The sequence below is a fragment of the Oncorhynchus mykiss genome, chromosome 29 (genome assembly GCF_057628025.1).
Source record: "Oncorhynchus mykiss isolate SJ-2025 chromosome 29, ASM5762802v1, whole genome shotgun sequence".
Taxonomy (NCBI): Eukaryota; Metazoa; Chordata; class Actinopteri; order Salmoniformes; family Salmonidae; genus Oncorhynchus; species Oncorhynchus mykiss.
Window position 1 is genome coordinate 20,359,051 of NC_143050.1, and position 72,089 is coordinate 20,431,139.

The 72,089-nt window shown below is 42.5% G+C and overlaps 1 protein-coding gene, 1 long non-coding RNA gene and 2 pseudogenes across 4 annotated transcripts; 3 read left to right on the top strand and 1 right to left on the bottom strand.

The window, feature by feature from the left end:
* Nucleotides 1-20,247: 20,247 nt before the first annotated feature.
* Nucleotides 20,248-24,866, top strand: LOC110509921 (claudin-7-B). The gene is made up of 4 exons (XM_021591140.3): nt 20,248-21,140; nt 23,485-23,649; nt 23,729-23,813; nt 23,986-24,866. Exons 1-4 carry the CDS (start codon nt 20,918-20,920, stop codon nt 24,143-24,145), a joined length of 633 nt encoding a protein of 210 aa, XP_021446815.1. The 5' UTR covers nt 20,248-20,917; the 3' UTR covers nt 24,146-24,866.
* A 1,582-nt stretch (nt 24,867-26,448) lies between these two features.
* LOC118945283 (uncharacterized) lies at nt 26,449-28,962 on the bottom strand. Of its 2 annotated transcripts, XR_016493265.1 has the most exons (3): nt 28,827-28,962; nt 28,107-28,488; nt 26,449-27,337 (listed from the first exon to the last, which is right to left on the bottom strand). It is a non-coding gene; the product is annotated as an uncharacterized LOC118945283 (long non-coding RNA). The 2 variants fall into 2 exon arrangements; XR_005040404.2 differs by lacking the exon at nt 28,827-28,962 and having other exon boundaries at nt 28,107-28,661.
* On the top strand, nt 28,940-54,859 carry LOC110509920 (uncharacterized; annotated as a pseudogene). Its single transcript, XR_005040522.2, has 5 exons — nt 28,940-29,082; nt 30,187-30,363; nt 53,482-53,593; nt 53,734-53,921; nt 54,061-54,859. The product of XR_005040522.2 is annotated as an uncharacterized LOC110509920 (transcript).
* A 15,845-nt stretch (nt 54,860-70,704) lies between these two features.
* Nucleotides 70,705-72,089, top strand: part of LOC110509400 (uncharacterized) — a 6,294-nt pseudogene continuing 4,909 nt past the window's right edge.

Sequence of the window (72,089 nt, forward strand, 5' to 3'; positions counted from 1 at the left end):
CATAATATGGACTTGGTCTTTTACTAATTGGCTCAAATGCATTAAGAAGGAAAGAAATTCCACAAATGAACTTTTAACAAGGCACACCTGTTAATTGAAATGCGTTCCAGGTGACTACCTCATGAAGCTGGTTGAGAGAATTCCATGAGTACGCAAAGCTGTCATAAAGGCAAAGGGTGGCTACTATAAAGAATCTCAAATATAAAATATATTTTGATTTGTTTAATGATTCCATATGTGTTATTTCATAGTTGTGATGTCTTCACTACTATTCTACAATGTAGAAAATAGTAAAAATAAAGAAAATCTCTGGAATGAGAAGGTGTGTCCAAACTTTTGACTGGTACTGTACATCTTTTTTATGTGCACTAACTAATATCATAGGCTAATTAATTTGGGGTTAAACACATGAGGAAGTAGAAACTTAAAATGCATTAACTAGATCGCTAAGTCTAAGTATAATAAGCTACCCACTACTAGTAGCCATGAATTCATCCAAAGGTAAATCTAATCAAAAACAAAAAAACATTGCAGTTGTACTACTACCCATGAGACCTACAGGCCTATGCCCTCACAATGGGAAACTGACAACAACCTAATCAGTTGTACAACTGAATGCCTTCAACTGAAATGTGTCTTCATCATTTAACCAAACCCCTCTGAATCCGAGAGGTGCAGGTGGCTGCCATAATCGAAATCCACGTCTTCAGCGGGTTAACTGCCTTGCTCATGGGCAGAATGATAGAATTTTATGTCATGTCATGTCAGCTCAGAGATTCAATCCAGCAACCTTTTGGTTACCATCCCAATGCTCTAACCACTAAGCTACCTGTCGCCCAATGGCTGGTGCAAGAGTGGATCGCTCATCACATTGAAACAGGCACAAGGGTCAGGGCAGACACTTTCATTACAGGAATCATGAGGATAATGTTTGACCAAATCATGGTTTTAGTAAGGTGACAATGTAGAATGTGGTCTTTCTACTTTTATAGGCACGCTTTTCATTTTTCACAATCCATGATCTTGGCTGTTGGCCACTGATCAAGAAGGGTCTATTGCACTGATCAGCCAAAGGCTCAATATAGATTAGTATAACAGAGAAATTTAGCAAAAATCTTTGAAAACAATTGGCCATGTCATGTTTTTTAAATAGAAAATGTGTTTTGCTGTGTGTCAATTTTGACCAGAAGCGCGAGTGCAAAATGTCTGACTCTCACGTGGCTGAATAAACCTGTTTGACTGGTAACACCACTCCCTCCGTAAGAGACTAGGCTAGCAAAAGGGGAAATGGCAGGTGCTTAAAACCACAGTTGAGTATGTAAACATGTCACAGAATGAATCATTTTCCCTATTCATCTTTTTTATTTAACCTTTATTTAACTAGGCAAGCCAGTTAAGAACAAATTCTTATTTACAATGACGGCCTACCAAAAGGCAAAAGGCATCCTGCGGGGACGGGGGCTGGGATTAAAAATACAATTTTAAAAGATTATAAATATAGGACAAAACACACATCATGACAAGAGAGACAACAGAACACTATATAAATAGTGACCTAAGACAACAACATAGCAAGACAGCAACACATGACAACACAGCATGGTAGCAACACAACATGGTAGCAGTACAAAACATGTTACAAACATTATTTGGCACAGACAACAGCACAAAGGGCAAGAAGGCAGAGACAACAATACATCACACAAAGCAGCCACAACTGTCAGTAAGGGTGTCCATGATTGAGTCTTTCAATGAAGAGATTGAGATAAAACTGTCCAGTTTGAGTGTTTGATTGCAGCTTGTTCCAGTCGCTACCTGCAGCGAACTGGCAAAGAGGAGTGTCCCAGGGATGTGTGTGCATTGGGGACCTTTAACAGAATGTGACTGGCAGAACGGGTGTTGTATGTGGAGGATGAGGGCTGCAGTAGATATCTCAGATAGGGAGGAGTGAGGCTTAAGAGGGTTTTATGAATAAGCATCAACCAGTGGGTCTTGCAACAGGTATACAGAGATGACCAGTTTACAGAGGAGTATAGAGTGCAGTGATGTGTCCTTTAAGGAGCATTGGTGGAAATCAGATGGCCGAATGGTAAAGAACATCTAGCCACTCGAGGGCACCCTTACCTGCCGATCTATAAATCACGTCTCCGTAATTTAGCATGGGTAGGGTGGTCATCTGTATTCAGGGTTAGTTTGGCAGCTGGGGTGAAAGAGGAGCGATTACGATAGAGAAAACCAAGTCTAGTTTTAACTCTATCCTGCAGCTTTGATATGTGCTACGGGAAGGACAGTGTACAGTCTAGCCATACTCCCAAGTACTTGTATGAGGTGACTACCTCAAGCTCAAAACCCTCAGAGGTAGTAATCACACCTGTGGGGAGAGGGGCATTCTTCTTACCAAACCACATTACCTTTGTTTTGGAGGTGTTCAAAACAAGGTTAAGGTTAGAGAAAGCTTGTTGGACACTAAGAAAGCTTTGTTGCAGAGTGTTTAACACAAAATCCAGGGATGGTCCTGCCGAGTATAAGACTGTGTCATCTGCATATAAATGGATGAGAGAGCTTCCTACTGCCTGAGCTATGTTGTTGATGTAAATTGAGAAGAGCGTGGGGCCTAGTATCGAGCCTTGGGGTACTCCCTTGGTGACAGGCAGTGGCTGAGACAGCAGATTTTCTGACTTTAAACACCACTCTTTGAGAGAGGTAGTTAGCAAACCAGGCCAAAGACCCCTCAGAGACACCAATACTCCTTAGCCGGCCCACAAGTATGGAATGGTCTACCGTATCAAAAGCTTTGGCCAGGTCAATAAAAATAGCAGCACAATATTGCTTAGAATCCAGGGCAATGGTGACATCATTGAGGACCATTAAGGTTGCAGTGACACATACATAACCTGAGTGGACACCAAATTGCAGACCTGGGAGAATACTATAGACATTAAGAAAGCCAGTCAGTTGATTGCAGACCTGGGAGAATAGCCTTCTCACCAAGCTGCTTGCCTATTGTCCTGTAGCCCATCCCAGCCTTGTGCAGGTCTACAATTTTATCCCTGATGTCCTTACACAGATCCCTGGTCTTGGCCATTGTGGAGAGGTTGGAGTATGTTTGATTGAGTGTGTGTACAGGTGTCTTTTATACAGGTAACGAGTTCAAACAGGTGCAGTTAATACAGGTAATGAGTGGAGAACAGGAGGGCTTCTTAAAGAAAAACTAACAGGTCTGTGAGAGCCAGAATTCTTACTGGTTGGTAGGTGATCAAATACTTATGTCATGCAATAAAATGCAAATTAATTACTTAAAAATCATACAATGTGATCTTCTGTATTTTTGTTTTAGGTTCCGTCTCTCACAGTTGAAGTGTACCGATGATAAAAATGACAGACCTCTACATGCTTTGTAAGTAAGAAAACCTGCAAAATCGGCAGTGTAACAAATACTTGTTCTCCCCACTTCTCATTTACCTGAAAAAAAGCCAGTCAGCCTGAGTACGCGTGTGCCGAGCCTTTCGCCAAATTCAATTCTTGAGGTGGAGTAACTCTGCAAGATCATGGTCGAACCAGGAGCTGAACCTGTTATTAATTCAAATTTTCTTTATGGGGGCATGTTTGTTAACAATACCATTGAAAATATTAAAAAAAGAAGGTCCAAGCGTCTTCGACAGAGGGGATTAAGCTGATTCTATATCATTTTACAGAGGGTAGTTCGAAGGAAGGCTTGCTCATTAAAGATTTAGCAAGCGTCTATGACAGGATAGGTCGTTTCACTGAGCAGCCATTACGAACACAGGCTGTAAAACAGTGATCACTAAGGTCATTACAGAAAACACCAGACTGATACTTATCAGGATTATTTGTGAGGATAACATCGAGGAGAGTAGCCTGTTCTGTGTCTTGGTGTGCACATTGCAGTTGTTTCTTGTAAATGTATTTGCATTTTCTTAATTTTTTATGCCACACAAAGTTATACACAAATAACATACTCCTCAGTGATATGATAAAACCAAGAGAGAGAGAGAGAGAGAGAGAGAGGGAGAGGGAGACAGTAAAATACGGTCAAAACTTTGACTCCACCTGACTGAAACCTGGGTGTCATTCCAATAATCACAGATTAGCTCCCGCCCTCCCATGCTCCCCTATACACAGCTAACTGTCATCCTAAAGCCTCTCTGCCTGCGTGCCTATCCCACCTGAAACACAACACCTTACTCCCAGCTGCCTGGAAGAGACCATTTCTGCCATACTACAGTAGACCTATCGCTGACTCAGATCTCAATCACTTCTGATCTGTACCCCTATCCACCATCCAGTCAGGGCATAAGCATTTGCCTTATCAAGAATTCTAAAATGTGATGCTTTAGGCATAAATATGATCTCATTATGCTTTCTGTATCAAGGGTACAGCCAATCCATAAATATACAGTGCCTTCGGAAAGTATTCAGACCCCTTGACTTATTCCACATTTTGTTACGTTACAGCCTTATTCTAAAATGGATTGAATAAATGTTTTTCCTCAGTAATCTAAACACAATTATGTCAAGCAAAGACAGGTATTTAGACATTTTTGCAAATAATTTTGCACGCCCAATTTTTCAGTTTTTGATTTGTTAAAAAAGTTTGAAATATCCAATAAATGTCGTTCCACTTCATGATTGTGTCCCACTTGTTGTTGATTCTTCACAAAAAAATACAGTTTTATATCTTTATGTTTGAAGCCTGAAATGTGGCAAAAGGTCGCAAAGTTCAAGGGGGCCGAATACTTTCGCAAGGCACTGTAAGGTCCCACAGTTGACTGTGCATGTCAGAGCAAAAGCCAAGCCATGAGTTCAAAGGAATTGCCGGAAAGAGCTGCAAGACAGGATTGTGTCGAGACAGATCTGGGGAAGGGAACCAAAAATGTCTGCTACATTGAACGTCCCCAAGAACACAGTGGCCTCCTTAAATGGAATTAGTTTGGAACCACCAACACTCTTCCTAGAACTGGCCGCCCGGTCAAACTGAGCAATCGGGGGAGAAGGGTCTTGATCAGGGGGGTGACCAAGAACCCGATGGTCACTCTGACAGTTCCTCTGTGGAGATGGGAGAAAGGTTTGTCCTTCCAGAAGGACAAACATCTCTGCATAGGCACAGGAAGGGAAGACCAAATGCCTTCATCACCACTTTGAAAAGAAAGAGGAACAGGAAGTAGAAAATAGTCTTATAACTTCCCACTGCTTATAATAACTTCCCACTGCTATTCCACACTGTTCTCCCTCTCCACCAAACACAATGCTGAGCACAGAGCGGTGATTGCAAGCTAGGGAATCTCCAAAAATTAAACAAAATGTGACTCATTGATTCCTGACTTGGGTAGCACATTTTTAGGGCTATTGAGTTGTATCCCCCTGTGTGTTTGCTAAATTCCTGTGCTTGGATGGCAGTCGCTGCCATGGTCTCTGCCTTTACAAAGAGCTCTTTGTTGCCTCAGACTATACCAAGCTCATGTTATGAGTATATAAGATGTGAAGACACAAAACACCTTGCCCCACTGAGTCAGGGAGAACCAGAACACCCTTTATAGTGAAGACCACTATTGTTATGACAAAACAGCTCAGCCAGTGACATCAGAAAGTCATTGACAATAGTAAACTGTAGACATTGCCTAATCTTAAATGCAAATAACCAGCCTGGTCTCATAGACAAGATGTAGCATACTAAATGTAAATCCAGGAAACTTAAATGAGTATGATATGTTAAGTTTGGTATGGTTACATAAGACAGAAGGTTACTTAAGGCAAAAACAAAGGAAGGGTGGTTGGTCGGGTGGATAATGTGAGTGTCTAGCAACCCAAAGATGTGTGTTCAAATCTAATCATGGACAACTTTAGCATTTTAGCTAATTGGCAACTTTTCAACTACTTACAAATGTGTAAGCTACTTTGCAACTACTTAGCATGTTAGCTAACCTTTCCCCTAACTCTAACCTTGACCAGGGTTTTTCACAGCCTTTAACCTAACTTAACCTTTACCCCTGGTCTAGATAACGTTAGCCAGCTAGCTAACGTTAGCCACAACAAATTGGAATTCATAACATATCATACATTTTGCGAATTCATAAGATGTGGTACATTTAGCAAATTTGTAACATTTAGAAAAATCGTAACATATCATGCAAATTGTTATTCGTAACTTATAATACGAAATGGATGAAGGACAACCAAAAATGAATACATACCATACGAAATGTGACATATCATACTAATTTGAGTGTCTAGCATTTACATGAAAAAAATCATACGAAATGCTCTGAGACCATGTTGAAATAGCACACATTGCATTTGAATGTCGCGTTTGCTAGGTATTATTATTAAACTGTTGGAGCTAGAAACACAAGCATTTTACTGCACCTGCGATAACATCTGCAAATCTGTGTACACGACCAATAACGATTGATGTGATTTGATTGGATTTACCGTGTATTAAAAAACTAGATTATGGCATGCTAATGAGAAAGAGAGACATGCAGTAATGACAACAACCCCAATTACACACCATGGTCAAACTTAACTAAACCAAACATAATAAGGGCTAGGCTACTATTTAACTCTTGTCCACTGTTTCCATAGAGACCATATCAAAAATCTTGAGAACATGATTTGCCGATACAGTGGCATGCGAAAGTATTCACCCCACTAGGCATTTTTCCTATTTTGCTGCCTTACAACCTGGAATTAAAATAGATTTTTTTTTGGGGGGGGGGGGGGGCGGGGGGGTTGTATAATTTGATTTACACAACATTCCTACCACTTTGAAGATGCAAAATATTTTTTAGGTGAAACAAGAAATAAAACAAAACAAAAGAATACTTGAGCATGCATAACTATTCACCCCCACAAAGTCAATACTTTTTAGAGCCACCTTTTGCAGCAATTACAGCTGCAAGTCTCTTGGGGTATGTCTCTATAAGCTTGGCACATCTAGCCACTGGGATTTTTGCCCATTCTTCAAGGCAAAACTGCTTCAGCTCCTTCAAGTTGTATGGGTTACGCTGGTGTACAGCAATCTTTAAGTAATACCACAGATTCTCAATTGGATTGAGGTTTGGGCTTTGACTAGGCCATTCCAAGACATTTAAATGTTTTCCCTTAAACCACTCAAGTGTTGCTTTAGCACTATGCTTAGGGTCATTGTCCTCCTCGAAGGTGAACCTCCGCCCCAGTCTCAAATCTCTGGAAGACTGAAACAGGTTTCCCTCAAGAATTTCCCTTTATTTTGCGCCATCCATCATTCCTTCAATTCTGACCAGTTTCCCAGTCCCTGCCGATGAAAAACATCCCCACAGCATGATGCTGCCACCACCATGCTTCACTGTGGGGATGTTGTTCTCGGGGTGATGAGAGGTGTTGGGTTTGCACCAAACATAGAGTTTTCCTTGATGGCCAAAAAGCTCAATTTTAGTCTCATCTGACCAGAGTACCTTCTCCCCACATGCCTTTTGGCAAACACTTATTATTTTTTTTTCTTTAAGCAATGGCTTTTTTCTGGCCACTCTTCCGTAAAGCCCGCTGTGGAGCTTTGCAGCTCCTTAAGGTTATCTTTGGTCTCTTGGTTGCCTCTCTGATTAATGCCCCCCTTGCTTGGTCCATGAGTTTTGGGGGGCAGCCCTCTCTTGGCAGGTTTGTTGTGGTGCCATATTCTTTCAAAATGTTTAATGGTGCTCCATGGGATGTTCAAAGTTTCTGATATTCTTCTATAACCCAACCCTAACCTGTTTGTAGAGATCCTTGGTCTTCATCGTGCTGCTTGCTTGGTGGTGCCACTTGCTTAGTGGTGTTGCAGACTCGGGGCCTTTCAGAACAGGTGTATATATACTGAGATCATGTGACAGATCATGTGACACTTAGATTGCACCATGTGGACTTTATTTAACTAATTATGTGACTTCTGAAGGTAATTGGTTACATCAGATATTTTTTAGGGGCTTCATAGCAAAGAGGATGAATACATATGCACACACCACTTTTCCATTTTTTTATTTCTCTGAATTTTTTTTAAACAACTAATTTAAAAAAAATTCACTTCACCAATTTTGACAATTTGTGTATGTCCATTACCTGAAATTCAAATACATATCGATCTAAATTACAGGTTGTAATGCAACAAAATAGGAAAAACGCCAAGGGGGATGAATACTTTTGCAAGGCACTGTAAATTCTCCATCTCCATGCATGTCGCTGACTTGGATGGCTGGAGTCTTTGACAACGTTTTTGTCCTTCCTCTGTCACCACCTAGCATAGGATGGCAGAAAGCTACCCTCTGTAGCGCCTTACAGTTGGATGCCGAGCAGTTGCCATACCAGGCGGTGGTGCAACCATGCTCTCGATGGTGCAGCTGTTGAACTTTTTGAGAATCTGGGGACCAATGCCAAATCTTTTCAGTCCCCTGAGGGGGAATAGGAATAGGCATAGTCGTGCCCTCTTCACAACTGCCTTTTTGTGTATGGACCATGATTGTTTGTTGGTGATGTGGACACCAAGGAACTTGAAGCTCTCTGCACTACTGCCCCGTCATTGTGAATGGGGGCATGTTCAGCCCTCCATTTCCTGTAGTCCACAATCAGCTCCTTTGTCTTGCTCACGTTGAGGGAGAGGTTGTTGTCTTGGCACCACACTGCCAGGTCTCTGACCTCCTCCCTATAGGCTGTCTCATCATTGTCGGTGATCAGGCCTACCACCACTGTGTAGTCAGCAAACGTAATGACAGTGTTGGAGTCGTGCTTGGCCACGCAGTCGTTGATGAACAGGGAGTACAGGAGGGGACTAAGCACGCACCCCAGAGGGGAGCCCGTCAGGAAGTCCAGGATCCAGTTGCAGAGGGAGGTGTTTAGTCCCAGGTCCTTAGCTTAGTGATACGCTTTGTGAGCGCTACGGTGTTAAACTCTGAGCTGTAGTCAATGAATAACATTCTCACATAGGTGTTAATTTTGTCTAGGTGGGAAAGGGCAGTGTAGAGTGCAATTGAGATTGCGTCATCGTGGATCTGTTGGGGTGGGTCTAGAGTACATTGGAGTGGGTCTAGAGTTTCCGGGATGATGGTGTTGATGTGGGCCATGACCAGCACATGTGAGTTCTAGGAGGGCGGTAGTCATTTAGGCAGATTACCTTGGCGTTATTGGGGACAGGGACTATGGGGGTCTGCTTGAAACATGTACTGTAGGTATCACAGACTCGGTCAGTGAAAGGTTGAAATCTCAGTGAAGACACTTGCCAGTTGGTCCGTGCATGCTCTGGGGACACGTCCTGGTAATCCATCTGGACCCGTGGCCTTGTGAATGTTGATCTGTTTAAAGATCTTACTCACATCGGCAACGGAGAGAGTGATCACGCAGTTGTTCTGGAACAGCTGGTGTTCTCATGCTTGCTTCAATCTTGCTTGCCTCAAAGCCACCATAAAAGGCATTTACCCTGTCTGGTTGGCTCACGTCACTGGGCAGCTCATGGCTGGGTTTCCCTTTGTAGTCCGTAATAGTTTGCAAGCCCTGTCACATCCGACGAGCATCAGAGCTGGTGTAGTAGGTTTCAATCTTAGTCCTGTGTCATGAGTGTGAGGATCCAAAGGATCAGGTTACAGTAGATCAGCTCTACAGATCTCTCTCTCCCGCAGACGGGGAGAGGAATGGATTTGGGGGTTTTATGACACCTCACTTGATCGTAAAACATAGGCAGCAGACGATACCTTTTGGGGCCTAGTTTGGGTGATCGGAATGTCTGTGTGCCTTATGTAGAGTTTACCGCCCAAAACTACAACGTCAAACAATGGATACCGGGACAATATATTTCATCCTCCTTATATTGGTAATTATGAGAGATGGAATATGGAAAATGGATGTCTATTTTGTAAAGTTTGAAAACATTGTAACTTGAAGATTTTTCACACGGTGTATGTCATGTTTACATGCTTTGTGTTGTGTGGTAATTATCCAGGAGAATGTTTTGTGACAATAAGATTGTGATTTTATTTTTCTAATAATATCACAGCAAATTGTGATACCTTGCCTCGTAACTAGCTATGCCCCAGGGAACCCAGAGTGATGTCCCCTTTCTACCCGAGGGTATAAAGAATTTGAGTTAACCTCTCTGAACCAACCATACTGGATCCGGGATAATTGTCATCAGCAAAGCTGAATAGCATAAAGCCACAGTCAAATAATATTACTAGAAAATATTCATATCCATGAAATCACAAGTGCAATATTGCAAAACACAGCTTAGCCTTTTGTTAATCCACCTGTCGTCTCAGATTTTGAAATGATGCTTTACAGCGAAAGCAATACAAGCGTTTGTGTAAGTTTATCGATCACTCGACAAGACAATAAGTACACTTAGCATCAGGTAACTTGGTCACGAAAATCAGAAAAGCAATCAAATTAATCGTTTACCTTTGATGATCTTCGGATGTTTTCACTCACGAGATTCCCAGTTAGACAACAAATGTTCCTTTTGTTCCATAAAGATATTTTTGTTATATTCAAATACGTCAGTTAGTTTGGTGCTTTATGCCCATGAATCCACCAGGAAGAGTGGTAATGACAACGCAGACAAAAATTCCAAATTATATCCATAATGTCCACAGAAACATGTCAGACGTTTTTTATGATCAATCCTCAGGGTGTTTTTCAAATATCTATTCGATAATATATTAACCGGGATAGTTGGCTTTTCACTAGGACCGGGAGTAACAATGGCCGTCTTTCTCTTTTGCGCACAACTCACTCTGAGAGCCCCCACCTATCCACTTACGCAATGTGGTTGTTCATGCTCATTCTTCAAAATAAAAGCCTGTGTCTAAAGACTGTTGACACCTTGAGGAAGCGATAGGAAAAGGAATCTGGTTGATATCCCTTTAAATGGAGCAATGGGAGGCTATGGAGCAAGGGGTTTTCAAAATAGAAGCCACTTCCTGGTTTGATTTTTCTCAGGGTTTCGCCTGCAATATCAGTTCTGTTATACTCATAGACAATATTTTGAAGAGTTTTGGAAACTTTAGAGTATTTTCTATCCTAATCTGTCAATTATATGCATCTGGTCCTGAGAAATAGGCTGTTTACTTTGAGAACTCTCTTTAAATCTCCATCTTGTGTAACATGTGTCATATTGTGTTGGTCCGCTAGGGAGCTGTTGTCGTCATATTAAGTTTCGAATCAATAACCTATACCGTGTGTGTATCTTATGTTATCATTTAGCTTGTTAGTAAATAAATAATCAAATCAATTTGTGTGGTACGGAATGATCAGTGAGATCCGGGTTTGTGCAGATTTATGGAGTCTACGACGTTCAGAATGAGACTGATATGAGGAAATTATTAATTGATGACTGGTATGATATCTATATATTCTTGAGTTAATTCTGGAAACTGTAACTTTTCCCATGGTGCCCCAAATTCCTAATGAGTTAATTGTTACATGATTCATTTAATTAAATATAATTATTCAATATATTGCAGTCATCACATTAATGATAGTCACGTCTCCTGTATTGATGCTTTGCCTGTTTGATGGTTCGACTGAAGGCACAGCGGGATTTCTTATAATGTCCCGCTCCTTGAAAGCTGCAGCTCTAGCCTTTAGCTCAGTGTGGATGTTGCCTGTAATCCATAACTTCTACAGATGCACCATTGAGAGCATTCTTTCGAGCTGCATTACCGCCTGTACGGCAACTGCACCCGCCTCAACCGCATGGCTCTTCAGAGGGTGGTGCAGTCAGCCCAATGCATCACTGGGGGCATGCTGCGTGCCCTCCAGGAAATGTACAGTACTCTGTGTTAAAGAAAGGTCAAGAAGATCATTAAAGGCAAACTCCACCCAAAAACTATATTTTGGTATGTTTCATTAGTCCATTGTTGATGTAGTCCCTAAATGTCAGCAATCAAGTTTTTAAGATACATACAGTGCCTTGCGAAAGTATTCGGCCCCCTTGAACTTTGTGACCTTTTGCCACATTTCAGGCTTCAAACATAAAGATATAAAACTGTATTGTTTTGTGAAGAATCAACAACAAGTGGGACACAATCATGAAGTGGAACGACATTTATTGGATATTTCAAACTTTTTTAACAAATCAAAAACTTAAATATTGGTTGTGCAAAATGTTTCAGCCCCTTTACTTTCAGTGCAGCAAACTCTCTCCAGAAGTTCAGTGAGGATCTCTGAATGATCCAATGTTGACCTAAATGACTAATGATGATAAATACAATCCACCTGTGTGTAATCAAGTCTCCATATAAATGCACCTGCACTGTGATAGTCTCAGAGGTCCGTTAAAAGCGCAGAGAGCATCATGAAGAACAAGGAACACACCAGGCAGGTCCGAGATACTGTTGTGAAGAAGTTTAAAGCCGGATTTGGATACAAAAAGATTTCCCAAGCTTTAAACATCCCAAGGAGCACTGTGCAAGCGATAATATTGAAATGGAAGGAGTATCAGACCACTGCAAATCTACCAAGACCTGGCCGTCCCTCTAAACTTTCAGCTCATACAAGGAGAAGACTGATCAGAGATGCAGCCAAGAGGCCCATGATCACTCTGGATGAACTGCAGAGATCTACAGCTGAGGTGGGAGACTCTGTCCATAGGACAACAATCAGTCGTATATTGCACAAATCTGGCCTTTATGGAAGAGTGGCAAGAAGAAAGACATTTCTTAAAGATATCCATAAAAAGTGTAGTTTAAAGTTTGCCACAAGCCACCTGGGAGACACACCAAACAAGTGGAAGAAGGTGCTCTGGTCAGATGAAACCAAAATTGAACTTTTTGGCAACAATGCAAAACGTTATGTTTGGCGTAAAAGCAACACAGCTGAACACACCATCCCCACTGTCAAACATGGTGGTGGCAGCATCATGGTTTGGGCCTGCTTTTCTTCAGCAGGGACAGGGAAGATGGTTAAAATTGATGGGAAGATGGATGGAGCCAAATACAGGACCATTCTGGAAGAAAACCTGATGGAGTCTGCAAAAGACCTGAGACTGGGACGGAGATTTGTCTTCCAACAAGACAATGATCCAAAACATAAAGCAAAATCTACAAGGGAATGGTTCAAAAATAAACATATCCAGGTGTTAGAATGGCCAAGTCAAAGTCCAGACCTGAATCCAATCGAGAATCTGTGGAAAGAACTGAAAACTGCTGTTCACAAATGCTCTCCATTCAACCTCACTGAGCTCGGGCTGTTTTGCAAGGAGGAATGGGAAAAAATGTCAGTCTCTCGATGTGCAAAACTGATAGAGACATACCCCAAGCGACTTACAGCTGTAATCGCAGCAAAAGGTGGCGCTACAAAGTATTAACTTAAGGGGGCTGAATCATTTTGCACGCCCAATTTTTCAGTTTTTGATTTGTTAAAAAGGTTTGAAATATCCAATAAATGTCGTTCCACTTCATGATTGTGTCCCACTTGTTGTTGATTCTTCACAAAAAAAATACTGTTTTATATCTTTATGTTTGAAGCCTGAAATGTGGCAAAAGGTCGCAAAGTTCAAGGGGGCCGAATACTTTCGCAAGGCACTGTAACTTTCAAGATGCAGAAATACAGCTGGTATGATGCATTTTGCATCAGCCACCTGAGCTATGGGGGAGCAGTGCCACAACGCATTATATTTGATTATGAATGCTGCTCCTTCATGGAACTACCTGTCAGCAAAGTATTTTGTTTGCATGCGCCTCTCGCACCAATGCACCAGCCACCCCCAATGTACCAGCTGATGAAACTGGGTTTGCACAACTCAAGAAATTCTGCACAAACTCTCAGGGAAGCTCATCTGCGTGCAGTTCGGCGTCATAAACGACTTCAGTGGGCAAAAACCTTCAATGACGAATGGCACGCTGGAAAAGTGTGTTCTTCAAGGTTGAATCCCGGTTTCAACTGTACCGGGCAGATGGCAGAAAGCGTTTATGGCGTTGTGTGGGCGAGCGATTTGCCCCAGAGTGCCCCATGGTGGCGTTGGGGTCATGGTATGGGCAGGCATAAGCTATGGACAATGAACACAATTGCATTTTATTGATGCAGATTTGAATGCAGAGATACCGGGACGAGATCCTGAGGCCCATTGTTGTGCCATTCATCCACCGCCATCACCTCATGTTTCAACATGATAATGCACGGCCCCGTGTTTTAAGGATCTGTACACATTTCCTTGAAGCTGAAAATGTCCCAGTCCTTCCATGGCCTGCATACTCACCACACATCACCCATTGAGCGTGTTTGGTAAGCTCTGGATCGACGTGTAGGACAGCATGTTCCAGTTCCCGTCAATATCCAGCAACTTCACACAGCCATTGAAGAGGAATGGGACAACATTCCACAGGCCACAATCAACAGCCTGATCAACTCTATGTGAAGGAGATGTGTCGAGCTGCATGAGGTGGTCACACCAGATACTGACTGGTTTTCTGAGCCACACCTTTTTTTTAAGGTATCTGTGAACAACAGATGCATGTCTGTATTCCCAGTCATGTGAAATCCATAGATTAGGGGCTAACACATTTTTTTTAATTGACTGATTTCCTTATATGAACTGTAACTCAGTAAAATCTTAGAAACTGTTGAATGTTGCATTTATATTTTTGTTCAGTGTATAAAGGCAGGTTGGCACATTCACAAAGTCATAAAATCTGATTTGAAACCTTAACAGCACTGCTAACCCTTATGCTTAGCCCTAACCTTAAATTAATACCAAAAAGCTTATTTTTGATTTCATACATTTTTACTAGCCAATTTTGACTTCGCAGCTGGCCCATCTAGAGGAAAACGCTCAGTGCTGCCTCCAGGTCAAGATTCATGAAAATAAACGTCAACATGACATATATACTGAGTGTACAAAACATTAGGAACACCTGCTCTTTCCATGACATCGACTGACCAGGTGAATCCAGGTGAAAGCTTTGATCCCTTACTGATGTCACTTGTTAAATCCACTTAAATCAGTGTAGATGAAGGAGAAGAGACAGGTTAATGAATCATTTTTAAGCCTTGAGACAATTGAGACGTGGATTGTGTATTTGTGAATGGGCAAGACAAAATATTTAAGTGCCTTTGAATGGGGTATGGTAGTGGGTGCCAGATACACCGGTTTGAGTATGTCAAGAACTGCAACGCTTCTGGGTTTTTCACGCTTAACAGTTTCTTGTTTGCATCAAGAATGGTCCACCACTCAATGGACATCCAACCAACTTGACACAACTGTGGGAAGCATTGGAGTCAACATGGGCCAGCATCCCTGTGGAACACTTTCGACACCATGCAAAGTTCATGCCTGAAGAATTGTGGTTGTTATGAGGGCAAAAGAGGGTGTAACTCAATATTAGGAAGGTGTTCACTCAGTGGATATTCTATGTGTGAGAGTCACATGGCTCTATGACGTTGTCAATTGAAGCACCAGCCCATGATTTGGTGATTTGGTCACACCAAAATGTTGTTGCAGGGTCACAGAAAATGTAAAAAAAAAATGGTAATTCACTTCATTAAGAAGTGTACACGGTATGATTCAATAAATACATTGTTTAATCTAACATGTCCATGCAGGAATGCATGATTCCAGATATTTAGATGTGATTGTCATGATTTTTGAGTTCGACAATTAGGCAATAGTCCCGTAATCCATTATTTTACTGTCATAATAGGGTTTTAGAATTCAATAGAGATTAATTTGTCTGCCTCATTTGGGGCACAAATATCACATATCATAAATTAATTTGGGGCTCATTCACCACCTGAGGAAGTGGTTAGCTTGATCGCTAACTCTTATATGGCCTAATATTAAAGCTAGGCCTACTGAAAGTTAGCTGTGTTATTGATGTCAGTACATTTTATTCATATGCACTCACCTTGAAATTGAATGGCAGACATGAGTGCCTTCGTTCAATATTAAGAGTTGATAAATACAATCCAGACCTACAGTGCCTTGCGAAAGTATTCGCCCCCCTTGAACTTTGCGACCTTTTGCCACATTTCAGGCTTCAAACATAAAGATATAAAACTGTATTTTTTTGTGAAGAATCAACAACAAGTGGGACACAATCATGAAGTGGAACGACATTTATTGGATATTTCAAACTTTTTTAACAAATCAAAAACAGAAAAATTGGGCGTGCAAAATTATTCAGCCCCCTTAAGTTAATACTTTGTAGCGCCACCTTTTACTGCGATTACAGCTGTAAGTCGCTTGGGGTATGTCTCTATCAATTTTGCACATCGAGAGACTGACATTTTTTCCCATTCCTCCTTGCAAAACAGCTCGAGCTCAGTGAGGTTGGATGGAGAGCATTTGTGAACAGCAGTTTTCAGTTCTTTCCACAGATTCTCGATTGGATTCAGGTCTGGACTTTGACTTTGCCATTCTAACACCTGGATATGTTTATTTTTGAACCATTCCATTGTAGATTTTGCTTTATGTTTTGGATCATTGTCTTGTTGGAAGACAAATCTCCATCCCAGTCTCAGGTCTTTTGCAGACTCCATCGGGGTTTCTTTCAGAATGGTCCTGTATTTGGCTCCATCCATCTTCCCATCAATTTTAACCATCTTCCCTGTCCCTGCTGAAGAAAAGCAGGCCCAAACCATGATGCTGCCACCACCATGTTTGACAGTGGGGATGGTGTGTTCAGCTGTGTTGCTTTTACTCCAAACATAACGTTTTACATTGTTGCCAAAAAGTTCAATTTTGGTTTCATCTGACCAGAGCACATTCTTCCACATGTTTGGTGTGTCTCCCAGGTGGCTTGTGGCAAACTTTAAACAACACTTTTTATGGATATCTTTAAGAAATGGCTTTCTTCTTGCCACTCTTCCATAAAGGCCAGATTTGTGCAATATACGACTGATTGTTGTCCTATGGACAGAGTCTCCCACCTCAGCTGTAGATCTCTGCAGTTCATCCAGAGTGATCATGGGCCTCTTGGCTGCATCTCTGATCAGTCTTCTCCTTGTATGAGCTGAAAGTTTAGAGGGACGGCCAGGTCTTGGTAGATTTGCAGTGGTCTGATACTCCTTCCATTTCAATATTATCGCTTGCACAGTGCTCCTTGGGATGTTTAAGGCTTGGGAAATCTTTTTGTATCCAAATCCGGCTTTAAACTTCTTCACAACAGTATCTCGGACCTGCCTGGTGTGTTCCTTGTTCTTCATGATGCTCTCTGCGCTTTTAACGGACCTCTGAGACTATCACAGTGCAGGTGCATTTATACGGAGACTTGATTACACACAGGTGGATTGTATTTATCATCATTAGTCATTTAGGTCAACATTGGATAATTCAGAGATCCTCACTGAACTTCTGGAGAGAGTTTGCTGCACTGAAAGTAAAGGGGCTGAATAATTTTGCACGCCCAATTTTTCAGTTTTTGATTTGTTAAAAAAGTTTGAAATATCCAATAAATGTCGTTCCACTTCATGATTGTGTCCCAATTGTTGTTGATTCTTCACAAAAAAATACAGTTTCATGTCTTTATGTTTGAAGCCTGAAATGTGGCAAAAGGTCGCAAAGTTCAAGGGGGCCGAATACTTTCGCAAGGCACTGTATAGAAAGCTGGGACTCTCTTCTTTTCCACAGTAACAACAGTGGTTTCTTTCAAGACAGCAGTTACATTTGGTTTTTTATTGATGAATCAGAAAGCATTTTTCTCTCCTGCAAATGAGAGAAAGTGCACTGCATCAAAGCAGCAAGAAGGAACTCTGTGGAGCCCAGACGACTGTCTGATTGACCAGAAGGCTAGGTGAAAATGATTTGAAAGTGTTGCCTATTCATTCAACCAGTTTGAATACAAAAGAAGCCATCCGCCCTTGATGGGTGATCAACAGAAAAATAGCATATTTGAGAGCATGTGAGAAGTCTTAAGGGTTTGGTAAATGACAACAATGCAAACAAAGTTTTAGAAGTTTTTCTTCTTGATATTCGATGAAGTAATCTCAAATTTAATCAGCTGTTTTTAAGAATGTAACTGCAATCGATTGCCATTTTTTTTCCTAATCCAGGCTGATTACAGATACTTCATATTTGGAATCAGATTAAGAAATTTCTGTTAATAGATTCCTTGCTCAAAAGCACATTGGCTGCTTTTTCACCTTGTCAGCTGAGCTATTTGAAACCAGCAACCAAAGCCAACGCTCTACTTGATAGGCTACATGCCGCCTTCTCAGTAACGGTAACAGGACAGTTTTTCTTGCTATGGCTGCAATATGTGGCTGTTTATCTAGTTTACAGCAGCCACCCTATGGTCCTCTGGATAAGAGCCTCTGGTAAAAGCCCAAAATTTAAATTTAAATAGAAAGCATGCCCCTATATTACTCTAATGAGCTCTGCCCCCCAGAGTCGGTCCGGACCGGACAGGACTAAATCAAACCAATCACAGACATCGGTGTTTTACAAGTTTGGACAGCACAGTACAGTAGAAAACAGTAGAGTTAGTTCATACAATAGAGTACAGTACAGTACAATACAGTACAGTAGAAAACAGTAGAGTTAGTTCATTCAATAGAGTACAGTACAGTACAATACAGTACAGTAGAGTTTAGTTCAGTAGAGTGGAGCAAAATACAGAACAGTACAGTAAAGTACAGTAAAGTACAGTAGGGTACAGTACTGTGACGGTTACAGAAATGTATTTCTTGCTATGACTGTGATATGTGGTTATCTACAATAGTTGAATGCACTGACTGTAAATTAATCTGGATAAGTACACTAGAACACAGTAGAGTTAGTTCATACAGTGGAGTAGAGTACGATACAGTACAGTAGAGTTTAGTTCAGTAGAGTGGAGAAGAATACAGAACAGTACAGTAACGTACAGTAAAGTACAGTAAAGTACTAGGGTACTGTACAGTAACAGTTACAGAAAATTATGTATTGCTATGACTGTGATATGTGGTTATCTACCTTAGTTGAATGCACTGACTGTAAGTCACTCTGGATAAGAGTGTGTGCTAAAAGCCCAAAATATAAATGTAAAAAGGAACGCTTGTAAAGCATGCTAGGTATTATTTGAATGAGCTCCGCCCCCCAAACAAGACCAAATTTGGTCGGTCCGGACTAAATCTGAACCAATCATAGACATCTATGGTTTACAAGTTTGGACAGCACAGTACAGTAGAGCACAGTATAGTTCAGTACAGTAGATTAGAGTAGAGTTTAGACTAGAGTTCAGTACACTAGATAACAGTACAGTAATGTACATTAAAGTACAGTAAAGCACAGTAGGGTACAGTAGAGTACAATATATAGTACATTACACTGTACTTTACTCTGCTGTGCTCTACTATGCTGTCCAAACTTGTGAAACACAGACATCTATGTTGGGCCAAATCGAGACCGGTCAGACCAGACATCTGTGGACGTTGAAATCAAAGACGATCCAGACCGGATCAAATTTGAACCTGTCATAGACGTCTATGGACGGACCAAATTTCAACATAATTTCAACATCCATGGACATCGGTGTGGGACAGTGCTCACTAGGTTGCATGTACCATTTACTTTCCACTGCTGTACCCCTGACTGCATCCCTGCACATTCATATGATGGTAATGATCTTGTGTATAGCCTACCTTCTCATGTTTGTTAGTTTTAGATATGTTGAAAATTTTGTTTTAAAAAAAGGTATTTGACCTAGTTATTGAAGATTGCATTGTTGAAAAAGAGCTCGTAAGTAATCATTTTGCTGGATGGTTCTACACCTGTTGTATCCTGTACACGTGAGAAGTAAACTTTGATTTGATTTTTCACATCTGAGGATTTTCACGGTAACCTTGGATAGTCTCAAATCAAATTAAATTGTATTTGTCACATACACATGGTTAGCAGATGTTAATGTGAGTGTAGCGAAATGCTTGTGCTTCTAGTTCCGACAATGCAGTAATAACCAACGAGTAATCTACTACAAGCCCAAGCCGGTCTGACGATAGCTCCATTCGTTTCTAATTCTTGACTAAAACTACAGACATTATATTCAGTATTATGATTATAATAATATTCATACATTCATACAGTAACATAGTAGTATTCTGTTTAGTTATAGTTCTAAGTTAAATGTATACATAATTTAGTCATTATTCATAAAAATCCCATGACATACATGTATTACATAAAGATGGCAAGATGCAGTAGATGGTATAGAGTACAGTATATACATATGAGATGAGTAATGTAGGGTATGTAAACATTATATTAAGTGGCATTGTTTAAAGTGGCTAGTGATACATTTTTACATCACCTTTTCCATTATTAAAGTGGCTGGAGTTGAGTCAGTATGTCTGAGGACATCTGAGGGTTGGAACTAAGATTGGAGTGATTGGTTGATTGGCAAATACACTTGGAGTCCAGCGCAATTTGGAAATAGACTTCTTTGTATATGTTCTCCCTAAATCAATAGTTGATCTCATTCTAATTGGTGAACGATTAGTCACAGCATCACCTTCGGGAAATTATTGAAGTTGAACGGTTTGGTTTCATTATACTGCGACAGAAACGGTGACATCATGAAACCTCAGGTCTATCGAAGGTGAATGACTCGAAACTGTGCGCGTTCCCGCCCCTTGTGAGGAAGAGACCTTAAAAACGCTCGTCCCCGACCGACCCTCATTATAATAATCAAGGTGCGGCTTGGCAACAGGTGCTGAGAAATTCTACCGTTTGCGTTTTAGAGGTGAAGCTGCCAAGTTGTTTTTATAGTTTGCAGAAAGCAGCCGCTACTTTCTAAAACAATTTTACAAAAGAGAGCTCTTTTTGAAGACATTAATTGTGTGAACGCGTGAAGGGCTGCTTTTCAAAAACAGGTGGACAGTAATTTCCTCTTCGTGCCAATCAAACTATTTGTTGTCTTTATTATACTACAAAGATTATTCAAGGTCAGTGACATTCCTAAAACTCAGTTTGCTTCAAGGAGTTGAAATGGCCAACTCGGGACTCCAGATTTTGGGGTTTGCCCTGTCGCTACTGGGTCTGATCGGGTTAATTGTCGGCACAATCCTTCCCCAGTGGAAAATGTCCGCCTATGTCGGGGACAACATCATCACAGCGGTGTCTATGTACCAGGGATTATGGATGTCTTGTGCATTTCAGAGTACCGGCCAGATCCAATGCAAAGTCTATGACTCAATTCTGCAACTTGACTGTAAGTAGGCTAATGAATTTGTTTATATATAAAATGAGTTTCATTTTCCAGTATGAAACAATTAGTGGCATGAGTACAATGTCAAAAGTTAATGTTGAACATGCTGTTTGAATTTTCTAGGCGAGGGAATTAACGCGCGCCCCTGCTATAGATGACGCGCCGAGTCTTATTGGAAACCTGATAATGTTCTATGGAACTGCCACACCTTGTGTGCGATTTACGACTCATACTTAGTGTCCATATTCTATGTACATTTCTGGTTGCTTTGTTATCCTTTTGATATTCATTAACATAGCCCCAATGGGCTGTATCCAACATTTTTCTTTGCCCATTATATGGGGCTACTCCTATTTCACCATCGGTTCACGATATCAGGGGATAATAACCAAACACAGGCTACTGGAGGAATGTTTTGTATTCACGTTGGTTCGTGGACATGGCTGTGTTGCGCAGTTACCAATAGGGTAATGGTTATCCAGACAGCCATTGTCCTGTGCCATGCCCTCATCCGCCTATTGGAAAAACCCTTATTAGCTAGCTGCAGGCAGTATCGAGGGGGGACGAGTTGCTGGCATGAGGGTAAATCAAGCCTTGATCTCTGCTCTGTTTAGTCAACACGCCATTGAATGGACTCACAGATGTGACAGGGTGCGTGCACAGTCAGCAAGAGGCACAGATACATTCCTCATCTAGCCTATTACTGAATAAAACTGGCTCGCGGCGATATTTTCCTGTTTAGCTTCCTACCCCACTGGTGTTATTAGAGTACAATATTAGCTTAAACCAACAAATCACTAAATCATGACATTGCATAAATGTAGGCATGGCCCAAACGTTAGCCTCTGACTACACTCCCTACCAACTGCCCCCTGATAAAATTGCTTGATCCTGTATCTCAACAATTAGTTTAAGTAGCGACTTCTGTCCACTACATCATACTCTATCAAATGTATTTTATAAAGACCTTTTTATATCAGCCGTTGTCATAAAGTGCTTCATTAGAAAGCCAGTTTAAAACCCCGAAGAGCAAGCGATGTAGAAGCATGGTGTTTAAGAAACTCTGGTCTTAATCAGCAGACACATTGCGGTGTCTAGATGTGGAGTTAAGTGTGGCTTGCTGGGTGAGTGCCATCCATTCCATTCATATTTTCACACTTCGGCAAAAGTGCACCGGTAAGAGACTATGCTCTCAGACATTGAGAGCATAGACTTTACTGAGCTGCTTGAGCTCCCTGACTACATGGTAGTTTTAGTGGCTGTAAAACCACTGTTTGACTTGTGTATCAACTATTTTGATAAAGCTATATCGTTTTATAGACTCCTTATCTCTTATACTCTTTTGCTTGTATGCTTTATCATATCTGCAAACATGAACACAAGCCATGTCTGATAAAGGCATTGTAATCAAACCAGTGGTCAATGTAACAAGTAAATAAATAGCTTGATGTCAATTGCATTGCACTGATAGCAGGAAGGTGGAGAATTACCAGATATGAGGAACTGTAGAAATTCATTAGGTTGTGCCAAATGCTTATTTACATTTCTTCATGCGTTCCAGGTAAGCAATGATTGCGGTCTACTGTTTTTCTCATGCCAATTGCAATCTGTGGAACTGGAGCTTTTCAGAAATGCATAGTTTCAGATGTCGGTATGTTGTCTAAATGCTTCCTGGCTCGTATGTGGGTGTTGAGGCCATATTAAATAATTTTACTGTCGAAACAGCCATTTTGATTTGGGATCTTGTGAATGTCACTTGTAACCTAAAGTGAGATCTACTTGCTGTGGGAGGGTCTAGCTAGCCAATAGTGAGGAAGTCCCTCATAGTGAAACCCAACTCCCCGTCTGTCTCATGACTGGTCTGACTGGTTCCTGACTTGCCAACTGAGCCAGAGGGGGAGGGGTGGCGCACTTCACCCTCATGGGGGTTTCCGGTTGAAGCCGGTTTCTGTTGCACCTGACTAGAGGTGCATTGGGGGAGGGAGTGGTTGAGGCAAAGATGGAGAATATCAGTGTTTAGTTTGCATGTGTTTGTGGCTACACTGCTCTCAGGTTTCAATAACCTGGATATGAAAGCTAAACACACCTAATTGGGTTAAAAACTTTATATTCCTATAACTGAAACTTGTGGCTAAATTCAAATTATTTGGTTGGCTAAATCAAACATTTGTCAATGGTTATTTATTCACGCAACCATCCATATCGACTTCCCCTATCAAACTAACTTATCTCAGTTGGGGCGAAAAACAGGAGGGCCATGTAATGCACCATAAATGATTTGTTTGCCAGCCTAAAGGGATATCCTGGTGTATTGGTGTATTAACCCTGTCCTCCCCCAACTCTCCAGCTGCACTCCAGGCAACGCGTGCCCTGATGATTGTGGGCATCATTGTGACCGTGGCTGGACTGGGTGTGGCCACCATGGGAATGAAGTGCACCAACTGTGGGGGAGATGACAAAAACAAGAAGTCTCGCATCGCCATGACCGGTGGCATCGTCCTGCTGATTGGATGTGAGTTACCTTGAAATTGGCTCTTGATTCTCTGTATGCTCTGATGGTTTAACCGCTAACATTTCATTCCCCTCCATAGCTCTGTGTGCAACTATCGCCTGCTCGTGGTATGCTAACAACATCATCAAGGAGTTCTACAACCCATTCGCCCCTGTTAACTCCAAGTAAGTACTACTGAATCTCTCTTTGGCTAACTTCCCTTTAGTGCCCCTCTTATCACCTGGAATCTTTAATTCACTGTCTTGATGGTGTTGAATGCTGGAAGTTGCTTTCCATTTTTCTGTTATGCATGTCATTGTACAGATACTGTTGCCAACACAAACCCTCATCTTCTAGGTATGAGTTTGGTTCAGCCATCTTCATTGCCTGGGCTGGAGCATTCCTGGACATAATTGGTGGTGCCATGCTCGCAGCAACCTGCCCCAAGGGCAAACCTAAGGCCAAATACCCCATCGCCTCCACTCGTCCCCCCAGCAGCAGCAAGGAGTACGTTTGAGTTTCATGGATGCTGTAGGAAAACTTAGGAATCTACAGCGCATCAGTCCAACTCAACATGACATTTTGGTCCATCAGTCCACTTTTTTTAAACTACGCGTTATTTTTTTTCCAGGGTATACCCTCAGTTACAATATATCAGTAAGGATGTAATTAAGAGATGGTTCTAGAGGACTGCTCATTATGTTTACTTGTAAGGTAGAGCAGATGTTAAGTGTTGGCCTCAGACCTTTTTACATCCCTCCACTTTTCCCATTTCTATTACTGTAGCCTACATGGACAGGCCAGATGACTATGTAATGATGATGGGGCCATCATGCTTTGGTATTACATTACAACAGCCAACCATCCCACAAGCTGTTTTAGGAGTCAATCAGGAAATGCAAGCCTATATCTAGATTTATAATGATTACGCTAGATACATCATTTTGAATTATACAACACACGACTCTGTCAAGACTTGTAATTTCTGAAGGCCCGAGACTGTTCTCCCACAACTAAGATTGACTATTTGCTGTGATTCACTTAATGCCATTATCAGCGGTAAAGGTGTACTCTCATTTTGGCAACTTTTTAAAAAATTGGCTAGTAACCTAAAATATGTATGCTTCAAAAGGATCAAATCTATTCTCCTTTTCCCAAGGGTAGTTTTGTAATACTGCCACATTTTTAATATTTAACTTTTTGAAATTGTCTTCTGTAAATAAATAAAATGGTGACAAGTTGTGGGTTCTGGTTTACTGTGTCTGTTGTGTGATTCCATGCCAGATATGCAGAGATGTTGCAAGAAATCTTGTTTATACATACATTGCAGTAGTCTTGAATGCACTGAAGTCCTGAGTTCCCAGCTGTTTTGAACGCGGCAATAACATAGGTGTTGCGTTCCACTGCCCAGACATGGCATGCATCAACCAATGGTTGGGGTGCCACGTCATCGACTGAGATTGCTATCCAGGTGTTTTAAGACCTAGCCGGCGTCCGCAACGCCTGGTCAGAGAAGACGCCTAGGATGTAGTTAGCTGATACTTAAAATACCTAACCAGGAGTTGAAGACCTGTTAGGTGCAGCAATGTCTAAGCTCTGGAACCCAGTCTTTATGATCCTCATGGGGCTTGTTTCACATTGCAGCCAACAGTGCAGGCCATTGCCAACTGACTGATCTACAAATCACCTTGCATCATAAATAACGACTTATAATTATTTGTAGGTCAGTGAGTCACAATTTTACTTGATACATTATCTAGGCAAAATGGTTTAGATCCCCTCGAACATGGTCTGGTAGCCTGGCGGGTAGAGTTGGGCCAGTAACCAAAGGTTGCTGGATCAAATCCCCGAGCTGACAAGGTAAAAATCTGTTTGGCTCCTAAGCAAGGCAGTAACCCACTGTCCCCCCCCCTTAGTCTCTCTGGCATGTTTGGGGGATGGGTGGAATGAGCTGCATGAAGCTATAAAGCTCACAGGCAGGGGACTCTAACAATGTACATTAAGTTCTCTCAAATCAGTGAGGTAGGGACTGTTTTTGAAATGTTCTCTTTGTCTTCAACTGTGAGCCTGTGACTTTGCATAGGTTCCAAAGACTAACAGGTTTTATTTCAAATGAATAACAGACTGAGGGGTTGAGTAAGACACAGATTTTGGGCTGAGGACTATGTTCCTTTGACTTTATCGCTATCTGGTGGTGCATACTATCATTACACAACAGCGGATCACATTCTAACAGTGGTTTCCAAACAGGGTTACTTGACAGAGGGTACTTGAAGACTCATGAGATAATAGTCCTACTGGTATAATGCACATGAAGGGATATGTCAGGGGTACTCCGGGCAGAGCAAAATTCGCTTGGTACAATAATTTCTTACATTTTTTCTTAACTCTATTTTTTTTAAACTGCATGGTTGGTTAAGGGCTTGTAAGTTGTGTTTGGCACAAAATGTGATTTGACAACTGAAAAGGGTTGGGGAAAACTAACAAGTAGATTCAAGGAGGATTTAGAAAACCCGTTCTTGACAAGTGAATTGATTTAAGCTAAACCCTGCTTGTATATCTCTAGTGAGGGGTAGATTTTATAACTTTACATCTATTAATCTTGACAAAGATAAGACTGAGCCAAACTGAACAATGGTTACATCAAAACAATGTATTCCTCACAGCTCGGTGAGTCTTACACCAATTTCCTTGACTTGCTCCTCCATGTAGCGACCTGCTTCATAGCTGGGTTTAACATAAGTTAGGCTACTTATCTGAATGCCACATTACTTTTCTAACAGATGTGGCATTATGGTGAAGAATATAACAGGAAGCTGGTTGTAAAAAATGTGTATATTACACCTCGATGCAGGGATACATAAAGTTCCATAAATAGTTCACAGTGGGAACTCTTTTTGTCTAGCAACTCAGGGGTAAAAGTAACATACAGTACAACATATGTTATACTAAGACAATGATTATGACATGTTACAATGCAAATTAAAGCCTTCAGTTTATCTAACACGTTTTACAACAGATTTTACAGTTTGCACCAAAACGAGACAGCGTTGTCAACTGTCAAAAACTAAAATAAGTGTTAACATATGTGAAACACTGAAAAAGCGTACATAATGTAAAATAAATAATATTGTGAAAACACTGCCCAGCACTATGAGTAGCTGTTTTCTCAGTTAGATATAGGTTGGATTGACACAAATTAAAATAACATCTTGGATGGAGTGTTTAAAATATAGACACTAAAGACTGAACAACAAACAAACAGGTCCACTCATTTTGAAGGGGCAGGTCTTGATGGGTAGGGCCTTCTCTTGTGTGCTTATGTTTCAGCCTGTCCGGACCCAAATCTATCCTAATTGCTCCCCTCTCCTCAGGACACAAAGTCCCCCCTTCAACACCAGAACAGCAGCTGAAGCAAAGATGCACTGTTTTTTACTTCTATTTCCTTGGGACACTGACCTTCCTGTGTCCAGGAAGAGCTAAACTACATGTGATGCGCATGCTACTATTGTAAACTTTGCAATGGGCACCTGAATTGGACATTGTCCAGAAACAAGTGGTACACACTTCAGAATTTCACAAATGAGCACAATAGCCTCTTGAGGTCTGGACACTATCAGAGTTGTTCAGGCAACAGGAGAGATATTGATTGATATGGGGAGGCCATTGTGTTTCATGACATCATCCAAGTCGTCATCCTCTATAACCACTGTAAACGAAAGGGGGAAAGACTATGAATATCAATATATTGACAGATGAATGAACACCATTCTACATAACTTCTACAAAGGCCAGTCTGATTCTGATATGTTACGTTTGGTATGATTAGTAGGTGGTCGTAGAACACAAACGTCTAGCAACCCAAAGGTTGCAACTTCAAATCTCTTCATGGACAATTTTAGCTAATTAGCCAATTTTCAACTACTTAATACTTTTTTTTAGCTACTTTGCAACTACCTAGCAAGCTTGCTAACCCTGCCTCTAACCTTAACCATTTAGCCAACCCTTCTCCTATAAACGAACTCATAAACCTAACCCCTAGCCTAGCTAACGTTAGCCAGCTAGCTAACATTAAGCGAGCTAGCTGACATTAACCTGACATTAGCTAGAATTCGTAACATATACTCTTGGCAAATTCGGAACAATTTGTACATTTAGCAAATTCGTAACATATAATACGAATTGTAATTCGTACCATATCATACAAAATGAGTGATGGACATCCACATATTAATACATACCATACGAAACGTAACATATACTAAATGAGTGTCTCGGATTTAAGGACATCCACATATTAATACATACCATACGAAACGTAACATATCATACTAAATGAGTATCTCGGATTTATGTACAGAATAATACGAAATGCTCTGAAACCAGGTAGATCATTTAGTCACGGGCAGTTCAGTTTCTTTCAGCGCAATTCTAGTTCCTCGTCTTTTGCTTGTTGCCCCATCATCTCCGACACTCACCTCTCTTCGACCGTCCTATTTGCCCTAACTTCGGGGCCCGTTGGCCTCGTCTCCGCTGGGGGGAGTCAAAACTCAGCACACCCCTGTTGAATCCATTCCACAAACCAGGCACCTCATCCGACTCGAGTGGGATTACTGAGCTGGGCTGAAGTACGCCAGAGGGTGGTAGAAGCTCGGGCATTGCCGCTATTCCGTACATGTCCAGTGGTTGAGGTGCGCTTTCTTGGCTCTTTCGGTTTTTATCTGTCTCTGTCTCTAGAATTCTCGACACCTCTGCAGCGTCCGGGCGCTGCTTCTCCTTGTCCTTGCTTCCACAACAGTACAACATGCAGGATACCGGCAGATATTTTTGTTTCGATGAGATAAATATCGTTGTCGCTGGCTAAAGACGGAGTTAAAATGGAGAATGTGGTAGATAACACAACTCAAGAAAATCAACTGTAAACATATTTCACACTTTAGCAGCACAATTTCCCTGCTGATCGGGAATAAATTTCTGTCAAATGTCAGAGACGATTAAAATACAACATTCTAGAGGCAAATCAAAACGTAAACATGTCAGCTCTGGAAACTGTCACAAAATGTGTTGACGTATGCAGACCAATACCCTTGTGCGTCCATTGCGCAAACCTCATCCCACATGCATTTAATGGTTTCTGTATCACTTTTCAGACATAGTTATTATGGCAATATAGCCTTTTGGTGCACATTATTTCAAACCTTTTCTATAACTAGTTGTCAGCCCAGAGGGTCCTCTTCACAGTTTTCCCATTGCGAAGTGTTGTGATTTTACTGTCGAACATATGCCCACTCCCAATTCGCACAGTGTCGACGTCTTAAAGGTGTAGTAGGCTAGACCGTCAATGATAAATGCGTTATTACAATTCGGGATTTCCCAAACATGCATCTGTTTGCGTCATGACGCACACAGTTCTGGGAATTATGTCAAAACAAATATAGGAATCAAAGTCTGATGGTAAGATTATCATATTATATGACATTCCATTACTAACAGGTAGATATGAGCATCCATAGGCTAACAGGCTATAATAATCATCATGCGGTATTAATAGGACACTTTACACCGAGGTTGTAAAACTGATCATGGTCACTGCATCAAACATATGCTAACAAGTGCCGCCACTAGCTTTGTGAGTGGAGATTGAACAGACAGACAGACACCAGGCAGACAGGTCAGTGAATACATGTTTCAGACATCTGTCCGGATTCATTTAGATGACATGTTAAATTGGTCTTTCTGTTCTATGAGTCATCTAACTTATCAGAGTGAGGTGTTATTGAGAACCTGCATGGTATTTAGCTTTACATCCTGCTTCTCATGGTGAGAGAATGTGAAAAGGACTTGGTGTTGTTCATGACAGGCTGGGTCTGTATTACAAAACGAGACAATAATGTCCAATATGTCTGTCCATTCACTCCCCTGCTGCAATAACAGCCTAAGTGTGGAAGAGTGAGTGAATGTAGGATAATTCTGTTTGATCCTCACATACAGTATGTCTTCATTATTATTTTTCTTCCTGACCATCCTCCGTTCCTGGAAATGAGAGCTGCATAAGAGGGCAACTAAGGGTTTTGGTGTTGAGAGACAGTAATATCTTGTTGATAGTGTTATGTGCACAAGAGTTATAGGGCTTTTGAATTTTATCATAATTTAGAAAAAATTAAATGCACTGTGAGATTCGATAAGGTTGTATGGAGAGGAATCATAATTGTGTTTCAGATCATTAATTTGTCTCCATAGTTTACTCTCTAACCCAAGTTATATTTTAATCAGTTATGGTTATGTTTAATTCTACTTTGATTATATTTTCCTGATGGAAAAGGTTGTTGTAATCACTCTGTAATAACAGAAGACTAATTCACATTTTAAATATTTTTTGGGGGTTGAAGTTTGATGGAATGACCAATGAATGTGTTATCTTTTTGGGAATTGGGAATTGTCTGATTACTGCCGTTTGTTCTGTACTAATGATGAGATCAGCTTAAGAAATGTCTCTCAAGGAAAACCAAGGCATAGTTTATGAAGATGTTTTTTCTCTTCCTCTCTATGTCTTTGTAGATAAGAAGTCATCATGAATGATTTCGTCATCACGCATTCTATGCCTGTCATGAAGTCTGACCAGTGGAGTTCTTGAATCTGTGTGTTGGGCCTTTCCAGTCTTGTGTTGGGCCTTTCCAGTGACTGCTTGTATGAACATTGATGAAACATTGCTGACTGTGTCTCCAGGTTATGGAGGTAAAATAATGACTTAATTATACAAGTATGTAAAGTATGATTTGCACATATGAATTATGATTTGCACATGTAAAATAGGAGTTCCACCTGTATATTGAATTTTGTAGTTGCAAAAAAATATTTGCAAACGTGGTTTATTTTGAGAATAAATGCAGCACTTGCTAACAGGTAAATTGATATGTGAATAAATTCAATAACATTTGCAAGCATGCAACTATCTTTGAGAATTAATACAACTCATTAATGAAATACTCAGTTAAATAAAGGTTAAATAAAACAAATAAAATACAAATAAATAAATATTTAATACATTTGCGACTGGTGAATCTTCTGTGAATCAAAACTACATTTGCTGATGTCGAATCTTTGCGCTCAGAGTTTTGGCACTCATTTTGCGACTAACCTGTGCCAAAAGTTTTGCATTTGTAAAAAAAAAATGCTATAAGCAAGCAGCACAGAAACACACAAGCTCTGGTGGTCAGGGCTTGTTCTTCCGGCCAATCAGGTGAAGTGTTGTCATTCTTGAACGCGCTTTCACGTTTTACAGAGTTCTGGTCTGGAAGGAAATGTGTTAAAATTAATAGCTAGCTAGCTAAATGATATTCACAGAATTTGAAAACTACAACAAGGCGTTGGTGAGGAAGATGACAGGAATAATTAAAGGAGGGTTTCCACATAGCATAACTGCTACATAGCTGATGCTAGCTAGCCTCTTTTCTATTGGCATTACATGGCTGGATATCTAGCTAGCTAACACTATAGCCGTGTATCAGAGCAATATGTCTATGTACTTGTCATTTGGTTGAGACTAACATTTGTCTAGAAAATAATTATTTGTTCTGTGTATATTTGGTGTGTAGTTGGCTTTTCCTAGTTAGCAAGCTGAGATCTCTGCACAAATCTATTAAGGTTATCTAGCTTGCTAGTTAATAATATTTTGAGGAGAACCGGCTAGCTCCCTGCACAATCAAGACAAGATGGTGTGGGGAAGATGATTCAATTAAGTTTCTTCATCTTTATTTAACCAGGCAAGTCAGTTAAGAACAAATTCTTATTTTCAATGACGGCCTAGGAACAGTGGGTTAACTGCCTGTTCAGGGGCAGAATGACAGATTTGTCAGCTTGGAGGTTTGATCTTGCAACTTTCTGGTTACTAGTCCTTCCGGTTACTAGTCCAATGCTCTAACCACTAGGCCGCCCCTGGCTGCTGCAGTGCCCAGGTGAGATGTGCTAGCAAGATTTCAATGTCGAACCAATGCAATGATATTTCTTTTACCAAAGAGTACCAAAACCTACTATTGTGTACTTTAGCAGTGCTTCCATTCCTTTTTTTCTTCTTTTTTTCCTGAAAAGTAATTTTATTGGCTTGGTATATGAGCTGCTTTTTCTGAAAATGTCTCTCATATATCTAGCTTGTTGTTGTTATATTGTCCTTTAAATGTTACAGCCACAACATCAGGATCATGTCGCCTGTAGACAGGCGAGGAGGAGAAAAGCCTGCTTTGGGTGAGCTAGCTAGAACAACATCAACTAGCTAGCTATAATATCAGATAATCACGTTCAGGTAAAGCATGGATAGAACTAGCCATCTGTAGTAATTGTATAATTTTGAAACCACCGCATGCACATCATCTGTATCTGTTACATTTCATATTATGTCTTACTATATTGCTATGTCTCAAATTGTTCAAATCATCAGCATGAAGAACCCTGAATTCTGTTTGTTTATATAATTGTGATTAATAGCAGCCTATTACAATTAGCAACATAACATTGTTGACACATTGTGACAGCTCGAATAATGTGGTTGAAGACTAGTGCAGGGCTCTTCAACCGTGTTCCTGTAGAGCTTCACTCCAACCCTAATCTAGCGCACCTGATTTTAATCATTACCTGGTTAATAAATTAATCAGGTTAGTTACAACTGATGTTGAAAACCTAAAGGAGGGTAGCTCTCCAATAACAGGGTTGGAGAGCCTTGGACTAATGGAGTTCTTAGATCAATGCATTTTTTATTTGATAAGTCAATACAAAGGTGCAGTTCCCAGAAGTGGAGCTGTCACCTAATGCAATGGATGGGAAGACTTATATATGGGATCAATATCATGCCAAATGTATTGTGAACTCACAGCATGCATTTTGTATTTGTGTATCTTGATCTGTACAGATAAGTACAAATCCACAAATGTTAATCACATTCCACAAATGTAAATTGCTATCCACAAATGCAATTCACTATCCACAAACACCTTTTGATTTGTATCTGTAAATCGATATATTGCAAGGACCTTAAGTAAAATGCCACGAAGACAAAAAGTTCTCACGCATAGAAAATTATTTGTAGTCTTAGAAAAAAAGTTGATCCCATAAAAGTTGATTCCATTTATTCTGTTGACCCAGATCACTGGTTGCTGCGGAAAAGGAGTAGGTTAAAGGGGTGTAACTGGTGTGAAATGGCTAGCTAGTTAGCGGTGCATGCTAATAGCGTTTCAATCAGTGACTTCACTCGCTCGGAGACCTTGAAGTAGGTGTTTCCCTTGCTCTCCAAGGGTCGCAGCTTTTGGGTAATGATGCTTCAAGGGTGACTGACGTTGTTGTGTGCAGAGGATCCCTGGTTCAAGCCCAGGTTGGGGCGGGGAGAGGGACAGAAGCAATACTGTTACATAGTCTGATCCCATATCCTACAACTCCCCTCAGGAATATTTATGTCTCCTTAATGCTCATCGTCTGTGCAACATGAGACAGTGGATGGATTATAATCAATTTCAATGTATGACATATCCTTCGCATTTAGTGGTGCTATCACACTGGCCAGCTAATTCAACTATTTGTGTGATGAACAGGTGTTCACCGCAATAGTGTTGCAAATATAGAGTAATCTAGGGCTAGGGTTTCGATTATTTACATTGGACATACTTGCATGTTAACATTAGAAGCCTCCTCCCTATGTTTGTTTTATTCACTGCTTTAGCACACTCTGCCAACCCGGATGTCCTAGCCATCTCTGAATCCTGGCTTAGGAAGACCACCAAAAACCCTGAAATTCCATCCCTAACCATGACATTTTCCGACAAGATAGAACTGCCAAAGGGGGCGGAGTTGCAATCTACGTTCTGTTTTACTATCCAGGTCTGTACCCAAACAATTTGAGCTTCTACTTTTAAAAATACACCTTTCCAGAAACAAGTCTCTCACCGTTGCCGCTTGCTAAAGACCACCTTCTGCCCCCGGCTAAGCCCTGGACACCATATGTGAATTGATTGCCCCCCCATCTATCTTCAGAGCTCGTGCTGGTAGGTGACCTAAACTGGGACATGCTTAACACCCCGGCCATCCTACAATCTATGCTTGATGCCCTTAATCTCACACAAGTTATCAATGAATCTACCAGGTACAACCTCAAATCCGTAAACACGGGCACCCTCATAGATATCATCCTAACCAACCTGCCCTCCAAATACACCTCTGCTGTCTTCAACCAGGATCTCAGCAATCACTGCCTCATTGCATGTGTCTGTAATGGGTCTGCGGTCAAACGACCACCCCTCATCACTGTCAAACATTCCATAAAACACTTCAGCGAGCAGGCCTTTCTAATCGACCTGGCCCGGGTATCCTGGAAGGATATTGACCTCATTCCATCAGTAGAGGATGCCTGGTTATTCTTTAAAATGGCTTTCCTCACCATCTTAAATAAGCATGCCCCATTCAAGAAATGTTGAACCAGGAACAGATATAGCCCTTGTTTCACTCCAGACCTGACTGCTCTTGACCAGCACAAAAACATAATGCGGCATACTGCATTAGCATCAACTAGCCCCTGCGATATGTAACTTTTCAGGGAAGTCAGGAACCAATATACTCAGGCAGTTAGGAAAACAAAGGCTAGCTTTTTCAAACAGAAATTTGCATCCTGCAGCACAAACTCCAAACAGTTTTTGGACACTGTAAAGTCCATGGAGAATAAGAGCACCTCCTCCCAGCTGCCCACTGCACTGAAGCTAGGAAACACAGTCACCACTGATAAATCCACGATATTTGAGAATTTCAAGAAGCATTTTTCTACGGCTGGCCATGCTTTCCACCTGGCTACACCTTCTCCGGTCAACAGCCCTGCACCCCCCACAGCAACTTGCCCAAGCCTCCCCATTTGTCCTTCACCCAAATCCAGGTAGCTGATGTTCTGAAAGAGCTCTACAAATCAATCAGGCTAGACAATCTGGACCCTCTCTTTCTAAAATGATCAGCCAAAATTGTTGCAACCCCTATTACTAGCCTGTTCAACCTCTCTTTCGTATCGTCTGAGATCCCCAAAGATTGGAAAGCTGCCGTGGTCATCCCCCTCTTCAAAGGGGGAGACACTCAAGACCCAAACTGCTACACACCTACATCTATCTATCCTACCCTATCCTAAGGTCTTTGAAAGCCAAGTTAACAAACAGATCACCAACCATTTCGAATCCCACCGTACCTTCTCCGCTATGCAATCTGGTTTCCGAGCTGGTCATGGGTGCACCTCAGCCACGCTCAAGGTCCTAAACGTTATCATAACCTCCATCGATAAGAGACAATACTGTGCAGCTGTATTCGTCGACCTGGCCAAGGCTTTCAACTCTGTCAATCACCACATTCTTATCGGCAGACTCAGACTTGGTTTCACAAATGACTGCCTCGCCTGGTTCACCAATTACTTCTCTGACAGAGATCAGTGTGTCAAATCGGAGGGCCTCTTGTCCGGACCTCTGGCAGTCTATGGGGGTGCCACAGGGTTCAATTTTCGGGCCGACTCTTTTCTCTGTATACTTCAATGATGTCGCTCTTGCTGCTGGTGAGTCTCTGATCCACCTCTACGCAGATGACACCATTCTGTATACATCTGGACCTTCTTTGGACACTGTGTTAACTAACCTCCAGATGAGCTTCAATGCCATACAACTCTTCTTCCGTGGCCTTCAACTGCTCTTAAAAGCAAGTAAAACTAAATGTTCTTCAACCGATCGCTGCCCACACCTGCCCGCCCGTTCACCATCACTACTCTGGACGGTTCTGACTTAGAATATGTGGATAATTACAAATGCCTAGGTGTCTGGTTAGACTGTAAACTCTCCTTCCAGACTCACATTAAGCATCTCCAATCCAAAATTAAATCTAGAATCGGCTTCCTATTTTGCAACAAATCATCCTTCACTCATGCTGCCAAACATACCCTTGTATAACTGACTATCCTACCAATCCTTGACTTTGGCGATGTCATTTACAAAATAGCCTCCAACACTCTACTCAGCAAATTGGATGCAGTCTATCACAGTGCCATCCGTTTTGTCACCAAAGCCCATATACTACCCACCACTGCGACCTGTATGCCCTTGTTGCCTGGCCCTCACTTCATATTCGTTGCCAAACCCACTGGCTCCAGGTCACCTATAAATCTTTGCTAGGTAAAGCCCTGCCTTATCCCAGCTCACTGTTCACCATAGCAGCACCCACACGTAGCACGTGCTCCAGCAGGTATATTTCACTGGTCACCCCCAAAGCCAATTCCTCCTTTGGCCTCCTTTCCTTCCAGTTCTCTGCTGCCAATGACGGGAACAAACTGCAAAAATCACTGAAGCTGGAGACTCATATCTCCCTCACTAACTTGAAGCACCAGCTGTCAGAGCAGTTCACAGATCACTGCACATGTACATAGCCCATCTGTAAATAGCCCATCCAACTACCTCATGCCCATACTGTTATTTATTTTATTTATTTTGCTCCTTTGCACCCCAGTATCTCTACTTGCACACTCATTTTCTGCACATCTATCACTCCAGCGTTTAATTGCTATATTGTAATTATTCAAATTTATTGCCTTACCTCCCTTATCCTACCTCATTTGCACACACTGTATATAGACTTTGTTACGTTACAGCCTTATTCTAAAATGGATTAAATAAATACAAATGTAGCATCATACCTAAGAAGACTTGAGGCTGTAATCACCGCCAAAGGTTCTTCAACAAAGTAAAAAGCCTCTTCACTCATTGTTTTGGTCTAAATTCTGTATTTTACATGAAAATCAGACCTTAATACGGGCAAAAAGAAAAGAGAAGGCTTTTGCGTTGAAATGCAAAGGACATTGCCCCTGTGGACATTTATCATGTTGGTGATGGTGCAGTTGTCCTGGTCCATTCAGCTCCAGAGCGTATGTAAAATGGCACGTACAGTTGAAGTCGGAAGTTTACATACACCTTAGCCAAATACATTGAAACTCAGTTTTTCATAAATTCCTGACATTTAGTCCTTGTAAAAATTATCTGTCTTAGGTCAGTTAGGATCACCACTTTATTTTAAGAATATGAAATGTCAGAATAATAGTAGGGAGAATTATTCACTTTCCCAGTGGGTCAGAAGTTTACATACACTCAATTAGTATTTGGTAGCATTGCCTTTAAATTATTTAACTTAGGTCAAACGTTTCGGGTAGCCTTCCACAAGCTTCCCACAATAAGTTGGGTGAATTTTGGCCCCTTCCTCCTGACAGAGCTGGTGTAACAGAGTCAGGTTTGTAGGCCTCCTTGCTCGCACACACCTTTTCAGTTCTGCCCACAAATTTTCTATAGGATTGAGGTCAGGGTTTTGTGATGGCCTCTCCAATACCTTGACTTTGTTGTCCTTAAGCCATTTTGCCACAACTTTGGAAGTATGATTTGGGTCATTGTCCATTTGGAAGACCCATTTGCGTTCTAGCTTTAACTTCCTGAGTGTTGTCTTGGTATGTTGCTTCAATATATCCACATCATTTTCCTACCTCATGAAACCATCTATTTTGTGAAGTGCACCAGTCCCTCCTGCAGCAAAGCACCCCCCAAACATGATGCTGCCACCCCCGTGCTTCACGGTTGGGATGGTGTTCTTCGGCTTGCAAGCCTCCCCCTTTTCCCTCCAAACATAAGGATGGTCATTATGGCCAAACAATTATATTTTTGTTTCATCAGACCAGAGGACATTTCTCCAAAAAGTATGATCTTTGTCCACATGTGCAGTTGCAAACCGTAGTCTGGCTTTTTTATGGCGGTTTTGGAGCAGTGGCTTATTTCTCGCTGAGTGGCCTTTCAGGTTATGTTGATATAGGACTTGTTTTACTGTGGATATAGATACTTTTGTGCCTGTTTCCTCCAGCATCTTCACAAGGTCCTTTGCTGTTGTTCTGGGATTGATTTGCACTTTTCGCACCAAAGTACGTTCATCTCTAGGTGTCAGAACGTGTCTCCTTCCTGAGCGGTATGACGGCTGCGTGGTCCCATGGTCTTTATACTTGCGTACTATTGTTTGTACAGATGAACGTGGAACCTTCGGCCGTTTGGAAATTGCTCCCAAGGATGAACCAGACTTGTGGAGGTCTACAATTCTTTTTCTGAGGTCTTGGCTGATTTCTTTTGATTTTCCCATGATGTCAAGCAAAGAGGCACTGAGTTGTTCATTTACTGGAATTTTCCAAGCTGTTTAAAGGCACAGTCAACTTAGTGTACTTACTTCTGACCCACTGGAATTGTGATACAGTGAGATAGATATACAGTGCCTTGCGAAAGTATTCGGCCCCGTTGAACTTTGCAACCTTTTTCCACATTTCAGGCTTCAAACATAAATATATAAAACTTAATTTTTTTGTGAAGAATCAACAACAAGTGGGACACAATCATGAAGTGGAACGACATTAATTGGATATTTCAAACTTTTTTAACAAATCAAAAACTGAAAAATTGGGCGTGCAAAATTATTCAGCCCCCTTAATAAGTTAATACTTTGTAGCACCACCTTTTGCTGCGATTACAGCTGTAAGTCGCTTGGGGTATGTCTATCAGTTTTGCACATCGAGAGACTGACATTTTTTCCCATTCCTCCTTGCAAAACAGCTCGAGCTCAGTGAGGTTGGATGGAGAGCATTTGTGAACAGCAGTTTTCAGTTCTTTCCACAGATTCTCGATTGGATTCAGGTCTGGACTTTGACTTGGCCATTCTAACACCTGGATATGTTTATTTTTGAACCATTCCATTGTAGATTTTGCTTTATGTTTTGGATCATTGTCTTGTTGGAAGACAAATCTCCGTCCCAGTCTCAGGTCTTTTGCAGACTCCATCAGGTTTTCTTCCAGAATGGTCCTGTATTTGGCTCCATCCATCTTCCCATCAATTTTAACCATCTTCCCTGTCCCTGCTGAAGAAAAGCAGGCCCAAACCATGATGCTGCCACCACCATGTTTGACAGTGGGGATGGTGTGTTCAGCTGTGTTGCTTTTACGCCAAACATAGCGTTTTGCATTGTTGCCAAAAAGTTCAATTTTGGTTTCATCTGACCAGAGCACCTTCTTCCACATGTTTGGTGTGTCTCCCAGGTGGCTTGTGGCAAACTTTAAACTACACTTTTTATGGATATCTTTAAGAAATGGCTTTCTTCTTGCCACTCTTCCATAAAGGCCAGATTTGTGCAATATACGACTGATTGTTGTCCTATGGACAGAGTCTCCCACCTCAGCTGTAGATCTCTGCAGTTCATCCAGATTGATCATGGGCCTCTTGGCTGCATCTCTGATCAGTCTTCTCCTTGTATGAGCTGAAAGTTTAGAGGGACGGCCAGGTCTTGGTAGATTTGCAGTGGTCTGATACTCCTTCCATTTCAATATTATCGCTTGCACAGTGCTCCTTGGGATGTTTAAAGCTTGGGAATTTTTTTTGTATCCAAATCCGGCTTTAAACTTCTTCACAACAGTATCTCCTGCCTGGACCTGCCTGGTGTGTTCCTTGTTCTTCATGATGCTCTCTGCGCTTTTAACGGACCTCTGAGACTATCACAGTGCAGGTGCATTTATACGGAGACTTGATTACACACAGGTGGATTGTATTTATCATCATTAGTCATTTAGGTCAACATTGGATCATTCAGAGATCCTCACTGAACTTCTGGAGAGAGTTTGCTGCACTGAAAGTAAAGGGGCTGAATAATTTTGCACGCCCAATTTTTCAGTTTTTGATTTGTTAAAAAAGTTTGAAATATCCAATAAATGTCATTCCACTTCATGATTGTGTCCCACTTGTTGTTGATTCTTCACAAAAAAATACAGTTTTATATCTTTATGTTTGAAGCCTGAAATGTGGCAAAAGGTCACAAAGTTCAAGGGGGCCGAATACTTTCGCAAGGCACTGTAAGTGAAATAATCTGCCTTTAAACAATTGTTGGAAAAATTACTTGTGTCATGCACCAAGTGGATGTCCTAACCGACTTGCCAAAGCTATAGTTTGTTAACAAGAAATTTGTGGAGTGGTTGAAAAACGAGTTTTAATGACTCCAACCTAAGTGTATGTAAACTTCTGACTACCACTGTAGGTCTGTTCTAGGGGGAGGGGGGGGGGGGGGGGGGTCATTCAAAATGTATGACAAGTTGAATAAGGATTGATCCTAATGTAAAATACTCTGACATTGAAGTTTTAAATACATTTTGTTTAATAAACAAATGCTCTTAAAAAACACTCACTTAGTCTCTGGATCTGATGATGGAGATGAGGGAGGTGAAGGTGAGGGAGAAAGTAGGTGAGGGGTGATAAGAGGAAAAGAGTGAGGACGTTAAGGGTGAGGGGTGAAAAGAAAGAAAGTTTGATGAAGGTGGAGAGGAGAAGAGGCTGGCGAGAAGTGAGGAGAGGGGACAGGTGAGAAGAGGATAGGTGAGAAGAGAGGATAGGTGAAAGGTGTTGGGAGGGGTGCAGGTGAGAGATGAGGCGATAGGATTGCCTGTAAATGGACAGAAACCACCACTCACAAAGGTTAGAACTATCAAGTAGTTCAACTGTAGTCCGATACGAACATCAAATATATTATTATTAAGTAGTGTCATGCTAGTCACCTGCACATCCTCCACAGACTCCCGAATGTCATGTTCTTCCAATGACCCAATGATCGTCTTCTTCAGGATTGCGAAGCACACTGCTGCCTGGAGGGTAAAAACCTCACTCGATGCATCATCATCCCCACAAAATCAAACATCATCTATATAACAAAAGACCCACATTAACAATTGTAATTCAGCCTGAAATGGACATTTAAAGTACTGAGTTTAACAACAAGTGAAAGAATGATTTACCTGAATGGATTCAGAGAGCCGAAAACTCCAAATCCGCTCCCTCCCATCCGGGTTTTTTGATCTTAAAGGGCACTCTATCAGGCAGCTCTGGATGAGAGACCACCCTCTGTCTTGTCTCCTCTATCAACTACAATATGCATTGCTGTTAGTGTTCAGTTATAAATATATTTATACCACAGCATTTTGAATTCTAGAAAGGCCATTTAAACCATTTTTCTTTTAAACGGCACTTAGAAAAACTTTTAACCATTTCTTGAGCAATGAATAATGCAAGTCTTGGCGATATAGGCTCTGCTCCTTAAGGGTAGCTCACTATCCAAGCAAAGCATCAATGTAGAATAGCCTACAGGCAGTGAGTGCGGTAAGCTATACCAATGCCCTCGGCAGGAATACAGAAGCTAACAGGTTCAGCTGGGGTGGTGGTGGGAGCAAGAATCCGGCGCATAGTAGCAGTAGCAGCAAGAAGCAGCAGGATTTCTGCCAATAAATGTGTGCTTTAGTATTATTTTCTTTGTCAACTTCGTTATAAGCAGGAAAAACGCTTCCTTTCTGTACATTACCTTGGCCTAGTTGGAATACCAGGCAGTGATGCATGCTCTTGATGGTGCAGCTGTAGAACCTTTTGAGGATCTGAGGACCCATGCCAAATCTTTTCAGTCTCTTGAGGGGGAACAGGTTTTGTCATGCCCTCTTCACGACTGTCTTGGTGTGCTTGGACCATGTTAGTTTGTTGGTGATGTGGACACCAAGGAACTTTAAGCTCTCAACCTGCTCCACTGCAGCCCCATCGATGAGAATGGGGGCGTGCTCGGTCCTCTTTTTCCTGTAGTCCACAATCATCTCCTTTGTCTTGATCACGTTTAGGGAGAGATTGTTGTCCTGGCACCACATGGCCAGGTCTCTGACCTCCTCCATATAGGCTGTCTCGTCCTTGTCAGTGATCAGGCCTAACACGGTTGTGTCATTGGCAAACTTAATGATGGTGTTGGAGTCGTGCCTAGCCGTGCAGTTATGCGTGAACAGGGAGTAATGGAGGGGACTGAGCACGCACCCGAGAGGGGCCCCTGTGTTGAGGATCAGCGTGGCATATGTGTTATTAACTACCCTTACCCGTCAGGAAGTCCAGGATCCAATTGCAGAGGGAGGTGTTTAGTCCCAGGGTCCTTATCTTATTGATGAGCTTTGAGGGCACTATGGTGTTGAACGTTGAGCTGTAGTCAATGAATAGCATTCTCACATAGCTAGTTCCTTTTGTCCAGGTGGGAAAGGGTAGTGTGGAGTGCAGTAGAGATTGCATCATCTGTGGATCTGTTGGGGATGTATGCAAATTGGAGTGGGTCTAGGGTTTCTGGGATAACGGTGTTGATGTGAGCCATGGCCAGCCTTTCAAAGCACTTCATGGCAACAGACATGAGTGCTACGGGTCGGTAGTCATTTAGGCAGGTTACCTTAATGTTCTTGGGTACAGGCACTATGGTGGTCTGCTTAAAACATGTTGGTATTACAGACCTGGACAAGGTGAGGTTGATAATGTCAGTGAAGACACTTGCCAGTTGGTCAGCGCATGCTCGCAGCACACGTTCTGGTAATCTGGCCCTGACTTGTGAATGTTGACCGTTTAAAGGTCTTACTCACATTGGCTGCGGAGAGCGTGATCACACAGTCTTCTGGAACAGCTGGTACTCTCATGCATGTTTCAGTGTTATTTGCCTCGAAGCGAGCATAGAAATAGTTTAGCTCGTCTGGTAGGCTCGTGTCTCTGGGAAGCTCGTGGCTGTGCTTCCCGTTGTGGTCTGTAATGGTTTGCAAGCCCTGCCACATCCGATGAGCGTCAAAACCGGTGTAATTCGACTCCATCTTAGTCCTGTATTGACTCTTTGCCTGTTTAATGGTTCGTCTGAGGGTGTAACGGGATTTCTTATAAGCTTCCGGGTTAAAGTCCCACTCCTAAAGCAGCAGCTCTAGCCTTTACCTCAGCGCGGTTGTTGCCTGTAATCCATGGCTTCTGGTTGGGGTATGTGCGTACAGTCACTGTGGGGATGACATCATCAATGCACTTATTGATGAAGCCATTGACTGATGTGGTGTACTCCTCAATGCCATCAAATGAATCCCAGAACATATTCCAGTCTGTGCTAGCAAAACAGTCCTGTAGCTTAGCATCTACTTCATCTGACCACTTGATTTAGTCACTGGTGCTTCCTGCTTTAATTTTTGCTTGTAAGCAGGAATCAGGAGGATGGAATGGTCAGATTTGCCAAATGAAGGGTGATGGAGAGCTTTGTATGTGTCTCTGTGTGTGGAGTAAAGGTGGTCCAGAGTTTTTTCCCTCCGGTTGCACATTTAACACGCTGATAGGAATTTGGTAAAACGGATTTAAATTTCCCTGCAGTCCCTGGCTTCTAGGAGTGCCGCCTCTGGGTGAGCATTTTCTTGTTTGCTTATGGCGGAATACAGCTCATGCAATGCTGTCTTAGTGCCAGCCTCAGTCTGTGGTGGTATGTAAACAACTATGAAAAATACAGATGAAAGCTCTCTAGGTAGTGTGGTCTATAGCTTATCATGAGATACTTTACCTCAGGCGAGCAATAGCTCGGGACTACCTTAGATATCGTGCACCAGCTGTTATTTACAAAAATTCATAGTCCGCCTCCCCTTGTCTTACCAGACGCCCCTGTTCTATCCTGCTGGTACAGCGTGTAACTAGACATATGTATGTTGATAGTGTCGTCTTTCAGCCACGACTCCGTGAAGCATAAGATATTACAGTTTTGAAGGTCCCGTTGGTAGTTTAATCTTCCGCGTAGGTCATCGATTTTATTCTCCAAAGATTGCACGTTTGAGAGTAGAGTGGAAGGAAGTGGGGGTTTATTCGAAGAGTAGATACATCCACAACTCAACAGGGAAATCAACAAAGCATGATAAGGTCATTCATAATCAAAGGTAAATGGAGAGGTGGGGTGTATGTTGAATGGAGAAGTACTTACTTTTTCAACTCTTGTCAAGGTCCGCTCCAGTTCAGCTAGTCAACATTTTGGACACACCTACTCATTCAAGGGTTTTTCTTTATTTTTTCCTATTTTCTACATTGTGGAATAATAGTGAAGACATCAAAACTATGAAATAACACATGGAATCATGTAGTAACCAAAATATATTTTATATTTGAGACTCTTCAAAGTAGCCACCCTTTGCCTTGATGACAGCTTTGCACACTCTTGACATTCTCTCAACCAGCTTCATGAGGTAGTCACCTGGAATGCATTTCAATTAACAGGTGTGCCTTGTTAAAAGTTCATGTGTGGAATTTATTTCCTTCTTAATGCGTTTGAGCCAATCAGTTGTGTTTGTGACAAGGTAGGGGGTGGGGGGTATACAGAAGATAGCCCTATTTGGTAAAAGACCAAGTCCATATTATGGCAAGAACAGCTGAAATAAGCAAAGAGAAACGACAGTCCATCATTACTTTAAGACATGAATGTCAGTCAATCCGGAAAATGTCAATAACTTTGAAAGTTTCTTCAATTGCAGTCGCAAAAACCATTAAGCGCTATGATGAAACTGGCTCTCTTGAGGACTGTCACAGGAAAGGAAGACCTAGAGACCCAAAGGAAGACCCACAGACATTAGACCGTTGAAATCTGTGCTTTGGTCTGATGAGTTCAAATTTGAGATTTTTGGTTCCAACCGCTGTGTCTTTGTTAGATACAGAGTAGGTGAACGCATGTGTGGTTCCCATCGTGAAGCATGGTGGAGGTGTGACGTGTGGGGGTGCTTTCCTGGAGACACTCAGTGATTTATTTAGAATTCAAGGCAAACTTAACCAGCATGACTGCCACAGGATTCTGCAGAGATATGCTGTCCCATCTGGTTTGTGCTTAATGGGACTAATTTGTTTTTCAACAGGACAATGACCCAACATACATCATTATTTGGCTATTTGACCAAGAAGGAGAGTGATGGAGTGCTGCATCAGATGATCTGGCCTCCACAACCCCCCAACCTCAACACACTTGTTGGCTGCTTTTCCTTTTCTCTGCGGTCCAACTCATTCCAAACCATCTCCATTGGGTTGGACTTAGGTGATTGTGGAGGCCAGGTCATCTGATGCAGCACTCTAATAGCCCTTACACAGCCTGGAGGTGTGTTGGGTCATTGTCCATTGACCGCTGCAAAATGCTGCGGTAGCCATTCTGGTTGAACTCTAAATAAATCACTGAGTGTCACCAGCAAAGCACCCCCACACCTCCTCCTCCATGCTTCACAGTGGGAAGCACACATGCAGAGATCTTCTGTTCACCTACTCTGCGTCTAACAAAGACACAGCGGTTGGAACCAAAAATCTCAAATTTAGACTCATCAGACCAAAGGACAGATTTCCACCTTTCTAATGTCCAGGTGTGTACAAACTTTTGACTAGTACTGTATCGCTGAACCCACCGAGGGGCCATACACCTTGACACTCTTTGTTAAGGGTTGAACATGTCTGTAGTACCTTTCTAGAGACCAAATCATACAGTGTGTGAAAGAGGGGAAGTGTTACCTCAGGAACAGTTTCTGTGCAAGGAGGAGAGGGTTTTCCAAAGCCCTGGTTGAAGAAGAGTTCACTAATAGTGGCGTCCTAATTGGTGGTGTTATTATTGGTGTTGTAAAAATGAACTGATTCAAGGACTGACAAAAATATGAGTCGTTACCATTTCAAATAGTGTTATAAAAATGAACTGACTTGAAGGAACGGGTGGCGCTGAAGATATAGTGTCCAATCCCTCATCCCAATAGGGGAGTTTCAGGGGTGTAGTAAGTCAGGTTGGAGTAGGAACAAGTGGCACTGAAGATATAGCGTCCGATCCCTTGTCCCTGTAGGGGAGTATCAGGGGTGTAGTAAGTCAGGTTGGAGTAGGAATGAGTGGCGCTGAAGATTTAACTGCCATAACCCTCTGTAGAATGTCAACTCCCAGGCTCCCTCTGGGGCCCTCCAATGGATTTATTTTCCTAATTTGCTTTCCTAGTTTGCTAATGGTGAACTGGATTTCTGGCACAATCACCCCTTCTGACCAATAAAGAGCTGCAGCGCCAGTGGTTGGAAGAGCTGATGTGGAGGTGGCTTGAGAGGTGATGGTGGTTGAAGCTGGGGCAGTGAGAGGGCACTTCCCCGTTCACCACCCCTGAACTGCTCCATGAAGGCACAGATACGTACATCTCCCCCGGGATGGTACTCTGTAGCTGGTGATGGCCGCTTCGAATGACTCCATGACTGTGGCACTCAGAGGCCTTCAGAAATGTTTCCTCTTATACTGACACCATTCTGTTTTTATTATTGATAACATTATTACATAGTAAACATTTATTGCACACAGTCCATGCAACTTATTATGTGACACATTTGTACTCCTGAACTTATTCAGGCATGCCATAACAAAGGGGTTGAATACTTATTGACTTAAGATATTTCAGGTTTTCATTTTTAAATCAAATTAATTAGTAAAACATTCTAAAACATAATTCCACTTTAACATTATGGGGTATTGTGTGTAGGCCACTGACAAAGTCTCAATTTAATTCATTTTAAATTCAGGTTGTACCAAAAGAAAATGTGGAAAAAGTCAAGAGGTGTAAAGGGACTGTATACCCAGGAATAGGGACACAATTATTTTATTACCATATAACCAGATAAATAATTTGTTTTTTACGATGTTAAGATTGTAAAAATGTGTTCAGGAGGCCTAAGCGTTTACACTTACCGGATCAGCTTATGGTTGCCATCGATGTGCCACAAAGAATTTGGGCCTGCAACTCTATACTACCGACGGTGTAGCCGCTGCTGCATGGCTCTCCTCAAAGTTCCCTGGGGGTTGACAAGGATCAGTCTGACCCTCCCCTGCTAGACTAACACCTTTGTTAGAGGAATTAAATTCCTATATGTTTATTACCCAATTAAATTAATACACTCAGCCCATTTCTAAGGATTTGTAAGAAACGTATTTACATGAAATGGGCGGAGACCAGTCTCAAAATCAAGCACTAGCGTTTATTCTCGAGAGTACTGAACATATAGGATTTACAACAGGTTATAAACTGAAAATGACGTCATTCGTTTTCGAACTGTCCTGTCTCTCCTCCACTCCGGTACAATGGCAGTATAGTTCTCAAGCCTTCCTACATCGTCTCTCACCATTTTAGATAATTTATGACCAAGCCAAGGTCTTCCTGTGTAGATAAGCATTCTAGCCAGTCTGACGATAAGTTCATTCGTTTCTACCAAGGAACAGACAGTCGTTGTTCTAATTCTTTATTATAATTACACACATTATATTCAGTACTCGGATTAAAATAAAATTCATACATCTATACAGTAACATAATAGTATTCTGATTAGTCAGGCCTGATTGAAATGTATACATAATTAGTCATTATTGATAAAAAAACATCCCTTAACAACCTTCTCCTCTTAAGCGTGCCCTCACAGACTAAGAACCAAGTTCTTAATTCTGTCCTATCAGTTCTTTGATCCTCTCATCCATCTGAGCGTCTGACAACAGTGAGTAGGACCTGAAGAGCTGAAAATGGCTAAATACCAACAAAACACAATTAAAAATGGCTAATATTGTGTTGATTCGATCACAATTCCCACAGTAAAGACACACGTTGATAGTGTTAACTAACAGGGAAAACTCTAGAGAGTTGAGTGAAGTTCAAGCTCTGCTTCTCTTTGCAGGCTGATATTTCTTCTGTGCAGCAGTCTTGGGGAGCTGCTCACCCGTGCGCAGCTTAGAGGGAACATTGGTCAACAATGGTCAGCACGGTCCCATTATGTGACTATGATTGCATAACACCTTAGAAGCTTAGAAGGAAATTGTTTCCCTATGTTTCTTAAGTTTCTCTCCATTGCCATGGAGTTAGCAATCATTTTGAATGGCCATGTCATATGTTAGTCATTGTTACTCAATTCTCTCCTTTGCATACCATGTTCATGCCATGAAAAGATTATGTAGAAATTTAAGATTTTGTCTTGGCAATGGATGGAACATTTGTGTTTCCTGTTTGATCATTTGAATGACGATAAAACATTGTAACATTTTTATGGGAGAGATGTGACGTAAGTCGGCAAAAACACCTTATGTTTAAGACAACCTTATGTAGGCATTATGACAGAACATTCAATAAAGTTTTTCCAAATGTACTGTTTACAGTGATGATTTTTAATCTGTCATCCAGACATTTAGGATAGCTGATAACCTACAGGTGGCTTACTACAGCTGACATCCCTATGAAAACAACTGTAGCAGCCCTGGCCCCTCAGATGAATGGTACATGGACATAGTGTGAATGCTGCTAGAGTCAGGGCGTACTGTATAAATCTGCAATTGGCTAAGTCTGCTGTCAATCTCCACCACAATTCCCTCTCAATCAAACTACATTTGAGTTTATCCCAGTGCAACCTGATCCGAAAGATGAATTAATAATAACTTAATTTGTAAAGTTTTCATACATTATGCTCAAATCACCAACCTAAAGCCACTTTCTCTTTCCTGTAAAAAATCCCTTAACCAACGTACATTCAGGTTTTGCAGGTTTTGTGTGCGTTTTCTATCAGGTAGCCTGCATACCTGCAGACATTCCAGACATGTTTATTGTGTTCCATGATTAAGTCCAGGTCATTCTCTCACAGCATTCAAGAAGGGTGAACAGGTAAGATATGCTATATAGATCCATGCCTAATGTTTTTTTAATGATAAAAAATCTATTAATAAAGGATGATAGATATTGATAATAGTGGATAATAGTGTGAAAAAAGAGTGTAGTTATTTTACAGAACAAATGGTAATATCTTTACAGGGTTACAGGCGGGATGTGAATGAGTAACAAACAGTTGTCCACTATTGTGTCATGCTGTACTTTCCTGGCAGCATGTTGAGGAGTTTAAGGGCTAGATTCCATCAGTTCTGCCCTAACCCAAAATAACCCATTATTTCTATATAGCCTACACTGAACTTATAACGTCAGTGGGAATTAAGGAAGGGGCTGGTTTCATGACTATGACTACAGAAGAGTCCGCTCACCAATTTGACAGTTACACCTCCGACATCAACTAAAAAAAACAATAAAACTGCTATTCAGTTGTTGGTTATTGCTGGAACTGATTGAATCTAGGCCTAGGTCTGTACTCTGTAAAAATAAAAATAAATCAGAGGGGGCCGAACTCAAAAAGATTTAGTAACTCAACGTGGTCTCAGAGCATTTTGTATTATTTTTTACGTATATCTGAAACTCCATTTGTAGGATATATTACATTTCTTATGGTACAGTGCATCCGGAAAGTAGTCAGACCCCTTGACTTTTTCCACATTTTGTTACATTACAGCCTTATTCTAAAATTTTTCCCTCATCAATCTACACACAATGCCCCAAAATGACCACGCAAAAACAGGTTTTTTGATTTTTTTGCAATAATAATAAAAAAAGACATTTACATAAGTATTCAGATGCTTTACTCGTTACTTTGTTGAAGCACCTTTGGCAGCAATGACATCCTCAAGTCTTTTTGGGTATGATGTTACAAGGATGGCACATCTGTATTTGGGTAGTTTCTCACATTCTTCCCTGCAGATCCTCTCAAGCTCTGTCAGGTTGGAAGGGGAGCGTCGCTGCACAGCTATTTTCAGGTCTCTCCAGAGATGTTCGATCGGGTTCAAGTCCGGGCTCTGGCTGGACCACTCAAGGACATTCAGAGACTTGTCCCGAAGCCACTCCTGCGTTGTTTTGGCTGTGTGCTTCGGGTCGTTGTTCTGTTGGAAGGTGAACCTTCGGCCCAGTCTGAGGTCCTGAGCGCTCTGGAGCAGGTTTTTCTCAAGGATCTCTCTGTACTTTGCTCTGTTCATCTTTCCCTCGATCCTGACTAGTCCTTGCCGCTGAAAAACATCCCCACAGCATGATGCTACCACCACCATGCTTCACCGTAGGGATGGTGCTAGGTTCCCTGCAGACATGAAGCTTGGCATTCAGTGTCACGATCGTCGTAAAGGGGAGACCAAAGCGCAGCGTGATTAGAATACATTATTATTTTATTGAAGGAAGAACACGAAGAACAGTTCAACAAAAATAACAAAACGAACGTGACGCTATGACCAACGAGTGCAGACACAGGCAACTTCACATAGACAATAACCCACGAAATACCCAAAGAAGATGGCTGCCTAAATATGGTTCCCAATCAGAGACAACGATAAACACCTGCCTCTAATTGAGAACCAATCTAGGCAACCATAGAACTACATAAACACCTAGATGGAAACAACCCCATAAATCTACAAAACCCCTAGACAGTCCAAACACCCTAGATGAGACAAAAACACATATACCACCCTCGTCACACCCTGACCTAACCAAAATATATAAAGAAAACAAAGAATACTCAGGTCAGGGCGTGACAGTACCCCCCCCCCCCCCCCCCCCCCCCCCCCCCCCCCCACAAAGGTGCGTACTCCGGCCGCAAAAACCTAATCTAAAGGGGAGGGTCCGGATGGGCCTCTTTCATGGTGGTGGCTCGGGTGCGGGACGTAGACCCCACTCTACCATAGTCGTTGTCCTCTTCAAGGGCCTCTTCAGAGGGACAGCTCCGGACTGGCTGACGGCTCTGGCAGCTCCTGTCTGGCTGACGGCTCTGGCAGCTCCTGGCTGGTTGACGGCTCTGGCAGCTCCTGGCTGGCTGACGGCTCTGGCAGCTCCTTGCTGGCTGACGGCTCTGGCAGGTCCTGGCTGACTGACGGCTCTGGCAGGTCCTGGCTGACTGACGGCTCTGGCAGGTCCTGGCTGACTGACGGCTCTGGCAGCTCCTGGCTGACTGACGGCTCTGACAGCTCCTGGCTGACTGACGGCTCAGGACAGACTGGCGGCTCTGACGGCTCAGGACAGACTGCCGGCTCTGGCGGCTCAGGACAGACTGGCGGCTCTGGCGGCTCAGGACAGACTGGCGACTCTAGCAGCTCAGGACAGACGGGAGACTCTAGCAGCTCAGGACAGACGGGAGACTCTAGCAGCTCAGGACAGACGGGAGACTCTGGTAGCGCTGGGCAGGAGGAAGGCTCTGACAGCGCTGGACAGGCGGGAGCACCTGTAGGGATGAAACAGAGACAGCCTGGTGCGGGGAGCTGCCACCGGAGGGCTGGTACGTGGAGGTGGCACCGGACAGCCCGGACCGTGCAGGCGCACTGGAGCTCGTGCAGGTGCACTGGAGCTCTTGAGCACAGAGCCTGCCCAACCTTACCTGGTTGTATGCTCCCCGTAGCCAGTCCAGTGCAGCGAGGTGGAATAGCCTGCACTGGGCTGTGCTGGCGAACCGGGGACATCGTGTGTAAGGCTGGTGCCATGTATGCCGGTCCGAGGAGACGCACTGGAGACCATATGCGTAGAGCCGGCTTCATGGCACCTGGCTCGATGCCCACACTAGCCCGGACGATACGAGGAGCTGGAATGTACCGAACCGGGCTATGCACACGCACCGGGGACACAGTGCGCTCCATCGCATAACATGGTGCCTGCCCAGTTCCTCTCTCTCTCTGGTAAGCACAGGAAGTTGGCGTAGGTCTCCTACCTAGCTTCGCCACACTCCTTGTGCTCCTCCCCAATACATTTTTGGGGCTGCCTCTCGGTGTTCCAGCCGCGCTGCCGTGCTGCCTCTTCATACTAGCGCCTCTCGGCTTTCGCTGCTTCCAGCTCTGCCTTGGGACGGCGATAATCACCCGGCTGTTCCCATGGTCCCTTGCCGTCTAATATCTCATCCCAAGTCCAGGAGTCTTGTGTTCGCTGCTGCTGCCCGTTACCACGCCGCTTGGTCCTTGGTTGGTGGGTTATTCTGTCTATGTTATGTTGTATGTTAGCACAGTGTTTATATAGCGGTCACGTTCGTCTTAATCGTTTTGTTGTTTTTTGTTTAAGTGTTCGTGTTCTTCATTAAATAAAGAAGAATGTATTCACACCACACTGCGCTTTGGTCCCCTCCATACGACAATTGTGACATTCAGGCCAAAGAGTTCAATCTTGGTTTCATCAAACCAGAGAATCTTGTTTTTCATGGTCTGAGTCCTTTAGGTACCTTTTGGAAAACTCCAAGCTGGCTGTCATGTGCCTTTTACTGATGAGTGTCTTCCGTCTGGCCACTCTACCATAAAGGCCTGATTGGTGGAATGCTGCAGAGATGGTTGTTCTTCTGGAGGTTTCTCCCATCTCCACAGAGGAACTCTAGAGCTCTGTCACAGTGACCATCGGGTTCTTAGTCACCTACCTGACCAAGGCCCTTCTCCCACGATTGCTCAGTTTGGCTGGGCAACCAGCTCTAAGCAGAGTCTTCGTGGTTCCAAACTTCTAACATTTAAGAATGATAGAGGCCATTGTGTTCCTGGGGACCTTCAATGCTGCAGAAATGTTTCCATATCCATCTGCAGATCTGTGCCTCGACATAATCTTGTCTTGGAGCTCTATGGACAATTCCTTCCACCTCATGGGTTGGTTTTTGCTCTGACATGCACTGTCAAGTGTGGAACCTTATATAGACAGGTGTGTGCTTTTCCAAATCATTTCCTATCAATTGAATTTAACACAGGTGGACTCCAATGAAATTGTAGAAACATTTCAATGATGATCTTTGGAAACAGGATGCACCTGAGCTCAATTTCGAGTCTCATAGCTAAGGGTATGTATACTTATGTAAGCAAGATATATTTTTTAATATATTCTTTTTTATTTGCAAAAAAATCTAAAACCCTGTTTTTGCTTTGTCATTATGGGGTATTGTGTGTAGGTTGAGGATTTGTATTTTTATTTAATCAATTTTAGAATAAGGGTGTAACGTAACAAAATGTGGAAAAAGTCAAGGGGCCTGAATACTTTCCGAGTGCACTGTGTGTATTAATTTGTGGATGTCCATCACTCTTTTCACTTGATATGTTATGAATTACAACTCGTATAATATGTTACGAATTTAAATTAGTACAATATGTTATGAATTTGCTAAGGTACAATATGCTTTGAACTTGCAAAACGTATGATCTGTTACGAATTCCAATTTGTTGTGGCTAATATTAGCTAGGTGGCTAACTGACGTTAGCTAGCTCTAAGGGTTAGTGTTAGGGGAAGGGTTAGCTAAAAGGGTTAAGTAGTTGCTAAGTAGCTAAAAAGTAGTAAGTAGTTGCAAAGTTGCTAATTCGCTAAAATTCAAAAGTTGTCCATGACGAGATTCAAACACACAACCTTATATGATCCACCAAACACCCTCTTTTAATTGTTGCCTTAAGTCGCCTTCAATCATGTGTAACCTTAGTCTATGAGACCAATCTGCGTAACAAGTTCCACAGCCGTTTTGATTTGTGTGAACTTATTAAATAGTAAAGTTATTTGAGTTGATCACACAACAAGTTCAGTTTCCTGAGACCCGCAACTTAAAATACTCTGTTGGCTGAAGATAGATGTTTTTTTTTCATTAACATATTTCCCAGTGTGCCATTCAGAAAATACTTGTCAAGAACTTTTTTTACAATTAAAATATATATTTCAGAGGTTATAATATGATGTGTTTAACCAGATACTGCAAAACATGTGGATTTGTTTTCATTATTAGTGAGATTGGTTAATCAAGATAGATTTGAAATAGCCTACTTTCTGGTCCAAAAATTGGACCATGCCTGAATCTAAAAAGACAACCCTAATTTACAGCCATCAGTCAGTATCACTTAATATTTCCCAACTTGTCTCAACTCAAAATGTGAATTGCATGCAACACTTTTCCCAAAAAGTTGGTGAAGTCAAAAAAGTTGTGGAACTAGTTTCCAAATATTTTTTGGTGGGGCCACCTTGAATGTTTTTTTTTGTGTAACCAACAACTATAGTCATCAACTTGATTCCAGGCATGCTGTTCAGCTAGATCTTAGAAGCATACTGCTGAGGAATTTTTGCCCACAAACAAACTGCAATTGTGAGTGCTACGTCTTCCTTTTCGTTGTGTCTGCAGGCAGGTCTGATCACCATGGCAGCTAACATGACAGTCCATCAGCAGGCGGCAGCCCCTTCTATGAAAGGCTGGAAGACAGGCCTTTTTGACTCCTTTCAGGACATGAGTATCTGTGAGTATCCATGAGACATCATATCCCATCGGATCCTAAGCTCAAGATATTCTGTCTTAAAATATTGCCACCACCTATAAGAGTTGTCTTGTTGTTGCTCTCTCTGTTGATGAGATGTGTCTGTTTGTGTGTGTGTGCAGGTTGCAATGAATTCTGGTGCTGTCCTTGCTATGCCAGCTCCACCACAGGAGAGTTTGGAGAGAGTACCTATCTGCCCTTAATGGACATCATAGGCCCTGCATTCATGGCTGCTATTGGGGTGCCCGTCATTGTGCCACCCGCAAGTCTGTCCATGCGGGTTGCTGTACGCCACAAATATGGCATTCAGGTGTAATGTTTCCCATTACATATAGACATCACATAAATGTTGTTGCAGATACATATGCTGTGATAAGGGTATTATGTGTGTTCTCTACTTGTGTGTGTGTGTGATAGTGTTAAACAAGTGTGTCTGTGTGGGTCCACAGGGAAGCCTCTTTGAGGACATCTTGGTGTCCTGCTTCTGTGCCTGTTGCTCATGGTGTCAGATGGCCAGGGAGATCAAAGAGCACAAGAAGAGCTGCACTTTCACAACCACCCAGCCTGTGTCCATCCAAGTGCAGCCTCCTAACATGACCACTTCAAATGTGTCCTACACAACCAATCAACAGAGCTACACCATGACCAGCCCACAGTCCCCCAACCAACAGGGCTACGTCATAACCGGCCCACAGTCCCCCAACCAACAGAGCTACGTCATGACCGGCCCACAGTCCCCACACCAACAGGGCTACGTCATAACCGGCCCACAGTCCCCCAACCAACAGGGCTACATCATGACCGGCCCACAGTCCCCACACCAACAGGGCTATGTCATGACCGACCCACAGTCCTCCAGCGGGGTTGAGATGCCCCCTGATATGATGGCAGGGCCCCCTGACATGGTCAGAGTGGTCATATGAAGATGGCATCCGACCAACATGCCATTGCAGGCCTTTCTCAAATGACGACTTCTGATCCACCTGCCTATAACCCTGCTGTTATGATGCTCCCTGTTATGTCTAACCATATGGTGAACACCACGGTCTCCACCCAACCATCCAAATGCTGAGCTCTGCTGCTTCATCTAATCACTTTCTGATAGCTTGCATTGCTGTAATGTTCACAATCAATGAATTAATTAGATTGATTAAAATGTGTTTTTATATGATTTATAGTCTGAGGTTTATTTGATGGTAATGTCCACTGCTCATTGTCTTGACATGTAATAAAGTCATTTATATTGTGTTTCTCTTCTATTGGACTGTTATTTTATAATCAAACATCTTGGTCTAATGGAAAAGACTGCCCCTGAATCAATTTACATGAACATTTGTCAATGAGAAACATGTTTAAATAAACATTTAGAGGCAGGAATTGTTAAGCACTTTGCAAAACCTCAAGTGCAAGTGTTGGTTCATTAAAGTTGAAAAAAATGTGTGTGTAGGGGGTGTCTCAGTTAAGAGAGGGATTATTCAAGATACTCTTTGATGAGGTTGGGTTTCAGGTGGGCAGGGACTGCTGTCATAGCTTCAGCTTGGAATGAGCTGAGCAGGAGCTCTCCACGCGTAAGGGTGTGAGTGCCAAGATAACAGACGAGGCAGAATGCAGTGCTCAGGTTGAGTGTAGGGTTTGAGAATAGCCTGAAGATAAGGGACTGCAGTTCCTCTTGCTGCTCCATATGCAAGCACCATGGTCTTGTAGTGGATGCGAGCTTTAACTGGAAGCTAGCAGAGTTTTTTATTGATTTTTTATTTCTATTTCACCTTTATTTAACCAGGTAGGCTAGTTGAGATCATGTTCTCATTTACAACTGTGACCTGGCCAAGATAAAGCATAGCAGTGTGAACAGACAACAACACAGAGTTACACATGGAGTAAACAATAAACAAGTCAATAACACAGTATAATTTTTATTTTATTTTTTTAAATAGTCTATATACATTGTGTGCAAAAGGCATGAGGAGGTAGGCGAATAATTACAATTTAGCAGATTAACCCTGGAGTGATAAATGATCAGATGGTCATGTGCAGGTAGAGATACTGGTGTGCAAAAGAGCAGAAAAGGAAATAAATAAAAACAGTATGAGGATGAGGTAGGTAAATTGGGTGGGCTATTTACCGATGGACTATGTACAGCTGCTGCGATCGGTTAGCTGCTCAGATAGCAGATGTTTAAAGTTGGTGAGGGGGATAAAAGTCTCCAACTTCAACGATTTTTGCAATTCGTTCCAGTCACAGGCAGCGGAGAACTGGAAGGAAAGGCGGCCAAATGAGGTGTTGGCTTTAGGGATGATCAGTGAGATACACCTGCTGGAGCGCGTGCTACGGATGGGTGTTGCAAGAGCAACATCATTGATATATATAGAGAAAGAGTCCGCTCGAGAATTGAACCCTGTGGCACCCCCATAGAGACTGCCAGAGGACCGGACAACATGGCCTCCGATTTGACACACTGAACTCTGTCTGCAAAGTAGTTGGTGAACCAGGCAAGGCAGTCATTAGAAAAACCGAGGCTACTGAGTCTGCCGATAAGAATATGGTGATTGACAGAGTCGAAAGCCTTGGCAAGGTCGATGAAGACGGCTGCACAGTACTGTCTTTTATCGATGGCGGTTATGATATCATTTAGTACCTAGGGCGTGGCTGAGGTGCACTCGTGACCGGCTCGGAAACCAGATTGCACAGCGGAGAAGGTACGGTGGGATTCGAGATGGTCAGTGATCTGTTTGTTGACTTGGCTTTCGAAGGCCTTAGATAGGCAGGGCAGGATGGATATAGGTCTGTAACAGTTTGGGTTCAGGGTGTCTCCCCCTTTGAAGAGGGGGATGACTGCGGCAGCTTTCCAGTCCTTGTCTCAGACGATATGAAAGAGAGGTTGAACAGGCTGGTAATAGGGGTTGCGACAATGGCGGCAGATAGTTTCAGAAATAGAGGGTCCAGATTGTCAAGCCCAGCTGATTTGTACGGGTCCAGGTTTTGCAGCTCTTTTAGAACATCTGCTATCTGGATTTGGGTAAAGGAGAAGCTGGGGAGGCTTGGGCGAGTAGCTGCGGGGGGGGGGGGGGGGGGGGGCTGTTGGCTGAGGTTGGAGTAGCCAGGAGGAAGGCATGGCCAGCCGTTGAGAAATGCTTGTTGAAGTTTTCGATTATCATGGATTTATCAGTAGTGACCGTGTTAACTAGCCTCAGTGCAGTGGGCAGCTCGGAGGAGGTGCTCTTGTTCTCCATGGACTTTACAGTGTCCCAGAACGTTTTGGAGTTAGAGCTACAGGATGCAAATTTCTGCTTGAAAAAGCTGGCCTTTGCTTTCCTGACTGACTGTGTGTATTGGTTCCTGACTTCCCTGAACAGTTGCATATCGCGGGGACTATTCGATGCTATTGTAGTCCGCCATAGGATCTTTTTGTGCTGGTCGAGGGCAGTCAGGTCTGGAGTGAACCAGGGGCTATATCTGTTCTTAGCTCTGCATTTTTTGAACGGAGCATGCTTATCTAAGATGGTGAGGAAGTTATTTTTAAAGAATGACCAGGCATCCTCAACTGACGGGATGAGGTCAATATCCTTCCAGGATACCCGGGCCAGGTCGATTAGAAAGGCCTGCTCGCAGAAGTGTTTTAGGGAGCGTTTGACAGTGATTAGGGGTGGTCATTTGACTGCGGACCCGTAGCGGATACAGGCAATGAGGCAGTGATCGCTGAGATCCTGATTGAATCAAATCAAATTTATTTATATAGCCCTTCGTACATCAGCTGATATCTCAAAGTGCTGTACAGAAACCCAGCCTAAAACCCCAAACAGCAAGCAATGCAGGTGTAGAAGCACGGTGGCTAGGAAAAACTCCCTAGAAAGGCCAAAACCTAGGAAGAAACCTAGAGAGGAACCAGGCTATGTGGGGTGGCCAGTCCTCTTCTGGCTGTGCCGGGTGGAGATTATAACAAAACATGGTCAAGATGTTCAAATGTTCATAAATTACCAGCATGGTCGAATAATAATAAGGCAGAATAGTTGAAACTGGAGCAGCAGCACAGTCAGGTGGACTGGGGACAGCAAGGAGTCATCATGTCAGGTATTCCTGGGGCATGGTCCTATGGCTCAGGTCCTCCGAGAGAGAGAAAGAAAGAGAGAATTAGAGAGAGCATATGTGGGATGGCCAGTCCTCTTCTGGCTGTGCCGGGTGGAGATTATAACAGAACATGGCCAAGATGTTCAAATGTTCATAAATGACCAACATGGTCGAATAATAATAAGGCAGAACAGTTGAAACTGGAGCAGCAGCACAGCCAGGTGGACTGGGGACAGCAAGGAGTCATCATGTCAGGTAGTCCTGGGGCATGGTCCTAGGGCTCAGGTCCTCCGAGAGAGAGAAAGAGAGAAGGAGAGAATTAGAGAACGCACACTTAGATTCACACAGGACACCGAATAGGACAGGAGAAGTACTCCAGATATAACAAACTGACCCTAGCCCCCCGACACATAAACTACTGCAGCATAAATACTGGAGGCTGAGACAGGAGGGGTCAGGAGACACTGTGGCCCCATCCGAGGACACCCACGGACAGGAGAGAAGACAGCGGAGGTGTATTTTGAGGGCCAGTTAGTCAGGATAACATCTATGAGGGTGACCTTGTCTACAGATTTAGGGTTGTACCTGGTGGGTTCCTTGATGATTTGTGTGAGATTGAGGGCATCTAGCTTAGATTGTAGGACTGCCGGGGTGTTGAGCATATCCCAGTTTAGGTCACCTAACAGAAAAAACTCTGAAGCTAGATGGGGGGCGATCAATTCATAAATGGTGTCCACGGCACAGCTGGGAGCTGAGGGGGGTCGGTAGCAGGCGGCAACAGTGAGAGACTTATTTCTGGAGAGATACATTTTTAAAATTAGAAGTTCGAACTGTTTGGGTATGGACCTGGAAAGTATGACATTACTTTGCAGGCTATCTCTGCAGTAGACTGCAACTCCTCCCCCTTTGGCAGTTCTATCTTGACGGAAAATGTTATAGTTGGGTATGGAAATCTTAGAATTTTTGGTGGCCTTCCTAAGCCGGGATTCAGACACAGCAAAGACATCAGGGTTGGCAGAGTGTGCTAAAGCAGTGAGTAAAACAAACTTAGGGAGAAGGCTTCTGATGTTGACATGCATGAAACCAAGGCTTTTTTGATCACAGAAGTAAACAAATGAGGGTGCCTGGGGACATGCAGGGCCTGGGTTTACCTCCCCATCACCCGCGGAACAGAGGATGAGTAGGATGAGGGTGCGGCTAAAGGCTATCAAAACTGGTCGCCTAGAGCGTTGGGGACAAAGAATAAAAGGAGCAGATTTCTTGGCGTGGTAGAATATATTCAGGGCATAATGCGCAGACAGGGGTATGGTGGGGTGTCAGTACAGCGGAGGTAAGCCCAGGCACTGGGTGATGATAAGAGAGGTTGTATCTCTGGACATGCTGGTTGTAATGGGTGAGGTCACCGCATGTGTGGGAGGTGGGACAAAGGAGGTATCAGAGGTATGAAGAGTGGAACTAGGGGCTCCATTGTAAACTAAAACAATGATAACTAACCTGAACAACAGTATACAAGGCATATTGACATTTGAGAGAGACATACAGCGAGGCATAAAGTAATCACAGGTGTTGATTGGGAGAGCTAGCTAAAACAACAGGTGAGACAACAACAGCTAATCAGCTAACACAACAACAGCAGGTAAAATGGCGATGAGTTCGCGGCTGGGGCCGACAGATAAAAAAACAAATAAACAGAATGCAGTACCGTGATTAATGGACAGTCCAGCAGGCATCAGCTATGTAGCCAAGTGATCATAGTGTCCAGGGGGCAGCAATAGATGGAACAGGGAAGCCGCCACTAAGCTGGCGACACGGCGTTTAAAGTTAGTAGCCCTGGGCTAGCAGGAGCGTCTGCTCCAACGGAGGCCGGATGAAGGCACAGCGGATGGAGTATTCGTCGGCAGACCAGTCGTGGTGGTGCGGCGGGGCGCCGTGTCGACAGAGAATCCAAGCCAGATGGCGAAAGAGGTATTGTGGAATTTAGTTTGCTAGCCGGGAGATGTGCCTGGCTCACGGCTAACTGGTGCTAGCTTCGTGGCAGTGGCGTTAGCCACTATATCCAATCGGTAGCAGAGGTGATCCGGTGCCAAGGTCCAGAGTTTACAGCAAGGATCCGGTGGAGTATTGGGCTCTAGCCGTGTATGAGTGGAGTTCGGGTGAACAGCTGAGTAGGCCGGGAGGTGGGCCTCAGGCATAACTTCGGTACTGTGTACCACGGTGAGTGCAAGCTAGCTGTGAGCTAGCTAGCTGCAAGCTGTAAGCTAGCTAGCTGCAAGCTAGCTGTGAAGATCAGAAGTAGTGGTCCAGGGATTACAGCAGGAATCCGGCGTTGTTGTGGAAAGACAGCCCGATACTGGTAGACTAGCGAGTATTATCCAGGCTAAAAACAGGGCTGGTATCTGTGCAGAAGGTAAAAGCCACTAGCAGTGGCTTTTACCAGTGCGTAGGATCGGGGTGACATCAGAAAACTAGGTAAGATACGCAAGTGAGAGTGGTGTTGAGCCTTCCTCAAAGAACTCGGCAGAACAACCCGGCAGGATCATCTTTGTTTTGGCGATGGTCTTAGTTCTGCAGGTGAGACTGCCGCTGACGCTTACATCTACCGCTGAGAAACCAGGTACTAATTGCTGATTGCCTAGGAGAGGAGAAACCATTCCCCCTACAATACAGCCACTGATTACCAAAACAAGTCACAAATTGTCCTGCCCCTTAATAATTGTTTATGTGTCAACAGTCATTACCAAGTTAAGAGCAGTCTACAGTTAACACACCAAGTAGGCTACTGGGAAGATAGGCAGCACTTAAAGTACACCGAATAAAACTATAAATACAACATGGAACAATTTCAAAGATTTCACTGAGTTACAGTTCTTATAAGGAAATTAGTCATTTGAAATAAATTCATTAGGCACTAATCTATGGATTTCACATGACTGGGAATATAGTCATAGTTTGACCACCATTTGCCTCATGCACTGCGACACATCTCCTTCGCATAGAGTTTATCAGGCTGTTGATTTTGGTCTGTGGAATGTGTTCCCAATCCTCTTCAATGGCTGTGCGAAGTTTCTTGATATTGGTGGGAACTGGAAAACGCTGTAGTACACTGATCCTGAGCATCGCAAACATGTTCAACGAGTGACATGTCTGGTGAATATGAAGGTCAATGAAGAACTGGGACATTTTCAGCTGTCAGGAATTGTGTACAGATCCTTGTGACATGGGGCTGTGCATTATCATGCTGAAACATTAGGTGATGGCGGCGGATGAATGGCACAACAATGGGCCTCAGAATCTCGTCATGCCATCTCTGTGCATTCAAATTGCCTTCGATAAAATGCAATTGTATTCATTGTCCGTAGCTTATGCCTGCCCATACCATAACCCCACCGTATCGGTGTTGGGCACTCTGTTCACAACATTGACATCAGCCAACTGCTCGCCCACACAACACCATACACACTGTCTGCCATCTGCCCTGTGCAGTTGACATTCAGGATTCATCTGTGAAGAGCACACTTCTCCAGCGTGCCAGTGGCCATTGAAGTTTAGCATTTGCCTCCTGAAGTCGGTTACAACGCCGAACTGCAGTCAGGTCAAAAGCCTAGCGAGGACGACGAGCACGCATATGAGCTTCCCCGAGACGGTTTCTGACAGTTCGTGCAGAAATTCTTCAGTTGTGCAAACCTACAGTTTCATCAGCTGTCCGGGTTGCATGTCTCAGATGATCCAGCAATTGAAAAAGCCGGAGGTGGAGGTCCTGGGCTGGCGTGGTTACACTTGGTCTGCGGTTGTGAAGACGGTTGGACATACTGCCACATTTTCTAAAACGATGTTGTAGAGAAATGAACATTCAATGCTCTGGCGGACATCCCTGCAGTCAGCATACCAATTGCACGGCCCCTCAAAATGTGAGCCATCTGTGGCGTTGTGTTGTGTGACAAAACTGCATATTTTAGAGTGACCTTTCATTATGCCCAGATTCTTGATATGCCACACCTGTCAGGCAAAGGAGAAATGCTCATTAACAGGGATGTAAACAAATGTGTGCACAACATTTGAGTGAAATAAGCTCTTTGTGCATATAGAACACATATTTTTTTCGGCCCATGAAACAAGGGACCAACACTTAACAAAAGTAACTTTCTGGGGTATCTGTACTTTACTTTGCTATTTATCTCCGACAACTTTTATTTGGCTACATTCCTAAAATAATTATGTACTTTTTACTCCATACATTTTCCCCTGACACCCAAAAGTACTCGTTACATTTTCATTGTTAGGCAGGACATGGAAATTGTCCTAAATCACGTACTTATCAAGAGAACATCCCTACTGCCTCTGATCTGGCAGACTCACTGAAGACACATGCTTCATTTGTAAATTATGTCTGAGTGTTGGAGTGTGCCCCTGGCAAGAAAATGGTGTTGTTTGGTTTGCTTTATGTAAGGAATTTGAAATGATTTATACTTTTACTTGTTATACGTAAGTATATTGTAGCAATTACATTTTCTTTAGATACTTAAGAAAATGTAAAACCAAATACTTTTACTCAAGTCGTATGTAACTGGGTGACATTCACATTTATTCGAGTCATTGTCTATTAAGATATCTTTACTTTTACTCAAGTATGACAAATTGGCTACTTTTTCCCTACTTCACACTAGGATGGTTTTCTGCCATGTTAGGGTATTTCCTTCTGATCTCCAAAATTTGAGTTTGTTTTTATATGGACACAACATCCTTTTAACTCATTTTGGAATGAAGAGACACTTTGACCTGAGGGCCTCAGCTATAAAGAGAAGATATTGAGAGATACATTTTAATAGACTATACAATTTACATAGTTTGATTGAGGCCAGTGAGGAATAAATATTAGCCACTACAAGGCCTATTCTGTGACCATGATTGCATAACCCCTTAGAAGGAAATTGTTTCTGTAATGGCTTTCTTGTGTGGACGAAGGAGAGGACCAAAGTGCAGCGTGGTTAGTGTTCATCATGTTTAATAAAGACGATAAACGGGAACACTACAAAATACAAAACAACAAATGTGGAAAAAACGAAACAGTTCTGTCTCGTGCAGACACACGAAGACAGAAGACAACCACCCACAAAACCCAACACAAAACAGGCTACTTAAATATGGTTCCCAATCAGAGACAATGACTAACACCTGCCTCTGATTGAGAACCATATCAGGCCAAACATAGAAACTAGACACACACAACATAGAATGCCCACTCAGCTCACATCCTGACCAACACTAAAACAAAGAAAACACAAAAGAACTATGGTCAGAACGTGACAGTTTCCCCATATTTGATACATTAATGTTTCTCACCATTGCCATGGAGTTAGTGTTCATTTTGAATGGCTATGTCATTATGTTAGTAACTGTTACTCAACCCTCTCATTTTCATACTATGTTCATGCATGAAAAGATCAAATAGAAATTGAAGATGTCGTCTTGGCCCTGTTTCCTTGTTTTGGACTTGATAAAACTGATCTTTCCTGTGTTTCCTGTTTGATCATTTGAATGATGATAAAACATCATGCATCGTAACATATTTATGGGAGAGGTGTGACATAAGTCAGAAACAAACACCTGATGTTTATAGCAACCTCATTTAGGTCCCATGTAGCTAAGTTGGTAGAGCACGGCACTTGCAATACCAGGGTTCTGTGTTTGATTCCTGCGGGGAACCTGTATGAACAAATATGAACATTTATGCATTCTCTACTGGATAAGAGCGACTGCAAAATAACTAAAATGTAATGTAGGTGTTATGACAGAACATTCAATAAAGTATTTCCAGATGATATATTACAGTTCTGATTTTCTTCATGGGGAATTACTTTAATCTGGCATCCAGACATGCAGGATAGCTGATAACCTACAGGTGGCCTACTACAGCTGACATCACTATGAAAACAACTGTAGCAGCCCAGTGATGAGAGCAGCACTATGGCTCCTCAGATGAATGGCACATGGACATAGTGTGAATGCTGCTAGAGTCAGGGTGTACTGTATAATTCTGCCATTGGCTAAGTCTGCTGTCAATCTCCACCACAATGTCCTCTCAATCAACCTACATTTGAGTTTATCACAGTGCAACCTGATCTGAAAGATGAATTCATAATAACTTGATTTGTAAAGCTCTTTCAAAAATTATGCTCAAAGCAAAGTAACATGTTCTGTTTCCTGGGAAAAAAATACCTCAACCAATGTGCATTCAGGTTTTGCAGGTTTTGTGTGTATCTATGAAAGTGGAACTGACAGTGCTTTAACTACTTTGCGAATATGAAACAAACAAGACAATCATAATATCAGTGAAAAATAACAAATTCCCAGTTTATGCATAAGAGGTTTTTAAAACAGGCAATTTTTTACTCAAAATTGCATGCGTGCGGAAAGTGCGGTAAGATATTGTTGGCAGAATAGACGGATGCAGTTCAATGCATGATTAATACAATTCACCAATACATTTCCTGGTAGTTTCTTGGTAGGTTGTCAATTAATAGCTGGCACAGTACATTGTTTGCTGTTTTCTGCCTCCACCCATTCAGGACGCACTGTATCAGTTTCAATATCTCAAAATGTTGAACAAAAACAGACGACTATAACTAAGGTCTGGTCCTAGGTAGCTCAGTTGGTAGAGCATGGTACGTGTATAGCCAGGGTAGTGGGTTTGATTCCTGCAACCATCTGTAGGTAAAATGTATGCATGCATAAGTAAGTTGTTTTGAATAAAAGTGTCTGCTAAATGGCTTATATATATATATAAATATATATATATATATATGCAGGGAATGTCAATACAATCAAACCAGGAAGGGGAATGATCACAAGTCAGTCATAATGTGGTTAATAAGTTAGCAAACATACAGTTGAAGTCGAAGTTTACATACACCTTAGCCAAATACATTGAAATTCAGTTTTTCACAATTCCTGACATTTAATCCTAGTAAAAATTCCCTGTCTTAGGTCAGTTAGGATCACCACTTAATTTTAAGAATGTGAAATGTCTGAATAATAGTTGAGAGAATGATTTCTTTCAGCTTTTATTTATTTCATCACATTCCTAGTGGGTCAGACGTTTACATACACTCAATTAGTATTTGATAGCATTGCCTTTAAATTGTATAACTTGGGTCAAACGTTTCGGGTAGCCTTCCACAAGCTTCCCACAATAAGTTGGGTGAATTTTGGCACATTCCTCCTGACAGAGCTGGTGTAACTTAATCAGGTTAGTAAGGCCTCCTTGCTTGCACACGCTTTTTCAGTTCTGCCCACAAATATTCTATAGGATTGAGGTCAGGGCTCTGTGAAGGCCACTCCAATACCTTGACTTTGTTGTCTTTAAGCCATTTTACCACAACTTTGGAAGTATGCTTGGGGTCATTGTCCATTTGGAAGACCCATTTGCGACCAAGCTTTAACTTCCTGACTGTTGTCTTGGTATGTTGCTTCAATATATCCACATAATTTTCCTGCCTCATGATGCCATCTATTTTGTGAAGTGCACCAGTTCCTCCTGCAGCAAAGCACCCTCACAACATGATGCTGCCACCCCCGTGCTTCACGGTTGGCATGGTGTTCTTCGCCTTGCAAGCCTCCCACTTTTTCCTCCAAACATAACAATGGTCATTATGGTCAAACAGTTCTATGTTTGTTCCATCAGACCAGAGGACATTTCTCCAAAATCTACAATCTTTGTCTCCATATGCAGTTGCAAACCGTAGTCTGGTTATTTTATGGCGGTTTTGGAGCAGATGCTTCTTCCTGCTGAGCGGCCTTTCAGGTTATGCTGATTTCGGACTCGTTTTACGGTGGATATATATACTTTTGTTCCTGTTCATCTCTAGGAGACAGAAGGTGTCTCTTTCCTGAGCGGTATGATGGCTGTGTGGTCCCATAGTGTTTATACTTGCGTACTATTGTTTGTACAGATGAACGTGGTACCTTCAGGCATTTGGAAATTGCTCCCAAGGATGAACCAGACTTGTGGAGGTCTACATTTTTTTCTGAGGTCTTGGCTGATTTTCCCATGATGTCAAGCAAAGAGGAACTGAGTTTGAAGGTAGGCCTTGAAATACATCCACAGGTACACTTCCAATTGACTCAAAAAATGTAAATTAGCCTAACAGAAGCTTCTAAAGCCATTACATTTCTCAAACTGTTTAAAGGTACTGTCAACTTAGTGCATGTAAACTTCTGACCCACTGGAATTGTGATACAGTGAATTATAAGTGAAATAATCTATATGTAAACAATTGTTGGAAAAATAACTTGTGTCATGCACGAAGAAGATATCCTACCCGACTTGCCAAAACTATAGTTTGTTAACAAGAAATTTGTGGAGTGGTTGAAAAACAAGTTTTAATGACTCCAACCTAAGTGTATGTAAACTTCCGTATGTCAAACAAAAGGCTTGCAAGCTGAAAAGGACACACCAGCGAATATAAATGAGTCATCGACTATATGAAATTACAGCCTTGTGCACTTGCATCGGTGAATTCAGCTTCAACTGCTGCTTTTATGTGTCCCATTTACAGCGCACAGAGGAGTGAAAGGGTACAGACACATGCCATAGTCTTAGCTAGGCTACTAAAATGTTGCAGTCTGGCTTTGGTTTTTAATCTTGCCAATGATAAACCAAAAAATAAAACCTGCAACAAAACATGCAAAGTAGAAATATGGACGTGTACTCCGAGCATGCGCTGACCAGCTGGAAAATGCTTCACTGACATGTTCAACCTGTTCCTGACTGAGTCTATAATAACAACATGTTCCAAGCAGACCACCATAGTCCCTGTGCCCAAGATCACTAAGGTAACCTGCATAAATGACAACCGAGCCGTAGCACTCACGTCTGTAGCCATGAAGTGCTTTGAAAGGCTGGTCATGGCTCACATCAACACCATCATCCCAGAAACCCTAGACCCACTTCAATTTGCATACCGCCCCAACAGATCCATAGATGATGCAATCTCTATTGCACTCCACACTACTCTTTCACACCTGGACAAAAGGAACACCTTCGTGAGAATGCTATTCATTGACTACAGCTCAGCATTCATCACCATAGTGACCTCAAAGCTCACCACTAAGATAAGGACCCTGTGACTAAACATTTCCCTCTGCAGCTGGATCCTAGACTTCCTGATGGGCCATCCCCCAGGTGGTAAGGGTAGGTAACAACACATCTGCCACGCTGATCCTCAACATGGGTGCCCCTCAGGGGTGCGTGCTCAGTCCCCTCCTCATGACTGCATGGCCAGGTTGAGAGCTTAAAGTTCCTTGGTGTCCACATCACCAACAAACTAACATGGTCCAATCACACCAAGGCAGTTGTGAAGAACGCACTACTATGCCTATTCCTATTCCCCCTCAGGAGACTGTAAAGAGTTGGCATGGGTCCTCAGATCCTCAAAAGGTTCTACAGCTGCACCATCGAGAGCATCACTGCTTGGTATGGTTGCATCACTGCTTGGTATGGCAACTGCTCAGCCTCCGACTTCAAGGCACTACAGAGGGTAATGCGTAAAGCCCAGTACGTCACTGGGGCAAAGCTACCTGCCATCCAGGACCTCTACACCAGGCGGTGTCAGAGGAAGGCCCTAAAAATTGGCAAGACTCCAGCCACTCTAGTCATAGACTCTTCTCTCTGCTACCGCATGGCAAGCAGTACCGGAGTGCCAAATCTAGGTCCAAAAAACATCTTAACAGCTTCTACCCCCAATCCATAAAACTCCTGAACAGCTAGTCAAATGGCTACACAGATTATTTGCATTGTCCCCCCTACCTACATATACATATTACCTCAATTACCTTGACTAACCTGTACCACACATTGACTCTGTGCCAGTACATTTAGCATATATTTTAGTTGTTAATCAAATGTATTTGGCGTTGATCAAATGGGTGGGCAGGCAAGATCTCATTCAGATTACAAAACATGGGTTGGGACAAGCAGGCATTGGCAGGCAAGCCGAAGAAGGACGAGCAGGATACTATTCCCCATTGTTTCAGTGCCATGTTGATGACCAACTAGCTTTACAAGTTTGATCTAATATCTAATTATCTAATATTCCCTCATTAGATTTTCTCTCGCTCTGGCTAATATTCATTTTTGATCTTGTTGATGTGCATACGCAACTGAGGTAGAGATAGCCTACCTTTTCATGGTTGTTTGAGCAATAGGACTGTGAAGTTCAAAAATGTAAGAGGACTTCTGTGGTATTTACATATTTGCAGAAATCCATTCATGTGTATCTTGTGGCTTTTGGCAAATGTGTTCTAACGATCTAAAGCTCCTGCTACTTTCAGTTTCTCTTTTCTCGTCCTCCTGGTGTTGACCTCTGCCTATCCTGACTCCAAGCCTGCCTGCCTGACCACACTGCCTGTCCTGGACCCTGAGCCTGCCTGCCGTCCTATACCGTTGCTCCACCTCTGGATTACCGACCTCTACCTGCCTTGACCTGTCGTTTCCGTGCCCCTGTTACAATAAACATTGTTACTTCACACAGTCGGCACTTGGGTCTTACTTTGGTACCTGATATGTTCTCTGTAAGCATTCAAAAAGGGTGCACATGTAAGACTTTTTTGATCTATATAGCATTTTTTTAAATGAAAATGTTATTTCTCTATAATAAAACAAACTATAAATAAGAGAATAGATGATAGTAATCGGTAAAAAGGGTATAGTTATTTTACAGAACATGTTTTTTCAGGGCTACAGGCGGAATGTGAATGAGGAAACAACTGTAGGCCATAATTGCCGACACTGTACTTTCCTGCCAGTAATTTGTGAGTTTAAGGTCTAGATTCAATCTGTTCTGCCCTAACCTGCGATAACCAACAACTGCATAGCAGTGTCATAGTTTTTATTTAGCAGATGTCAGAGGTGTATCTGCATTGGAGCTGTTAAATCAGCAAGTAGCCTTGCTACAAGTTCGAACTGGAATGTGTGTTGTAATCTACTCCTCAATGAGGCTGATATGAGTCCAGATTATTATTTCATTTTGTGACAATGACAAGAGCTGCAGCTCACCGATTTGACAGCTTCAACACAGTTACCTCCAACATTGCCTAAAAAACAAACCATGAAACTGCTATTCAGTTGTCAGTTATTGCTGGTTAGCGGTACAACTGTTTGAATCTAGGCCTGTACTCAAAGGGTGCAACATGCACAAATATTTAGTATCTCAATGTGGTTTCAGAGCATTTCGTATTATTATGTACATAAAACTGACACAACATTTTGTATGATATGTTCCATTTCGTATGGTATGTATTAATTTTCAGGGATAATGTAATTAGCATGCTGACTGCAGGAATGTCTACCAGAGTTGTTGCCATGGAATTTAAGGTCGTTTAGAGAATTTAGCACTATGTCCAACCGACCACAGAACCTCAGACCATATGTAACCAAGCCAGTCCAGGACCTCCACATCTCCACAGCCCAGGACCTCCACATCTGTCTTTTTCACTTGCAAGATTGTCTGAGACCAGCCAACCTAACAGTTGATGAAACTGTGGGTTTGGACAACTGAAGAATTTCTGCACAAACTGTCAGAAACCGTTTCAGGGAAGCTCATTTGAGTGCTCATCGTCCTCACCAGGGTCTTGACCTGACTGCAGTTCTAACTGACTTCAGTACCGGGCAGATGGCAGACAGGGTGTATGGCGTCGTGCAGAGATACCGTGACTAGATCCTGAGGACCATTGTCGTGCCATTAATCTGCCACCATCCCCTGTTTCGGGTGAATAATGCACGGCCCAATTCGCAAGTATCTATACACAGTTCCTGGAGACGGAAAATGTAAAAGTTCTTCCATGGTCTGCATACTCACCAGACATGTCACCCATTGACCATGTTTTAGATACTATGGATTGACGGGTACAATAGCGTGTTCCACTTCCCGCCAATATCCACCAACTTCACACAGCCACTGAAGAGGAGTGAAACAACATTCCACAGGCCACAATCAACAGCATGATCAAATCTATGTGAAGGAGACGTGTCATGCTGCATGAGGCAAATGATGGGCACACCAGATACATACTGGGCAATACACTTGTGACCAACAAATAGTAGTCCCAGTCATGTGAAACCCAAAGATTAGGGCCTAATTAAAGTATTTCAATTGACTGTAACTCTGTAAAATCTTTGAAACGGTTGGATTTACATTTTTGTTCAGTGTATGTAACAATACCAAATTTAACATATCATACTAATTTGTGTGTCCCAGATTTATATGAACTATTTACATCTGGTCTATGAGACAAGTCTGAGTAACTAGTTCCAGAGCCTTTTTGATTTGTGCGAACTTATTCAATATTAAAGTTTGCCGCCTTTGCAAAACAAATGGTTTAGTTGATCATACAAGTTCAGTTTCCTGAGACCTGCAACTTAAAATACTGTGTTGGCTTAAGATACATATTTCCCAGTATGCCTGTAAAGAAGTACCTCGTTTTATTACATGTACTTGTCAAGGACTTGTTTACAATTCAAATATACATTTGATGCATTTAACCAGATACAGCAAAACATCTGGCTATATTTTCATAATTAGTGAGATTGTTGTTCCTGTTTATCTGGTCCTGGTTAGTCAAGATAGAATTGAAACATCTCACTATCTGGTCCAATAATTGGATCATGGCTGAAACAAGAAAGAGTCAACGTGGAATCTAAGTACAACCCTACTTTACAACATTTTAGCAACAGTCATTGTCAATATCACTTGCTATTTCACAACTTGTCTGACTCAGAAGAAGGTTTTGGTCAACTCAAAATGTGAATTGCATGCAACACTTTGCCCAAAAAGTTGGGTGAAGTAAAAAAAAGTTGTGGAATAATTTTTTGTTAGGCCACCTTGAATGTTTTTACAGTGTAACCAACAATTAGCTTGCTGTCCAGCTAGACCTTAGAATCATACTGCTGAGGCATTCCCCCCCACAAATAAACTACTATTGTGAGTGCTACATCATCCTTCTCATTATGTCTGGAGACAGGTCTGATCACCATGGCAGCAAACATCATAGTCCACCAACAGGTGACAGCACCTTCTATGTAAGCATGTCACTCACTATAAGGTCTACACCGGTTGTTTTAGTTGCATGTGACAAATAACATTTGATTTGAACACTGGCCACTGACTCCTTTCAGGATTTGAATTCCTGTGAGTATCCATGGGGCATCATATCCAATCTGCTCCTAAACTCAAGGTATTCTGTCTTAAAATATTGGCACCACTTATAAGAGTTGTCTTGTTGTTGCTCTCTCTGTTGATGAGGTGTTTCTGTGTGCAGGTTGCTATGAATTATGGTGCTGTCCTTGCTTTGCCTGCTCCACCACGGGAGAGTTTGGAGAGATAACCTAACTGCCCTTAATGGACTTCATGGGCCTTGCTTGCATGCTTGCCTTTGGGGTGCCCGTCATTGTTTCACCCGCAAGTCTGTCCGTGCAGGTTGCTGTACATCACAAATATGGCATTCAGGTGTAATGTTTCCCATTACAAATAGACATTACATGAAAGTTGTTCTTGCAGATAGAAATTTTGTGATAGGAGTATTATGTGTATTCTGTTTACGTGTGTGTGATAGTGTTAAACAAGTGTGTCTGTGTAGGTCCACAGGGAAGCCTCTTTGAGGACATCTTGGTGTCCTGCTTCTGCGCCTGTTGCTCGTGGTGTCAGATGGCCAGGGAGATCACCAAGCACAAGAAGGGCTGCACTTTCACAACCACCCAGCCTGTGGCCATCCATCTGCAGCCTCCAACCATGACCAACTCAAACGTGTCCTACACAACCAATCAACAGAGCTATGTCATAACTGATCCACAGTCCCCCAACCAACAGAGCTACGTCATAACCAATCCACCAGTCCCCCAACCAACAGAGCTACATCATGACCGGCCTACAGTCCCCCAACCAACAGAGCTACGTCATCATCTCTTCAGTAGGTCCTATGATTGAGTGTAGTCTGGCCCAGGGGTGTGAAGGTGAACGGAAAGGCACTGGAGCAACGAACCGCCCTTGCTGTCTCTGCCTGGCTGGTTCCCATCTCTCCACTGGGATTCTCTGCCTCTAACCCTATTACAGAGTCACTGGCTTACTGGTGCTCTTCCATGCCATCCCTAGGAGTGGTGCATCACTTAAGTGGGTTGAGTCACTGATGTGATCTTCCTGTCTGGGTTGGCGCCCCCCTTGGGTTCGTGCCGTGGGGGAGATCTTTATACTCGGCCTTGTTTCAGGGTAGTTGAAAATATCTCTCTAGTGGTGTGGGGGCTGTGCTTTGGTAAAGTGGGTCGGGTTATATCTTGCCTGGTTGGCCATGTCTCCCGACCCCCGTCTCAGCCTCCAGTATTTATCCTGCCCTAGTTTATGTGTCAGGGGGCTAGGGTCAGTCT

Coding starts and splice junctions, on each gene's coding strand:
- LOC110509921 (XM_021591140.3), top strand. CDS start 20,918: ATGGCCAACTCGGGACTCCAGATTTTGGGGTTTGCCCTGTCGCTACTG. Junction 23,650..23,728: donor CATCGTCCTGCTGATTGGAT/GTGAGTTACCTT, acceptor TCCCCTCCATAG/CTCTGTGTGCAACTATCGCC. Junction 23,814..23,985: donor TTCGCCCCTGTTAACTCCAA/GTAAGTACTACT, acceptor CTCATCTTCTAG/GTATGAGTTTGGTTCAGCCA.